The sequence below is a fragment of the Lacerta agilis genome, chromosome 4 (genome assembly GCF_009819535.1).
Source record: "Lacerta agilis isolate rLacAgi1 chromosome 4, rLacAgi1.pri, whole genome shotgun sequence".
Lineage (NCBI taxonomy): Eukaryota > Metazoa > Chordata > Lepidosauria > Squamata > Lacertidae > Lacerta > Lacerta agilis.
This window is the reverse complement of record NC_046315.1, coordinates 34,822,527-34,886,631: the sequence shown is the minus strand read 5'-3', so window position 1 is coordinate 34,886,631 and position 64,105 is coordinate 34,822,527. Positions and strand designations below refer to the sequence as shown.

The 64,105-nt window shown below is 43.2% G+C and overlaps 1 protein-coding gene across 1 annotated transcript; it reads left to right on the top strand.

Annotated features, from left to right (window-relative positions):
- Nucleotides 1-6,071: 6,071 nt before the first annotated feature.
- On the top strand, nucleotides 6,072-28,510 carry IFT57 (intraflagellar transport 57). Its single transcript, XM_033146683.1, is given in 16 exon segments — nucleotides 6,072-6,324; nucleotides 14,263-14,425; nucleotides 17,454-17,572; nucleotides 19,210-19,300; nucleotides 20,351-20,416; nucleotides 21,313-21,372; nucleotides 21,374-21,433; nucleotides 24,289-24,360; nucleotides 24,896-24,967; nucleotides 24,970-25,008; nucleotides 25,010-25,030; nucleotides 25,321-25,383; nucleotides 27,490-27,535; nucleotides 27,538-27,555; nucleotides 28,308-28,336; nucleotides 28,338-28,510. Coding segments are annotated over 16 exon segments (1,260 nt in total). The 5' UTR covers nucleotides 6,072-6,145; the 3' UTR covers nucleotides 28,500-28,510.
- Nucleotides 28,511-64,105: the final 35,595 nt, after the last annotated feature.

The window sequence follows — 64,105 nt, the reverse complement described above, 5'->3', positions numbered from 1 at the left end:
CTGTATAGGTAGTTATTATTGTTGTTCACTCATCTACACCAGACACAAAAGTTGTTGTTTTTAAGCTACTTTTTAAGGAAATCAGACAAAAAAAATCAACACTTCTGACACTTCCAATATGGCCACACATTTTAACCGCTTTTTGAAAATTCTGCCCAGATGCCATTTTTGACAGATGAATCCTGGCTACATCCAGGAAATTCCAGATGTATGGCAGCCCTATATTATAGTTCCCTGCGGCAAGAGAATAATTTGCCTCACTTATAGTGCCTTGTAAATACATAAAGGATAGCTGAAAACATATTTTTTTTTGCAAAAGTAGATCAGAGTTGGATTTGAACTTTGGCTGAGCACTGGTGACCTCAACTGCCTGGGTTATTTGTCTTATTATGATAAAGACTGATGATGTTTCTTCAGGGGAACCTGGAAATTGCATAATACCATCCCAATTACCAGAATCAAAGGGAAATCTGTAGACTAGGGCCTGGCCACAAGGTTACTGAACAGTACAATGCTATATATAAGTCTATTGATTTCAATTAGTCTATTCTATGACCTAATATTCAGTATCCCACATAATTAATGCCAATATGATATAATATATACAAGTAGGAATGGTCTCTATTATGAGTGAAGTTTGACTGCATTTTTTTTTTGTCTATGACAATTGGAAAGCAATGTGTTTTCCCCAATGGCTTCAAAATGTCATTCTGATTCCTGAAGAAGTTTCCTGCCTGTTTTCATTCAAGGGATGTTGTTCCATCTGATCATTTCCCTCAAATACAAAGTAAGAGCTGTTAGAGCTAGTACTATAGGACATACCTCCGGGGACATTTTAATTGAAAACTTCTGTACTGCATGTTCTGAAAAATTTCAGCCAGCTGTGCTTGAGCTATAAAAGTTCATTGCAAATAAATGGCAAAAAGAAAAAGAAAGTACATGGTAAATGCAGCAGAAATTGGAGGATGAAGGTTGCATTCAAAAAATTTCAACCACAGTTTATTTTTCTCAAAAATTGCACTATATATGCTGTTAGGGTTTGTTTTACATTTAGAAACACCTAGATTGCCAGCATTCAGCACAAGGAAAACAACAAACTTTGCAAGCATAAGTATGGGGGGAAACTCATGGAAAATATTTTGAAAAATAAATATATATTTAAACCAATTTTGTTAAAAATGTTGTAATAGAGGATTTTGAGTAATATTAGTTTTGGCATTAGATCCATGCAATTATCACATACCGGTACCTCTTCAATGGGTGTTGCCGAATCATTCACGGTGGTCAAAATAAAACGACTGTGAAGAGCTCCAAAAGGCTCTCTCCAAACTGAGTGGGTAAGCAGAGGGATGGCAAAGTGATGCACAGTGAGTAAACAAACAAACCCCAAATTTCACATCTATGTTCATGGGGTTTGAACTGGGGGTAACTGACCAAAGACTGGCCATTGGGGTCACAGTGGGTAATAGCTTGATGAAGATGTTGACCCAGTGTGAGGCAGCAGTGGAAAGGTGAATTCAATATTACTGTAGGATCGAAAATAAAACTGGCAATATCATTTTACAAATCTATGGTGAGACCACACTTGGAATGCTGCAGTCAATTCTGGTCGCCTCACTTCAAAAATATACCACAGAGCTGTAAACAGTGTGGGGAAGATCAACCAAAATGATCAAGGATCTGGAGCAGCAACGCCCCTATGAGGAAAGGTCATGGCGTTTCAGGTTTTTCAGATTGGAGAAAATGTAAGCAAGAATACAATAGAAGTGCATACGATTATTCTCCCTCTCTCATAATACTTGAGAACCCATGGTCATCCAATGAAACCGAATGCTGGAAGATTCAGCACAAACAAAACTAAGCACTACTTTGCATGGCGCATAGCTGCATTATGAAATTCACTCCCACGAGATGGTCACCAATATGGATGGCCTTAAGGGAGTTAGGCAAATTTGTGGCAGATAAGTATCAACAGCTACCAGCCTTATTCAGAGGCGGAGAACTACAGCAGGTCTTGCTTGGAGAATCCCTAAAGGCTTCTCGTTGGGCCCTGTGATGTTGGACTAGATGGGGCTTTGGCCTGACCCAACAGGGCTCTTTTATGAATGAGCATTCATTTGGAGGCACCTTGGCGGGCTCCAGCCTACACTCATTCCACGGACATGGCTGCTACAGAGGGCTATGAGGCAGTTCTGCATATATTTTGACTACATAGAATAGCCCTACCTATGACATTCTAGCATCCACAGTTGGATTCCTTGCAGATTGGATTCCTTCCAAAATCGGTGCCCTGTGCTTCCTGTATCACTACCCCCACAGTTACATTCCTTTTATCCGAATGCCTGAAATGCTGCGATATGTACAGCCCAAGGTGTGTGGCAGCGATTGCCAACACATATAATGCAGTTAAGGTGTATTCAGCCTGCTATCAGTTTTCCCGGCTTAACTATTGCTTCTGTTGTATCCAGAGTTGTGTTCCAATAACAGCTGTACAAGCTGCTGTCACTCAGCCGAGGGCTATGCAATTTTAATGTGCTTGCACGTACCGGTACATTTCCTCAGGGACTTCTGCATGAAAAAAGGGCTGTTCAATTTTTGTACTTGGGGTTTTGATCCAGCAGTTGATCTTGCTTGTAATGGTGGCAGCACACATTTCTTCCAGTGAATTGCTTTTGTCATTACCAGAATAGACCAAGGCAGGATATAGTCTCCAGACAATTGCCCTGTTACTTTTCTACAGCCTTTAAAAGGCAACGCAGAAAGATATAAATATTTAGAGAGAGAAATGGTGCATTTCTTTCCCAAATTGCAATTGCAACCAGCAAGTAGAACCATTCGTCTGGACGCGATGGTGCAGAGGAAGAACGGTTTGTTCACTTAAATGTTGGTGCTCTGATAATGTTTTCCGTTCTATCTTTTAAAAAATACATTATTAAGGGGGAAGAGAGGGGCAGTTGCATCATCCTTGCTTCAGTTGCATCACATACTCATTCTCAGGCCTCAACTAGACAAAATGGTGAGAAATCTGTGATTGCATCTCCTGCCATCAATTGTTTTGAGTTAAAAGCAGCCCCGGGAGGCCATAGCGCAAAGCGAGGTGGGTTTTTCAAACCTCTTTCACCCTATGTCATTTTCCAAATCGAAATTGCTCGCCCCCGCTGCTGCTACTTGACCTACATATGGAAACTTACAAGTGCTGGAGAGCAGTACCGGTATTTTGAAGTGGAAAATAGCATGAGAAAAAAGGCATGGTCAAGGTCTCACCCCGAGCCACTGCCCCAACCATTTATAAAAACAAATAAATCAGAAATCTCAGATTGTCTTGTCCAGTTTGGCCCTGGCTTCTTGTTTGCCCAGGACAGGGGATGAAACATCAGTAAACGTCGTGCCTCCCCTCTGCCCCGAAGTTCCCACTTCCCCAAATTTGGGAGAAGTTCCAGGGGCAGCAGTGTTAAGGCTTTCCTTCCTTTTGGAGAAGAGATCGCTGGAGACTTTAGACATGTTCAAAGTATTTATTTCTAAATACATATTTAGAACAGGGGTGGTTTGAAGGTCTAATATGCCCCAAGCAAACCTTTCTGGCATCAAAGACCCAACCATGTTTTAACAGTGGCAGCGAAAAGGTTGAAATTAAATGACAGTAAAGCACACAGACAGAGCACTGGGGTAGGCAGAGTCCAGGGCTGCAAAAGGGCTGCAATGCACCCCACCCCTGTGCATTTAATTGAGCATTTAATGAGTGTGGAGGGGATGATGCGCACTCCAGCTGATCTAAACTGATCTAAACAGCTAAGCTAAGGATGGGGGTAGTGTGTACACAAAGGTATATCTGCCTGTATGAGTGTGTGGATGCGAGAAGTACCTGCATCCCAAGGTGCCTTCAGTTTATTCTCACACTTTAGCTCGCTCTGCTTTAAAAGCTGCTTCTGTTGTTACCCTGAACTGAACCAGATACTTTCCTTTAGTTGGAGCGGGAGACGCCTTCTCCAAAGTGATGCCTTTTCTTGGATCCTGACATATCCTTGGGAATGTTCTCTAAGCCTAACTAAACAGTTTAATAGCGCTGACATTATCCCAAAGGGGCAAAGCAGCTACTTTTATTTAGTTTCACTTTCCTTTCTGGTGTTTGTAGCTGTTAGTTCTGCCCAGGTTGGCATTGGAAGACTTTTCTTGGCTCTGATAAAGATCTCAGCCCCGTTTGAAAGGCTGCTGCGGGATTCATTAGTGTTTTCTCTGGTAATTCCAGAGAAAACTCTGTACTGCACTGTATCATTAAGCCATCTTACGAAAATAGGTTTTGTTTTATATAGAAACATTGGAAGTTGCCTTATACTAACTCAGACCACTGTTCTATCTTGTTCTGACTGGCTTTCCAGGGTTTCAGACAGACATGTCTTCCAGCCCTGCCTGGAAATATTGGAGATTGAACTCAGGACCTGCACACAGAACAGATGATCTACCACTGAGCAATGGTCCTTATTAAGAATACGTTTCTCCAAAAAATGAATGGCTTGGGATGGCTGGTAGATGTTTCACTAATGGAAGCTAATTAACAGCATGACTGATAAGCATTCATAATATGATCTTAGAAAAGCATCCTTTGCTCATGGAAACTTGACAATAGAACACTATTCTTGAAGGCAGTCAGGTTTGCTATCTGCAAGTTTAGCTACCATATGCAGATGGCCAACAAATGTCACTGACTTGGCCAGGCAGAAATTTGGCAGAGGATATGGTCAATTTTCCAGCAAGGAAGAAACTGAACCAAGTCATTGGACACAATGCCAACCAGTACTGGCATGTTCTGACAGTCAACTGCAGAAAGAACACACATCCAAGCCCCAGATGGAAATTGATGTTTAGAATTGAGAATGGCATTCAATTCGTCTGATGCCTCAAGAGTTCCTAAAATTCTCTGGATGCTGACACTAATGATGAGAAAAATGTGCAACTAGCATTTTTAATTGCCATCTACATACATTGCTGGTAGTGTCAGAGTGATATTCACTCCAATGCCAATTGAATTGTATTAGCCTACTGTTTAGATTCACTAAAAAGCATGGGTTTAAGCCTTGATTTTGTGTATGTATCTCCATTTTTGTCTGCAAATCAGGGCTATTTTTAATAGTGCAATCTTATGCAAGTTTACTTTGTTCGATGGAACTTACAGGCTAGCTCACTGTGCAGTCCAAGACATGTAAAATTATATTCCTATGCTTTAAGTGTGCCCATAAAGGCATTATTAGAAAACCTTGAACTTTTTGTTTCAACTGTCGGTCTCCCTCCAAAACTACAGGGCATTTCAGTTGCAGCATTCCATAGGCCAGAGGAAATGCTGAGAAGCGTGAGGGAGAGCAGGGGCCTTTGAAAGTTGCACACTAACAGTGCCTGCCTGCACAGCTGACCTCTCGATTACAATGGAATACATCTATTTAAATTACTCATAACTTCTAAATCTGCATATGGGAATAAAATGCAGCTCGTGCAAATAATAATAATAATAATAATAATAATAATAATAATTTCATTTATACCCCGCACATCAAATCTGTGCACCCCTTTTTTATTTTTGCGGGTTTTGTGTGTGCTTGGTGCGTTTCCTCTTTTTACGGCGATGCGTATACAGTACACGTCTCCAGCCGTTATAAACCCGCAAAGGGCTTAACCAGTACCCTTCAGCCGTGACCGCAAAGAAACGGCTCCTTCCTTCGGCCCCTTTAACGCCGCGGCGCCACTGCCTGCCTCCGCCTCGGCGTTGCCCTTTTTGGCCACAGACATCGCACCCTCTCTCCTTCCGCAGGGAGTCGGCAAAGCGGCCTGAATGCACGTGACTCCGCCTCCGGGGACACGCCCCTTTCGCGATCCCTGGCAACGAGGGAACCTCAGCCGAGACGTAAAAGGGAGGTAAGGAGGCGAAGCGGAGGGAGACGTATGCGCGAGGCGACTGGGGGAGGGGGGGCGCCGTGCCGCTCTACGCACGCGCAATGAGGCGACGACTAAGCGATTGGTCCGAAGCACCAGGGGAGAAGCGATTGGCGGGCGAGTGTTCGGACGGGCGGGGTTTGTTTCCCCGGCTACGCCGCCGATGCCGCCGGCCTCGCCGCTTGCGTGTTGTTGTGCTGGGCAACTCCGGGCTAGCTGAGTGATGGTCATGGCGGCCGCTGAGGAAGGCGACGCCGCGGCGGCGGCGGGGGCCGTGGAGCGGGGGCCCGGCGCGGTTTACCACATGTTCGTCATGATGGAGGACCTTCTGGAGAAGCTGAAGCTGCTCAACTACGAGGAGGAGGCGGCGCTGCGGAGCCACAACATGAGGCCGCCCTCCAGGTAAAAGCGGGCCAGGCGGGCCTCGCTCCCGTCCAGCAGCCCGGGCGGCGGCGGCGGCGGCGCAGAGGGGTGTGTGTGTGTGTGAGGAAGCTCCCGGCCGAAGAGCGAAATGCTCGGCCTTGCCCGCGAGGCGTACACGTGTCCGCGGCAAGGGATGGTTCTCACGTGCGCGCGCGCCCTGCTGGGTCAGCCTTTCCACTGGTTGGTCTCCTCTTGGTGGCTGGCAGTTGCGTTTGTCTCTTGGGAACTCTGGGGGTCTGCGATTCCCCCCTGCAGGTGAGTCTGTTGGTGACCGTGGCGCACGCTGAAGTTTGTGCTGAACGAGTAATGTTGTTTGGAGAGCGGGGCCTTCGGGTGCTGCGGCTCTGTGCCCGCTCTCACTTCGGGGTGAACAACTCCGCCGGAGCAGAGGAAAACGTGCTGCATAGGCTTTGTGCAGCATGTCTGCATGCTTCGTGCGTTTTCCAGGGCACGCGTTTTCTTCTGCAGCCCCTGAAAAGCTAAGTGATTAAAAACTTGAATTTTGGATGAGTTAGGACTGACTGTGACGGCTGCACGTTTAAAATGTTGTTAAACTGGGTGGAACTTCCTTCTGATAGATGTGGTTATGCTGCAAGAGTTGGTGATTTTTGTTTTTAACGTTGGATGTATTATTGTTATTATTATTTATTGAATTTATATACCACCTTATACGTATGTGTTTTGGGACATTAGTGCCCTTCTAAATTTTACAAGGCAAAGAACTTTTTCTTTGGAGGAATCTGCTCATAAAAGCGTGCCATCTAGTGCAGCAGGGGGTTGTGATCCAACCAGTGTTAAGATGGGACTTTTCTAGATGAACTTGAGATTTTGCTTGGTGAGGAAAGGTCTTTCCTCTCAGACTGATAAATAAAAAATGTCATTTTTTATTAGAGTGAATAAGTAGTTTTTAGACATTGAGGTGTTCCATTTACAGTGCTCAATCCTGTAATGTCAGTGACCTAAATTTGCCTAGTGTTTAAGAGTGGTGTTGAGGTTGTACATTGGATGTGCATCAGGCACAGATTCTCTCTGTGAGAGTCAGCAGAATTGGTCGTATTTATGAGGGGAGAACTTGCTTGTTCATTGCAGTCTTATACCTTTGGTGTACCCTGCTTCCATTTGTTTTGTTCTGCTTTCCTCATCTGTAACCCTAAGACTGATCCTTAGAGAACGTTGGACCTGTTCTTTGTTCTGCTCTGTAATACAGTACACTATAAATTCTAGCGCTCCATAATACACCATAGTGCGCGACACCATTAATGGATCACTAATAATTGTCTTAAGTTATAAAAGGTGAACCTTATCAGACTGTGGCTTACAGATCACTGCTCCTTAAGGGTAATTGTTGCTCAGAATTGTTTGTGCTGTGACTGGTGAAAGTTTTGCAGGAATTTAAGTTCTAACTCCGACTAGAGACTGTTAAATCTTTGAAGTACCAAAGTCATGTTTTAAGGGTTTTATTTTCATCTTCAAATTGTACCACTCTTTTCATCTACAGATAAAGAAAATACAAAATAGTATTCATTCATTAATCAGCCTGATTTGTTCATATCGTTCTTCTTGTAACTCTAGCAGAGTGGCTGCAAACATGGAATAATTTAATTTAAGCATGGCCAATTAGGCTTTTTGCCAGCTTGACTGTTAGTGTCAATCCTTTTGCAGTTTGGATGAAAGCTGTGTTCAGAGAACTTGTGTATGTTGCTCAAATCCTGTGCAGAGTAGAATTTTTCCAGTTTCAGTGTTCATGATTTCTTTTTAAATGTTCCTAGGCTTTATACTTGCGGATATATGTAGTACACTTGACTTATACATACTTACCTAGGAGTGTCCCATTGAACCCAGAACTTCTGTGTAGACACTCAAGGGATTGCATTGCCGGAAACTAATTGTTATCTGAATGAGGTTTTAGGTTAAGAAGATGATGCTTTTTCTTGAACAGCTCTTCATAGCACCTCATTTAGTCCTTTTTTTGTTCATCAGTGTAATCCATATCAAAGTTACAACTTCTAAGGCTACTCAGCTATAATTAAAATGTTTTCTTTGTTATGCAAGGTAAAGCCTTTGTTCTCACCTTCCTGAACTATATTCTTACAACTACAATTTACATGTCAGCTTTTCAAAGCATAGTTGATGAAAATGCAAAATGAGATCCTGGCTTGTTCCAGACATCATTATCCTTCACCTAATAAACAAACCATAGTTGTTTGTTTTGAAATGAACTGTGTAGTCCTCCTTTTGCCCCTTCCCACCTCCCCTCCCATGTCCACGTCTGTCAGAGCTGCCTTTGATTCTTAAGACTACAGTTTCCTGTGGTGTCTGAACTAGGAAACTGCAGTTTATGCACTTCCTTCAGTCCAGGTTATAACACCCAGATCAAATCATCTATTCTCTTCTGTGAAATAAAAAAAATATATTCTGACTCACAGAAGAAAATATGATTTCGCATCAGCATTGATGTTGCACCACACAAATTAGTATACACGCAAGGGGGCAGTCCAGGCCTCCAGACTTGAGGAGGGGGTTGAATTGTGGAGAGGTGTTCCTCTTGCCTGCAGAGTCATGCCAGTGTCACTCAGCTGGCTCAGAGCTCCTCTTTTCTGCCTGTCTAATGGGTGGGTGACTGGAAAGTTCCCCCATGGGGTGTTGGGGTGGCATGGGGCTGAGCCAGTCCAGGATTCCTTGGATCTCAAGGCAGCCTCACTGCTGTCTTGTAATGGCATCAGCCCCCATCTGGGATTAATTGCTGCACCAACTCCAGGCTGGCACAGATATGTGCCCGGCCTCCCCTACCTTTCTGCCCCAGCCAGCTTGCACAGCAGGGATGGGTGGCCCTGCTGGTCCATTAAGCCCCACCAGGCAGCAACCAGGGTTTGGATTGTGCCAAAAATCAGCTGATTTTCAAAATAATATTATTCACTAGCATATTTGTGTAGCTGATTTGCAGACTTGGTTTGTTGTGGGCAAAAATGGCAGATCTACCAATTAACAGTTCCAAGATATGTCGTACATATTACTTCAGTTTAAATAGAAAACTTGCATTAATTTGGAAATGCTTTTAATGAAATGGTAAAGTTATTAAACATTTTCCTTTTCTCAATTGAATACTCTTTGAAATAAATTATAATCCATTTTTATTACATATTTAAGGCACTCAGATTATGAGAATTGAATCAATATTGTTGCATATGAATAAATCAGATTCAAGTAATACAGCCCCCTAATACTACTGATTGTGATACAGTATCCTGTTCTCAAGATACTGGCAGGATTTGGGAATTTGGAGCTTAAAGTACAGTCATACCATGGGTTGCGTTCGCTTTGGGTTGCGTTTTTTTCAGGTGGCAAATGTGGCAAACCTGGAAGTGCATGCACAATATCGCCACTTGGGTTGCGGACTTTTCGGGCTGCGAACGGTACCCCAGAACGGATCATGTCTGTAACTCAAGGTACCACTGTATTGCCTAAAGAGACAAGTCACTGTTTATGTTTCTTGGGAAGAATGTCACTGCAGAAGTACATATTGTTATTATAGTTGATAGAACTCTTTACACTTGCCCCCAAAAGAAAAAACACTGGCATGTTGAAAGGTGTCACTATGTTATACAGTGGTACCTCAGTTCCCAAACACCTCCGTTGTCGTATGTTTCAGTTCTCAAACGCCGAAAACCTGGAAGCAAATGCTTCTGTTTTTGAACGTTTTTCGGAACCCAAACATGTGGCATGGCTTCCCCTGAGTGCAAGAAGCTCTTGCAACTGATGGAAAGCCACGCCTCGGTTTTCAAACATTTTGGAAGCCAAACAGGCTTCCGGAACAGGTGACATTTGAGAACCGAGATAACACTGTATTATGATATTGGCTACATTTTATTTATAAAGCAGTAGCTGCACTATGATATTCAAAACCATGCAGGCCAGATGGAAGGTCGCTTGGTGGTTTAATTGTTTGCTGTGCAAGTTCCAGGTGGAATAGCTAAGGAGTTTGATGATTGGACCCCTTGGGGGACCCGAGGGCTTTGGATCTGTGGACCCGTAGCCTCTGGTATGCTGTCCCCAAACATTCCATTAGCAGGGCTCTCTGTTATATTATGTACCCTGTGTGTGATGTCTCTTGTTTCCTCATTTTTGTTAAACAGTTTTAATATTTTGTTCTTGTTTCATTCTGCTTGTTTAAGTTTCTAGGATACTCCATGTTGAAGCCTAGGCTTGGTAACAGTAGATTTTAAAGCAAATATAAAATTAAATGAATACCTTAAATAGTCACTAGTACTAAAATAATCAACTGTCCATCACCTTGCAATCCATAAGTGAGCTAAAATAACAGGTTTTCAAAATACTTCCAAAGCTGCTGTTTGAACTTAGCAGATAGAACTTCATTTTAAGAGAGGAGGGTTTTTTTTTTTCCAAAGTTTTTATTGCTTTTATTAATTACATCAACGAATTCACATAAAATTAAACATAATTCCATGACTATTACAAACAATTATGTATTCAAATATTTTCTTTATGTATCCCTATACTCTGCCGAGTATTGTGACTTCCCTCCCTTCCATCCCTGGTTTTCAGTCTTCTCCTCATTCTCTCAGCTTTAATTATTGTTCATTCCCCATATGTACATTCTTAATTTGTTCTTATCTACATCTGTTATCGAATATTTTCACATTGCAAGTATTTTGTTTAAATCCTGTTGGTGTTATCGTTTTATTACCAGACTTTTTTAAATACTCAATAAATTTACTCCAATCTGTTGTGACCTTTTGGTCTCTCTGGTTTCTATCCTTCCTGTTAGTCTAGCTAATTCCAAATATTCTAATAATTTGTTTCGCCACTCTTCAATTGTAGGTAAGTCCGGCGTTTTCCATTTTTGGGCCAGCAAAATTCTTGCCGCCGTAGTAGCATAAAGGAATATCTTTTGGTCATTCTTATGATGTCACTTCCCATTAATCCTAATAAAAAGGCTTCGGGTATTTTGTGAAAGGTATATTGCAACATCTTTTTTAGCTCATTATATATTGCTTCCCAGTATTGCTTTACTTTCTCACACCCCACCACATATGGAAAAAGTCCCCATCTTTCATCTTATACACTTCCAACTTTCTTATTTCCTGTTCTATACATTTTGGCTAATTTGGTTGGGGTTATGTACCAGCGGTATAACATTTTCATCAAATTCTCTTTAATACTGTACATGCCGTAAATTTAATGGTATGATTCCATAATTTCTGCCATCTATCATACTGAATGTTATACCCCAAATCCACCGCCCATTTTATCATGGCCTCTTTCACAAGTTCATCCTTTGTGTACCACTCTAATAAGTAGTCATACATTTTGGTCAGCAATTTCCTTTCCCTTCCACAATCTCCATTTGAAATTTAGATTTGCTTTTTCAAAGCCCGCCTTTTCTTTTGTCCTCCTTAAATATTTCATTCACTTGATGATATTGTAGCCATCCAGTCATTTTATCCATTACGGCCTCATAAGGTTTAACTTCCATCCTTTATCTGAATCTACCAATAGGTCTTCATATGTATCCAGATCCCTGCCATATTTACTTTTTTTACTGTCAGGATCTCTGTTGGGGATAACCATTTTGGCGTCTTCCTTTCTAATAAGTTTTTATATCTTTCCCAGACTTCGTACAAGGATTTTTTAAATACATGTGTTAAGAAATCTTTATGAACTTTAACTTTTTCCCTCCACAGATACGCATGCCACCCAACCTGTTGTTAAACCCTTCCAGGTCCAATATGTCTGTATTTCCAGCAAGATCCATTGTCTCACCCATATTAGGCATGAGGCTTCGTAATATATTTTCAGGTCTGGTAATCCAAAGCCTCCTCTTTCTCTCCTGTCTACTAATATTTTTGTTTTATCCTAGACCGTTTTCCTTGCCATATAAATGTGGATAGTGTTTTTTGCCATTCTTTGAAGATTTTTGTGCCTTTAATTACTGGTATCATTTGAAAGAAAAACAATAGTCTAGGTAACACACTCATTTTGATAGCTGAGATTCTTCCCCAAAATGACAAGTTCAATCTTCCCCACACCTCTATATCTTTTTAATTTCTTTCCAGATTGGTAAATAATTATCATTAAATAAATTTATGTTTTTTCGCTGTTAGATTAATACCAAGATATTTTATCTGTTTAACCACTGACAGCCCAAATTTTTTTTCTAGCTCCTCACTTTCAGTTCTATTCATATTTTTAACCAGCATTTTTGTTTTTCTTTTGTTCAATTTAAATCCTGCCAATTCTCCAAATTCCTCTATTTTTTCCACATTTCTATAATGCTCTCTTGAGGTTCCTCCAATGTAATTACCAGGTCATCAGCAAACGCTTTGATTTTAAATTCTTTCTTTCCCACCTTGATACCTTTAATTGTGTCGGTATCTCTTATTTTGTTTGCTAATACTTCTAGAACCATAATAAACAGAAGTGGTGAGAGTGGGCACCCCTGCCTGGTGCCCTTTGTGATATTAAATGTCTTTGATAGTGCATTGTTAATAATTAGTTTTGCTTTTTGCTCACTATATATTGCACTAATTCCTCTCAGAAGTTCCCTCTGATTTCCATCTTCTCCAGGTCTTCTCCATGAATATCCACGACACGTTATCAAATCAAGGAGGGTTTTTTTGACCAAATTTAATCTCTCTTTTTGCTTTATAAATTGTGGACACTGTAGTTTAGGAAATGATACCTGTATGGGGTGTTAGGGGAAGGGTAGAAAGTGCTGGTTTGGGGATAGTTTGTCCACCTTTGGTCCCCACCCTGCACTCAGCTCTCACTTGTGGCTCCTAGAAGCTGTCAACATGTGACAGTGGCCACACCCTGAGAATGCTTTCGACTGGCCAACTTAACCAGGTGAGGGAACCCGAAGGGTGTCAAAGTCAAACCCTCAGTGAGTTAGGAACTTTCTCTGTATGCAAACACAGGCCTCTGGTGAATCAAGCAGACAAGATCAATAGTAGGTCCAGTGGTCAAGAAGGCAGTTTCTGCGTGTGCTGCAGAGGAAAATGTTGGGCAGATGGGGCTCATCAGCCTGGGACTGTAGCCCATCTAAGAGAAGGAAAATTCTCATCCTAAACCTCTGCTGGCCTTGTGGGATATCTTTGGGAGAAGAAAAGGCTGAGGAGTAGACCCTACACAGATCTGAGTGGAGTCACTAAGACGGTTGAATGGCACCTTGTATGCCTCCTTCTGGCAACTCCTGACATCAAGCTGGTGCCAGATGTATAACTCTGCTTTCTTTTGGACCACATCGGCAAGGCTGAGAGAGGGGATTCTTGTCATTGGGGCAGCCCAGGACCTCCATACACAGTACTGTCCAGGAAGGTCACTTTGGTGCTTCTAACACAGTGGTTTGCCTTCACCACCAGGGGCACATTCTCTGTCTTTCAGACAGACTGATGCCAACAAATGTGCCCTCATGCCCCAATTTGAACATTTCTTATTTGTAACAATATTTCTGAAGTAAATTTCTGTTTTATTGACGATATGAAGTACTGTGTATTTGTCTGAACTGCTGTGTACTTCCATAGAAGGTCAAGCTGCAAAAAGTTTTATAAACTACCTGATAATCAAATCCCTTTTGAACTCTCAAGTGTTCAGCTCTAATACTCTTGAGAATTGCATTTACAGCTTTTGACTCAAATTAATTATCTGCAGGGTGTACATACACAATGAAAGTCATGGCTCGTTATGGCATAACATTTTGAAAGTACTGCAAAGAAAATAGCACATCTTTCGGGGAAATTGCTTGTCAGTGAAATACCAGCCCTAATGTCATCCTTGAGAAAAGCAATTTGGGGGCATAGAGGGTTATAGTAATACAGATAAGTTCTGTTAGCTAGAAGGACAAGATTTTTCAATATAGGGAGGCTAATCTTTGTTTTGTTTTGTTTCTCTTTAAAACAGGCACTACTTTGCATTGCCCATTAACCCAGGTGAACAATTCTACATGTTCTGCACCCTTGCTGCCTGGCTAATTAATAAAGCAGGGCATCCCTTTGAGCAGCCACAGGAATATGATGACCCAAATGCAACAATATCTAGCATACTATCAGAACTGCGGTCATTTGTAAGTGGATCATATTTTGTGTGTCTCTGAATTTTTTGGTCAGTCATAATCACTTTGTAGGTGACTTATATGCTAGTTCTTTCTAACTGATCCTTAAGTAGAACTGTATTGATTTTTAAATAGCTACAATGATTTTGCAGACCATGATCCAGGACCAGGGATATGTTTTGTCACTCTTAGCGTGTGTGGTTGGGCTGATTTTAAGTCATTGTCAAACACCCAAGTTCATCAATACAACCCAAGTGTCATACTGTATGTGCTCTGTGGTTGACACTCCATTCCCCATCTTTTCACTTACTTGGAAGTAATCATGCTGAGTTTCTATTGGGTCGGCTGCATTTTGGATTACTGAAGATTTTGGAAATAAAAAGAGGAGAGAAAAATGGAACTGTTTTTAAGGATCGCTGTGGTCTAAACCACAGAGCCTAGGGCAGTGGTGGCGAACCTATGGCACGCGTGCCCAAGTGGGCACGCAGAGCCCTCTCTATGGGCACGCGCGCCATCGCCCCATCACTCGCCCATCCCCCTTCGCTCTGACCAATCACAAACGCGACTGAACCCTAGGGGCGGGCTATTGAAAACGAGTGGTACAATCAGAACGCGCCTTCCCTCAGGGAGCGTTTTCCCCTCCTCCAATAGAGTCTCGGCTTTCCTCCCACCCTTGCTACTGCCACAGTCAATTAGAGCGCCCCGTCGGGGGGGAGGCTCGCTATCCTGTCACGGAGGGCAGAGGTTTAACGGGCGCGCTTCTTCCTCCGGCGCGCGCAGCCTCCTCTTTCCCCTCCCTTCCCACCCGCTTCCCTTTTTTTCTCTTCCACATTGCTCATGGAGCCGCGCCCCCTTCTCCTCCGCCTCAACAGTCGGTAGCCAAGCCGGGGAAGGAGCGGCCTGGCGGAAGGGACACGCCTTATCCACCCTCCGTCCCTCCCTCAGGCGAAGCCGCCTCCGCCGCCGTTCCCCCCCTTCTCCGCCGCCCCCATGTCGGCCCCGCTGAAGAAGGGCCACAGCGGGCTGATCAGGCTCGTGAAGGACGCCTTCCAGCCACACCACCAACACCTCTGCCCCCACCAGCCCGGCACCGTGGACAAGAAGATGGTCGAGAAGTGCTGAAAGGCAACTATTTATTTTGAAAATATTATACATAAAGTGCAGATATAAGTTCAACCACTCTGGGTACTCCTCCCCCCCAAAAAAGCTCAACAACTCTCCCCCATGATCCCCCGGATTGGCACTTTGTGATAAATCATTGGGTTTTGGGTTGTAGTTGGGCACTCTGTCTCTAAAAGGTTCGCCACCACTGGCCTAGGGCTTATCGACGGATCAGAATGTCGGCGGTTAAAATCCCCGCGACAGGATGAATTCCCGTTGCTCCGTCCAGCTCCTGCCAACCTAGCAGTTCAAAAGCACATCAAGTGCAAGTAGATAAATGGGTACCGCTCCGGTGGGAAGGTAAACGCCGCTTCCGTGTGCTGCGCTGGTTCATGAGAAGTGGCTTTGTCATGCTGGCCACATCACACTGGGACAAACGCCGGCTCCCTCGGCCAGTAAAGCGAGATGAGTGCCGCAACCCCAGAGTCGTCTGCGACTGGACCTAACAGTCACGGGTCCCTTTACCTTTACCTTTGAGGATCAAATGGAAATGAAAACACGGCAGAGATGCTTGTATATTGCAGTTGAATTTATATTTTTAAAAGGAAGGTGACTAAGAATTGAGCTTCTCTTCTCTTACTTGGTTTCTTGAAAGCTTTTGCACTTATGTGTGTGCATGTTCTGATACAGAGTTTGACTAAATGAGAAAATTTCTTAGAAAATAGACCCAAACCATACTATTACTGTTAGGGCAACTAGATGGAAGACAGGACTGGTTCCTGTTCCTTGATAGTTGTGTGGAAGAGGGAACTTCAGCAGGTGCAATTTGTCATATCATAGAGTTGCAGGGTGGAAAAGTGACAGGGCCTTGTCATCCGCCTCCTCCTGAACAAGAGTGATTCTGTCTCCGCTGGAGCAGGTGGGTGGATGCAACAGCAGTTGCTTTGTATAGGAGTGATTAACCACCAGTTCATTTCAGTGTTGCTTCTAATAAGTGGGTGGGGGAGTTGGTTCTGAATATATTTTGTTTGTTGTTTCTCATGCTGTTTTCAGTTCTTAGAAACAAAGGAGCAGGCACTTTTTCATGTGTTAAGTGATCCTCTGGCTACATGTAAACAATATATCAAGATGTGGTTGGAATTAACCATAGCTTGAAACTGGGATCATGCATTGCAATTTCAAATGTACAGCAAACAACATATTTTAGAACTGTGTTTTAGTTTTCTTTCATGGTGCAGCAAGCTTCTGGAGGCACAGTGATGGCCGTAACTATGACTGTTCAATTCGGACAATCACACCAAATCATAGTTAGCACTACCCATAGTGGGAAACCCACTGCAAACTATGATTTCTAATTTTGGTTTGCCAACCAATTCAGAACCATAATTTCTCATCTTGACATCCTACCAGTCATAGTTAATCTGATTTAATTACTGTTTGGTGTGGTGTATGAATTGACTAGTACTGGGAGAAAAATGTTCACCAAGTTTCTGAATAAATTGCTATTTTAGTAATTCCAGGAATCAAAGATGACACGAGTAAGCACCAACCCAAGTAGTGTGGTTATGGATTATTGCCAGGAAAGGTCTCTTAAAAGCCAATGAGAAACTATTATATGTTTGGCTGTTATGCTCACATTTAGACAGTACATCCAAATAGAAAACTCAAATGTAAGCCAGTGTGGATCATGATTGCAGCAATCAGGTCTGGTTCACACATGCATGTATAACACTTGATTTCTCATCACCTGATATTTCCAGCTGAATGTATGAACTGGCTCCCATATGTGATGACTCGCTCACACAAATTTTGGCTTCTTGGTGCTGTGTACACACACACACACACACACACACAAACACCCCTTTGTGAATAAAGAAATTGTAGTTAGTAGTTATAAATGATTTTACATTTCGTGTAATGATATCTATCTTTGTTTTAGGGCAGATCTGTGGATTTTCCTCCTTCAAAGTTAAAGGCAGGTTATGGAGAGCAAGCATGCTATGTTCTTGATTGTTTAGCTGAAGAAGCCTTAAAATACACATCCTTTGCATGGAAAAGGTATCCTATCTTAATAAGATAATCTCTTACATTTCTTCTTTTCTGGGAATTTAGGCATTAATTATATAAAATGAGAGAGCCAGAGCAATGCAAGCAGGTCATATCCAACTATCATCTTCTAATGCTGTCTTTTGAGATACATACCTAAGTTTCCACACCACTTTAGTTTTTGTTCTTGTATGTTTCCACAGTCAGTCTACACTTTTACTCAGTTGTTGTGTGAGACCCAATGTCCTTCTCATGATGGAGGCTCTATTACATACATGTTTTGTTTTCTTACCATGTGAATCATAGTATTTTTGATGCTGGTAAAATGTAGTGCTCTCCCTAGCAAGGGCACCTATTTCCATGACTGTCTTATCTCTCGAATTTTTAGCCGACCCTTCCTCCAAGGAACTTTAAGTGGAGCATATTGGGTTGTCTTATTTTATTGTCTCAATAATCCTGTGGGATAGGTTAGGGCTGAGATAGACTTGCTTGCTTCAATACCTTCATGTGGAAAGATTGAGCAGAGACTTGAATCTGGACTGTCCATGCCCAAGACCCACACACACTGTAGCCACAACTCTGCAAACAATCAACTAGTGCTCATAGCATCACAGGTGCTGGTGTAGGGCAGTGCTTAAGAACATGAGTTGTAGGTTCTGATTCAAATCTGCTCAGTGCTAAGCTAACTGGGCACGTCACACTGTTTCTTAATGTCTTCTCCCTTCCTTCTCAGGAGAATGATAACATTTGTCCGCCTCATTCAGTTACAGATACACACACACCAGATCTTATTTATTATGTTTCTTTGCCTCTTTCATACCAGGGTACTAAAAATGATGTACAAAGCATTTAAACTACAGTATAAAAAACCATTTACAAAAAGATTGCAGTACAAGTGCCATTAAAATACAAAATAGCTACAATATTATAATAATTAAAGGCAAGCTGCAGCAGCAATACAAACCAGGCAGTGTATACCAGGCCACGCAGAAACGGTGAAAGTGGTGTACACATTTAAAAGAGAAAGAAATCAGAAAGTATCCTTTAAAGATGCATGCAGAAGAAATCAAATATACGAAGCATGAACAAATTGGTTTAAATTTTCAAGATTTTATTGGCAACTGTAAGTACTGCAAATTTAAATAAACCCCAAAACCAAGAAGCAGATATTCCCATGATCCACTGTGTAGATTGTTGATGGTTTCGCTAACAAATATCCCACAAATGTTGTTTTTAATGGATGTACTGGAATTTGATGAAAATTAACATGACATGGGCTGGATTCCCCCCCCCCACAACAGGTGTCTCAGTCACCTCTCAAAATAGCAATGACTCATAGCAAAAGAGCACTGTTGAGCATTGCATAGAAATATTTATATGCAGATTTCAAACTAGCTGCTTTGTTTTCCTTTTCCCTGTGAGCTTTCAGAAGCACAAAAAGTTAATCACTGTCATTCTAAAATGGAAACCCACCACTAAGGTGATGGCCGAAGCAAGGTAAGGTCAGTAGTCTCCTGTTCCAAAGCCACCTTGGAGTTAATCCAAAGTGTGGGTTCAAGATCATGGATAGTTGCATTTTTACTTTGTCTGTCTGTCTATTTGTCTATATCTGCTGTAATATTCTCAGAGGCTTACATTCATTGTTTTAGGGCAACATATCCAACAGAGGAGCTAGAAGAAGAAGCAATAACAGAAGATGATGCTGAACTGACCCTTAATAAAGTGGAAGAAGTAATTGCGGTAGGTATAGGTAATTTTTTGTTGACATTAATTTTATTGTTAAATGTGAATACATTTTTCTTAGGAAGTGGAGATGAGGTAAAGGAATAATTTTGTATTCCACATGAAAGGCTTATTTCTGTAGTACTGTCTTCAGTTAAGAAGTATAAATAGTCTGAGAAAGTAGCTGTCTAGTCTGGATATTTTGTTGATATAACATATGCTCAGTAGATTTGTCACTTAGAAAGCCAATTAGGCTTGCCTACATATGGCAACAGAGTGTGGTGGTAGTGTTCATTCTGGAAGATCCCCCTTTTTCATGTTGCCCCAGAGGGGGAGGGTGGGAAACCTTTAGAAACTAGCAGAGTAACCTAGAATTGTTGCCTAAACAATTGTGAAAATTCTAGTTTAAATTGCTGTAAATCAAAGGGTTCAATACACTAGATGTTTTGTACTGTATATTAGCAGTCCAAACCATTCTCTGGTACATGCTTGCATGAACCAAAAGCTAGTATATAGAATGAAAAGGACTGATATAGCTTGCAACAGTTCATGTTAATGTGGCAGCAATTTTCCAGCTATCATAATCATAGCATTTCTGCTGCTGCATCCATGATTGCTCAGTTTTCCTTGCCATGTTGCCTTGCTCATGTAAATACATGTACGGTGGGTGTCCAGAATTGCTCATACATGGAGCAAAATTTATTATGTGAGCCACCACCAGTGATATTTTAATGCAAGGGAGGCAATGCAGTTGTGGTAGTGATTGCCAAAGGAGTGGTGCTCCTAAAAAGCTCCATGGGTAGTAGAATCACAGAATTGTTGAGTGGAAGGGACCATGAGTGTCATCTAGTGCACCGCAATGCAAGAATCTTTTTGCCAATGTGGGGCTTGACCCCGCAACCCTGTGATTAAGTTTCATGCTGTACTGATTGAGCTATCCCAGGGTCAGTACATAATAACATTTTTCATTTTTCTTTTGGCAACGGCTGTGATGAAGTTCAGAAGCTGTTTTTTAAAACACAGTCCTGCATTTCTTGCTGAACAATATTTTTTATGTTTTTAAGGAAGAAGAGGACAGATAATGAAGAAAACTACATTGATCTGAATGTTTTGAAGGCACAAACTTACAAAGCGGTAAGTGTTCATGCTCTTGAGTTCACATTGTGCCGTTGTGCAAGTGAGAGACACTTCTGCTCATTCATGGTGCCCATTGCTGCTGCATTGTTCTGTACAGCTTTTCACACGCCTTTTAAGGATGTCCACACTCTTCAAGCCATTTGCGTGTGTGTGTGTGTGTGTGTGTGTGTGTTTGTGTGTGAAGCACAAGAGTTAGCAGATGTGGAAAGCCTCAGTATGCAATTGGAGTTTCACTTAATGCATCGTTGGAAGTACACATGACAGCTTAGTCCATCTACCATATACCATAAATTCTACAATATACCGTCAATTCCATGTATCATAAATTCTACAACTTTGCAGTAGTAGTTATGAATCGCATCTTGACTGTGTCAACAATATCAGTCAACGTTTAATTTGACTATATAGAATGCACAATGAATTATGCATCGCGTAGAGTCTTTAAAGACATCATTGTAGTATACTCTTATGTTTACTTTCTTACAAATCAAGTATATACATGCTAACTTATCAAACTAGCATTATAATTTGTGCTTAAGTAATACAAAAGCTAATTTCAGGAGTTTCCTCATGTTCGTTATTTGATGCCTTTTACAATCGGTGGCAAAGGAGACATCTGAAAGCAGCCCTGTACAGGGAGGTTTTTAATGTTGATGTTTTATTGTGTTTTAAATATTTTGTTGGAGCCACCCAGAGTGGTCAGTGCAACCCAACCAGATGGGCGGATAATAATAATAATAATAAAGTGAATTAGTAGTCATTTAAATGTTGGTATGCATCATCTTCAATGCTTGTGCTGGCACTGCAGGTCTTGAAATTTGTGTTCTCTCTGGTATTACTGCATTTTGCAGTTTCATCGTTTGCTGATGTTTATAATGTAAACTCCTTGATAGGATATGATTGAATCAAAGCAAGAAGAGATTTTAGAATCCACAGTAGATGCAGCTGAGTGGAAACCTTGAAGTGGAACGGGTACTACCGCAGTTGAAAGTCACAATCAGAACTGATAATAAGGTGCGTAACGATGGTGTTTTGTAGTGGTTAGAGTGTCAGACTAGGACCTGGAAGACCAGTGCTAAATCCCCTTTCTGCCATGAAGCGTACTGAATGACCTTGCCTCTCAACCTAACTTATTTCATGTTGTGGGGGGGGGGGGTTAAATAAGGGTGGAGAGAACTCGGAGGAAAAGGTGGGATATAAATGCAATAGATAAATAAATATCTATAGTGCTGCTTCTAATGCAGTAACCCAAATTCCTGCAATGACCTTCCCTCATGTGTGTTTTTAAAGGCCCAGTCTGTAATCAACACATTATAAACGACTATAAACAGTCATTTCCAAATCTGATTTAGAGATCCTAGTTGCCTTTTCTTGCAAAATTTCACAGTTAAATGTGAAGTGCTATTTTAAGCTACTTGACATCTGAGCACTTAAAATAGATTAGTGTCTACAGCAAAGTACTTGAAACCCAGCATAAACATGTTTGTACAGTTTTAGATGTAATGATCCTATTGAAAGGGGTGCAGATGTATAAACAAATAGTTTTTAGAAGGGCATTAAAATGGATTCCCTCAACTACCTAAATATTAGATTGGGGTCGCTAACGTAGTGCCCTCCAGGTGTTGTGGACCGCAAACCACATTAATCTCAGCCAGCATAGCCACTAAACAGAGATGAAGGGAGTTGTCCACATCTGGTGAGCACAACATTGACTACCCATGCTTTGGATGTTCAGATTTATGTTGGTTAAGCCTCTCCTGAGGAGAGCAGTTTTTAATAATGCTGTCTCCAAATTAACTGTTGGACAGTTGGCATCAAACCATCTTTGACTTCTGCATTTGTGGTGAGCTCTGCTGCCCCCGTTTGCTATATCAGCTTTTTCCTGGTGAAGCCCTCCAGTCTCCATCTAGTTCTCTGCTTATAGCATCTGTTTTGCTTGAAGCAAAATGTAAACCATCAGGAATTCCTGTTGATTTTATTACTGCAAATCTAAGGGAAGGGCCTCTTTTTCATCTGTATTCTTTTTGGATTCAGCTGTCTTTAGTAGTATTGATTGCTCTGCTGTTTGTGTATATACACACACGTGTGTGACTGTATTCTTCTGTTCACACTTGTAAGACTTCATTGCAGTCTGTCAGGGTTCTACTCTCCTTCCTCACACAAACACTCTGGCTATATTCATCCATACCGAGTATAATTACCGTCATTTATCCACCTACATGTAACTTTTCACTTCTATCTAGCTACGTTAAATGTATTGCTAACATTTACTCATGATTCCTTGCTGGTTTTTCCAAACTGAACATTCTGAAGATGGAGCTCTACTTCTTATCCAAATTGTTTTCCTCCATCTTTCCCCCCACATCCTGTCTGGAAGGCATCAAACCTTGTGATTGTCTTCAGATACTCCTCTCATATCCCGTATGATGCCAGGGCGACTGCTGCTGTTTCTCAATATATAAAATACAAGCTTACTTTTGGCATGTACCTCTCTAGTTTTCATGGTTGCTGCAGTTATCTCAACTAATGTTGATAGAAAAAATAGAGATAAAATAACCAATGAAAAGTGCTGAAACCAGTTTACATCTTCTCAGTCTATACAAAACTATGACAGCAGCAGAGTTTTAAAGGGGTTATTCTCTAATTTCAGCTCACTCTTTCAACAAATACAGTTTTTGTCTTGCTCTTCTTTCTTCCACATTCTCTCCCAAGTACATCCGCTAAAATCTTGTAGCTTCCCTGTTGCTATAAAGATTCCTCTTATCAAGCCTGCAATGACTCCTTTTTACCTTGAGTTATTTCCCTCAGTCTCCGCTTCCTCCTGAGAGACCTTGTTTTCATAACAGGACATGAGACGGTCAAGCTGTGTCTGACCTGTCCCACTAGGAGTGCAGGTTGGTGTACAGGGGTGTGCAAGCATGATTGAATGCTGCTAAATACAAAAAAATCTCTAGGTTTAGCCTAGCCTTCTACCTAAGTATAGAGAAATTTTCTTTACAGTTGAGGAGCATTCAGCTTTGACACAGACTTATACGCTTCATTTGCTGTTTGAGAGAAGTGTAAGCTTCTTGTTTTTGTGTTTCACACAAGTTCATCTACTGTGGCGCAATGACTAGAGTGTTGGCTTGGATATAAGAAATCTAGGTTCATATTTCCACTGAGTTATGGAGGGCACTAGCAGTCGGTCTCTATCTTTATGTGATGACTTGTTGTAAGACTAAAGTGATGTAATACACAATGAGGCTCACTTTATCTTTAGCTAGTACATTTGGATATCTCCAACACAGCATAGTTCTATCTGGTTATTTTGATCTGACGATTGTCCATATGCATCCATCTCCTATGTCTGGAGAGCTTCTTTATGCTGCCTGCTGGTGTGTTACTCTTGGCCAGTCCTTTTCCCTTCAGAGATCTCTTGGTGCTGGTAAATGCTATTGTATGTTGTTTTAAAGTGATTAAAATTCTGGCCAGTGCTAAATTTGAACTATTCTGTAGTGAAGGCTGTAATGAAGGTTTGATTGCATAGTAAATGCAAACTCAACCTCTTTTCTTGTATCAGAAGGAGTGGAGTTGGAATCAACAGCTCAGAGCACTCTGCTAGAATATTTCTGGAACAAGAATCGCCACAAACACAATTTGCAGACAGTGTTCGCTTCTATCCAACAGCTGAACAGTGATGTTCAGAAGTTTATTTTGGAAAAAGAAGATGCCCATGTATTTAGATAATATTAAGACACCAATCCAAAGGTTGAATCATGCTAACCTTTTGTAAGTATGCCACAAACTTGCTAAGCCATGATTCAACCGGTCTGAAGTAAATCACAAGCTTGCATATCACTTGTAGTAAAGCCTTTTTATTTAACTTGCAGGACTGGCGAATCCATGTAGATCAAATGCACCAGCACCAAGATGGAATTGAATATGCTTTAAAAGATACCAGGGTGAGTCTCTGATTAGTATAAGTAATTCACATACAATGGATGTGGTTATGAGTTTGTGACCATTCAGGGGATTCTCATTGGAGAACTCCCCTTTGTGTGTATGTGCGGTCTCAAGTGCTTCTGAGTCACTAGTTAGTAAAATGAACTGCTTCTAGGCATTTGGTTTCCTTCTGTGCTCGGACTTTCTCTGTTAGCTGCCACATCTCTTATACAGTGGAAGTTTGGGGTACATGCAAGCTTGAATTGTAAAAGAAGTGCTGTTGCTTAAGAACTTTGGATCTAGTTTTGGAGGAGCAGTTGAAATCTTTTCCCCCGCCAACTCTGTGTTACTTCAATAATGCACGGGCATGGTCCAAAGAACAATGCAAGCTGGTTTTGAAAGTGAGAGGACTCCAAAAGTTTGCTTGCATATGGGAACCTGATGGTCAATGGAAAAGAGAGTCTGAAGTCCTACTGGGCATGCCCAAGCTCTTGAGTAGATCTTTAGATCCTTGCCAGCCTTCAGTGAGAACTGACCCGTTTCAAACTCTGACAGGGTTACCTCGACAAACTTCACAATGAAATAAGCAGAACTCTGGAAAAAGTGAGCAGTCGAGGAAAAGTATATCAACCAACCAGCTGGAGCATTTGGTTCAAGAGTATCGTTCTGGCACAGGCACTTCTGAGTGAGGTAACAAGCGGACTGTCTCTTTGTTTTCCTGTAGTCCTTGGATTGCTGTTAAGAGGCTGTAGTGTTGCCTGCTTCCACCATTAACTCTAGGTTTCTCATGTTAAAGCTCAAGCTGTGACTTTTACCTCATGTGCTATTAATGATGTAAACTAAAGAATTCTCTAGGTTGCTCTCATGGCCTTTTAATTATAGATCAGTCTTTCATTTAAGTTGCTTGTGTGGAATAGGACGTATCCCGGGGGTTCTTCATTTTCCTCTCAAGGTAAAAAAGTTGTTTCTTTTATTCACAGGCCAAAGAGAAATACCAACAAGGAAGTGGAGGAGTAACAGAGCGGGCTAGAATTCTTTCTGAGGTAGAACTTTTCCTCGGTGGATTTTACAGTCCAGATGTTTTGTGTGTTTTCTCCTCCAGAATCTGAAATCTAAAAATAATGACAAGACAAGCATTTCAGTCTTCATCTAGGGTGTTAGTATGTTGTGATTGCAATAGCTCTAAGGCTTACTCCCAGTAAGGGACACAGACATGGTATTTTAGAAGTTTTATGTTTGAAATCGTAAACAAACAGAGCAAAGACTTATGTTCATCAGGCAGTTCTCTCATTTGAGGTAATACCACTTAACTCCTTAGTTAAGTGGTTTACTTTGCCGACTTCTGTAAGTTTTTCAGGCTGATGAGTTACCATTCCTTTTCAGATTACTTTTTCATAAGCACTAAGCTTAATCTTTATTTTTATGAGATGACTAATATTAAATGACAGGAGTGCATAACTTTGTATGACAAGATGGGCCACAGATGATGTTTTTCATCTGCACCAAATCACAGTAATGGAATTTGTTCCCTTAATCCATTTTGCATTCTGATGATACTGGATGGAAAAGTGAATAAGCCTGCATATCATCTTGGCTGCATGCCAGGCCTGGCACAATAAAGAAATCATAGGTATGAAGCCTTCATTTAACCAGGGCTCCTGTAAGAGCAGGTAATTAAAGTAAGAGAATCCAATTCAAGACCTCCAGTTAAACTGCAAAATAATGGTTTGGTTGCACTACTGTCAGGATTTTGTGAACATTTATATTTTCTTTTCTGCCCTTGCCTTTAGCCATCATGGAATGAGTAAATGAAAATATTGGCTGTATATGAAACAAATCCAACTGGGATGGTATTGAGTAAACACACATCACTGGCAACAGTATCTTTCAAAGTGATCAGTTGGGCTGAGAATAATTTGTTAGTTCATTTAGCTTAGTGCACACATTGAGACTGGGTGCTTGAGGTTTATTCACAAAATGTGAGGATGGAAAATGACCCTTTTCACAGGAGAGCAGAAGTTCAGGGAAAAAAAATCTATAGCGTTTTGTGCCTCAAGATAAGCAAAATGGCCTTGGAAAGCCAATAGCCTTCTCTCTTTGGCTGTGTTTTCTAATACATGGGCAGGCCCAAACAAGCCCAGGAGAAACATTGTGCTCTCCCACTCCCTCTCCACTTCTCGCATGGCTGGCAGGGCAGCTTCCACCAAGTTTAGTTAACTTCTAACAGAATCCTGGATAGATCCACTTCAGTTATGCAAACCTTGATATAGAATTAATATGGCAAAATGATACTAATCTTGAGGCTACATCGAGTTTAGCCATTCTTCATTTCAGACATGCACTTAATAGCAACTAGTAGCCTAGAGAGATTAATCAATCATAATCATTGAATTGTGGAGTTGGCAGGACCCTGAGGATCATCTAGTCTACCCCCTTCATGCTATGAATATGCAGCTTCCTCATACAGGGATTGAACCTGAAACCTTGGCATTATCAGCACCACACATCTAGCCAACTGAGTTATCCATGCACAATGATGCTATAGGAACCGTCTCTTTGATCACTTTACTTTTTGGCTTGTATTTAAATTATGCTGAGTCTCATAGTATTAAAATCTGCATGGGAACCTACCTTTTACAAAAGCCATGAGACTAAAGAATTAGGGTAGTGGCATCGTGGGAAACCTTTAAAAAAATAGCAATTTTTATGAAAAGTTTTCAACATAAAATACAATAAAAGCCAAAATAATCTAGATAAGGAAAAAAACAGGAAAAAAGGAAGAAAAGTAGAGAAATGGAAACATAAGAAGAATAAAAGGCCCTCTGTCACAATTACATCTTAACTCAAGCATAGGCAAACTCTGGCCCTCCAGATATTTTGGAACTACAATTCCCATCATCCCTAGCTAACAGGACCAGTGTCAGGGATGATGGGAATTGTAGTATCAAAACATCTGGAGGGTCGGAGTTTGCCTATGCCTGTCTTAACCCTTATTCCACACACAGAACAATGAACCCTCCATTTCTCACCTTTTTATGTCTCTGTGAGCGCTTAAATTCAGGTTGTTCCTTGTAAAACCAGTGGAGATATCTTTGGTTTCAAAGTGTTCTAGATTTTGCAAATGATTCATCGCCAACATTTCTCTTAAGATAACCGAAGAATTAGAGAAGATAAAGCAGGAAATGGAAGAAAAGGGAGCAGTATGACTGATGGAGGTAAGCTCGCCTTTCAGGCCCTTCCTCAGACAAAACTCCCACCTTCTGAGCAGCTTAGTAAGCAAAAACTCTTAATGCAGAGCAACAAAATCAGAATGACATGTTTGCAAAAGATTTCCGGCCCTGTTGGGCCATGAAACCCTGTGCTGGGGCCTTTGTGAAGACAGGGAGTGATTAATGGAACATTTCTATCATTCATATGGGGAGAGGTATGCTCACAGCTGGTAAAAAGATAAAGCATATAGGACTTGTCAGTTGTGGCTTAATTCCATTTTAAAATCCGCCTAAGCCTAAACCCTTACCTGGGCCTTCATCACATTCTGGGGGGGGGGGGGGACTTCTTGTGTATAGCTGTAGCCTCAGGATTTGTAAGGCTGCTGCATCTGGTACTTTGAGAAACTGATTTGAATCTGTACTAGCGTGTACAGAAAAATAAATCTGTAGAAGATATATTCCTTCCCCAGTGCAAAATGTAATACTGTCACTATAACATGTTAAAAAATGTATGTACCCTTTAATGCATGTTTTGAGATCCAAAATGTCAAAATGTGATAACCTTATTTTAATATAGCTTCCATGTGAAATTATGAATCCATAAAGTCATGCCTCCAGAGTATTGTCATTCTTTTTGTTCATTTAAGTTCTCTCTCCCGATTAGCAAAGAGAGAAAATTAGGAAGAAAAAAACAGTACCTTTCTTTGTGTGGAAAGCTAACAGGAAACGTACTGTTTTGCATTTTCTTTTTTTAACAGCTCCCTTAGTAAAAATTAAACAAGCTTTAAACCAAACTGAAGCAAGAAACTATTCAGATGGACATACGAATTGGCGTGGTGGAACACACGTTACTCCAGTCAAAGCTGAAAGAAAAATCAAATATGACTAGAGACATGCATGCTACAGTAATTCCAGATTCTCCATTGTTGGCACCTATTAAATTTAGTTGATTTTCTTTTTATTCTAGCAAATCTGATTTGTACATTAATTTTTTACATTATGTATCTCATGTTGCATAGAATGTTACAGATCTGTTAATTCTGTCTGTATAAATGCAGTCATATTGCATTTTGGGTGTAAGATATATACACAACACTTTTTGTAAAAAAACAACCACGAAATAAAAAGTATAAATAAATAAATAAATAAATAAATAAATAAATAAATAAATAAATAAATAAATAAATATTCACAAGCTTCTAGTATGTAGGCCAAAGGACTTGGATTGAACATGGTGAATTGTATTGGAAAGCAAAAATCTGGGGTGAAAATGCAATGTTACAAAACTTTAAGAAATCAGCAAGACTGATGATGCCTTTTCTCTTTCATAGGCTTCAGATCAGGGCTGTCAAACTATAAGGCCCAGGGACTGTATTCAGCCTTTGAGACCTGCTATAGTCTACTTTACACAGAGTACTGAACTATCTTCAGGGTTATGCCACTGTCCCAATCAAGGCATTTTCAGATCTCATTGATTTAAAGGTGACTTATAAACTCAGAGCAATCCTATGCAGTCTGCTCAGAATGAAATCACACTCTATTCCCCCTTGATTGAATAGCCTATTCCCTGGAACTTGTCTACAGAATAGATCCTAAATCTCTCCCATTCAGAGTGAAGGGGGTTGTAGCTTTCAGCTGACATGTCTTTTGTGCACAAGGCCCATTAGTCGAATGGTTTTAAATACAGCTGTTAACTGATTAACACATTTTAATTTATTGTCATGCTTAGTCAGTTGGTAGATAGATCATTCAATTCACTTACTAATAATTGTAGGTTTTAAATAAAATAGACGTATTAATTTTTATGCATATTATCAAGAAAATATAAAAGAAGCTGTGTATGTCGGCTTCTAAATATTAGGACAATAACTATACAGAAAGAGAGAGAGAGAGAAAAAAACCCCACATAGTTCTAACATTTAGCAGTCATTCTGCAGTTAAGATTTCAAACAAAAAACTGATAAAGAATGGGTGAGTGGACAAAAATAATGCAGACTCAAAGGTGTAGTGCCCTCTCCATTGAGGTTCTCAGATCTCTCTGCAAAGAGAATTTGGGGAACTGCCCAGTTAATTGTAGGCATCCTTTTTCGAACAGTGACCAGCAAAGTTGAAACATCCTTGCACACTAATAAAGAATGTTGCTCATTTCTTTCTTTATAAAATTTATATGTTACATTTTTGGACATAGCCACCCCAGATCAGTTCATGATAATAAAAAAAACAGTAAATACAGTGGTCTAAAATAAATCAAAATTATTATAAGGGTCAGTTGAAACAGTCGCAAAGACTATAAAACAACAACTATATTTTGTAACGTAGTTCTGCTCAAAAAGCATTTAGCAAAAGACAGTTTGAAAAAGATGTTTTAAAAGCTGCTTATTATTATTAAACAATTATTAATCTGCAGCATAGAAGCCATGTACACCTTGAGGGGGAGGGTTTCCACAGTTGGGGAGCCGCTGCAGAAGTGACCCTGTCTCTTGTGCTCGTCAACTAAATTGACTTCACAGACAGGCACATAAGTAGAGACTGAAGCAATGCCTGGGCTGATTTGTATGGGATTTGTCAGCAGAACCATGAAATGTGCATCTGTAGCTGTGGAGGATAATGAATGTAACACTGTAGCATCCCTCCCGCTGTGTCCAAGATAACCTTGGGCACTGTTGAGAAACTCCTTACTGGCTCTTCAGCAACACACATTAAACCTGCAATCTTACAGAAGCTCACTTGGGAGTCAGTGGGATTTGATTTTCAGCAAACATGCAGAGCGTTGCGTTGCAACATTTCGATCTTGGGTATGCCCTTACGTGAGAGAGACATGTCATTAAACTCACTTGAGCTTGCTGCTGTTTTTCCTCCTATCTGAGTCCCACGCTGCTTGTTTGAAAGCAGTGAGGAGGGGTCTATTGATTGCTCCCTTTTGGTTCCCCCATCAGCTGCCCGGTTTCACCTGCTCTAGAGTAGCTGGCTGAAAAAGTCAGGCCATGACAGATGCCCGGCACCCACCCACTGCTCCAGTAATGAGCCAATGCCCAGTATTGTTGTGAGGGTGTGGTACAGCCCTTTTGCCCTGGCAACTGGAGGCCTTGGGGCCTTGCATGAAGTGGGCAGGCCAACCTGTTTGCGTGGTCGTCTGTGCTTTATTTGAGGTTGCCATGGGCTGTAAACCTGGAGAAAAGATTCTTAGTTGCTGGTGAGATCAGAGTAGTCTGGCTGATAAGGCCTATTTTTAAAAAAAGTTTTTTTCAAAGTGAATTAACGTCGTTCCTTTGTCTAAACATGTTACCATGGCCAGAAAACAATCTGGAGAGCTACAGCCAGGGAGGGGATTTTGCTCAGAATCAACCCACACATTCTTTGGCAAACTCGCCTAACGCTTACAGTGGAATCCTATACGTGTCTGCTTACAAGTTTTAGTGTGGTGGCTTCAGCCTTTGGAATATTCTCCCAATGAACATTAGGAAGGTGCCTACATTATAGGCCAGTGTGTCTAGATGTTGCAGGACTTCAACCCCTTTGTTCTTGACCTTGGCAACAATGGGTGGATATGGATGGGAGTTTTAATCTAATACCTGGAGACCTGAGGTTGAAGAACACTGGTATAAGCATTTAGATGCCTGCTTAAAATTCATCCATTAAAACTCAAGCTTTCACTGAGAGGTGAGTCATTTCTGTCAATGTATTTATCTGATACACTGTTACAGGTAGGTAGCCGTGTTGGTCTGCCATAGTCAAAACAAAATAAAAAATTCCTTCCAGTAGCACCTTAGAGACCAACTAAGTTTGTTCTTGGTATGAGCTTTCGTGTGCATGCACATTCTTCAGATACACTGAAACAGAAGTCACCAGACCCTTACATATAGTGAGAGAGTGGGGAGGGCTGTTACTCAGAAGGGTGGTGGGAATGGGTGATTGGCTGATAGGTGTGGAAAACCTGTTAACGACAGTAGCTCTAAGGTGCTACTGGAAGGACTTTTTTATTTTTATTTTTGTTCTGATATACTGATTTGTGATGTATTTTGCACTTGATTTATCAATGTATATTGCTGATTTTAGGCTGCTCACTGTCGTCGCCCCCCCCCCCCGAATGTAGGCAGACATTGTTGCAGTTGGGCTTCCAGCTAAGTGTGCTCAGCATTGCTGTCTTAAAGGCCTTTTAATGCACTAAAGGCTTCTTTTCAACCCTTATGTACTGTACAGTAAAAAAAATCTCATTGATTACTGCATGCAATTCTGACAATTGCTGGGAACTTGTCTTAACTTGCAACAGCTTCCTTAATCTATTTGGGCAGGCACTGCGTGTGCTTTCTAGAAAACCCATTTCACTAATTAGGTTGACATCCTGCATCGAGAAAAGTGTTAGGATCGGAGTAAGGAGGTTGTGTAGTTGCTGCAAGTGTTCAGAACAAATTAACACTTCCAAAGTAACTGAAATTCATCTGACTTGCCTAACAGTGAGGTGTGTCCACTGAAACAAAGTGCTTCATTGTTAGCCATTTATAATTTTGCTTCCTGGAACCTTTACCATAGTGGGTTTTCCCCAACACATTCTTCTGTCTGGGTTCCCCCCCCCCCATGAGGTTTCCAGGAAAACTGACATCATTCAGCTGCTGTTGCTTTTCCTATTCTCTTACAGTTGCTCAGTTGAAAGTCCCATGTCCTGTTCCTTTAAGCAATCATTGGTTGGAGATTCAAGCAAGAATGCATTCTTGTAGATGTAGCACTAAAAAAAGAGGTAGTTTCTGGACTACAAGCAATCTTTGCTCCAGTGCTTAAGTCACAAGCTCAGCTGACTTCAGTCGAGTTTAAATGGTTGCCAAGTGTAGGTCAGCAATGACTTGGGGCTGAATTCACATCACCTCGTTCTCTGGTGATCATTAAGCGAGTTCTCAGCATGCAAGCTTTCCCACCCAATAATACTTTCACATGATGATAAAAGCAGCATACTGTATGTGAAGGCCATTTCCTACAATGAAACAGTTTGTATAAACTGCAGGGCATGGGCTCTCTTCTTTACGCCCTCACTCATTCTGTGGCAATAGACAGTGAAGTGGTGAATCCTGTGCATCAGATGTTCCTAACGTGGCCAAGTAGCTCATCTGGTCAAAACAATTGGTGCAAGGCTGGCCTTAACATCAGGCAGGCTGCCTGTGTCAAACAACAGATTTTGGAAACCATTAAAGGGCAGCAGATTGACAATGGTTTAGCCTACATCTTCATCCACATAAGAGGGTCTATTGTGATTTTATGATTTGGTATCTAAGTGTCTTGGGCTGTTTCCGAAATTGGGATGCAGTGGGGCCACAGCCATATCAATCCATTGGGGGGGGGGTTGCTTGGCAAGTCATTTACTGCTTTTGTGCCTTCGTTCAGTCTCTCCCCTCCATTGCTTGTATTAAAACTTTTGTGGATTAAACACAATACATGCTAAGCAATTGAATTAATTTCAGGAATTAGTTTTCAAACTTCTTCTTCTTTTTTTGGCTGCCTACTTAAATCCTCCCACTTTCATTACACAAACTTGCTCATTACGTTCACTCTTGAGCTCCATTGTTGTATTTAGACTAATGTTGCTGCCACATATCTGCATTAAATGTGGCCTGTATTTACTGTCAAAAAGAAGTTTCTTAATGAGTTGGGAGAATCGTTTGATTGATTTTAAAAGTTTCTTGTAAGGAAGCATCTGTCCTACTCTGCCTTACTTGAATGTGCAGAGGTGCACCACTCCAAGCTTAAAATACTCTACACAATAGAATGAAGTTTGAGCTAAGGTACCTTAATAGCTGGTGTATAGATCATGGTGTGTTTTTCTAAACTAAAGCTAACTATACCTTGTTTCAGTGGTCCCTGCCCAGAGTGGCTAGGGCCAGGGCTGTCTTAGGCACATTGGCCGCCGTGGCGCAGCGATCCCTCCGGCGCCCCCGTGCCCCGAGGAGTAGTGGTGGTGGTGGGCTGGTGGGAGGGTGGCATCCGGGGCGTCTGGGTGAGATAGCGCGGGGTGCAGGGCGGGGAGGTCTGGCGTGCTGCCTTCGTGCCTCTCCGCCTCTGGGGCCGCCTCCCTCCCGCGCTGGCCGCCCCTCAGGAGGGGGGGGTGGCGGGGGATAAGGGGCATGGCGCTGGAGCGGCGTGGGACTGCGCCCCCAGCGCATGGGACAGGAGGCGAGGGCGGCCGGCTTGCAGCCCACCCGGGGAGCGGCATGGGTAGCAGCGGGGCAGCGGCGTGCGAGTGCTCGGCTACCCGTGGGGGCAGGGGAGGGTCCATCTGGCAGCATGCAGGGAGGGGGGAGGGCCGCCAGCAGGGCCGCGTGGCTCCCCCACTCGCACTCGCGTGGTGCCCCTGGGGGGGCTGGCACCCTGCACAGTAGGAGCAATGGCTAAGACAGGGCTGGCTAGGGAAACCCAATCAGATGAGCAGGAAACTACTACTACTACTATTCCCAACTTGGTTGAGCAACGAGAATTAAATGGCAAGTCTTAGGGGGAATAGTAGCTGCTGATGGGAACTCTGGTGATTTCCACCCCATTACATACTAAGTTCCTAGCAGTCATCAGATGCTCTAAGACCTGCTGTGCACCTGTTTCCAACCATTCTCCCCAATCACTATACTAGATGATGATAAATCTTCTCATTCTTCTTATATATTATTAGTGATAGCTTAGGTACTCTGAATACCAAATCTCACCCTAAACAGAAAAAAAGAATTTGATCAGAAAACCTGTAAGCATGTGCTGCTAATTGATTAGGTGCCTTCTTAACCAGATCAGTTCAATTCATTGTGTATTTGCAAGGCTATGCTTACAAGTCAATAAAAATTATGTAAAAGCAGCTGCAGATTCTTTAGCAGACTAGATCACCAGAATTACTGCATAGTATAAAAGTGGACTGCGCACAGCAGGCCCCAAATCTATGATCCAGATTTTCCATGTTCACTCCTTTGGGGAGAGGAAAGGAAGGGAAGGGAAGGGAAGACAGATAAAATGCTCTTTCTGGTCTCTCTCATCCATCCCAGTTGGGCTAATAGCAGCTGGTGGTGGCGGATTTACAACAGGGAAAGGATTCAACACTTTCTCCCAGAGCGCCTCTTCCACAGTTTTTTCCAAAGCCTGTGGATTCTAATTAGTCAAACAAACAAAAAAAACCTGATAAATCTGCTGCGTCTAATTTGGCCCCCAGTTAATCCATTATGTCAGTCCGTCGAGTGTGCATTTGTAGAATTTTGGACAGGCTTGTGTGGGAAAAATATATATAGCGCGAATCACACTTGGGGTTCTAAATTGAAGATTAAAACGTATGTGCGTGCACTTGAGCCTTAATGTAAGTGCAAAGTGAAGTACATCATAAACTAATCTGAAATATACATGATAATGGTGTCTTTCATAATCAAACATGACACTTGGGCTTTTCCCCATTCCTATGCTGGAGATGTGAATTCAGTTGCAGAGGTAGAGGATTCCAGGTCTGCTTGACTCTAACATCCAATGATGTGATCTAGATAAGAGTAACTGGGCATTAATGAATCTTTGGTGTTCTTATACTCCCATTTTTTCATGAACGTATCTGTCCTTAAATGACTTGGATCTTTTCTTGCTGGAGCCTTTCGGTGACAAATGGCTACAGCTTTCTGTTTCTCATCCAGCGCATTGCATTTCTTGAGCCCTAGGGTTATTGTGTAACTTTGTTCTAACATCACTGGCATTTGTGTGGCTTACCGGTGCCCAAGTATGACTTGACGAAGGGCTGCAGCTCAGTGGTAGAGCAGAAGGCCGTAGACTCAATGAATTGCATCTCCAGGAGAGCTGCTGCCAGCCTATGCAAGTATTGGGAAGCTTTTAATGATGAATGTCTTGCCGTGTTTTAATTACACTATTATTATTATTGTTGTTGTTGTTGTTGTTGGAAGCTGCCAAGAGTAATTGGGGCAATGGGTGGAATACAAGTAATAACTTACTACTACTACTACTACTAAAATTTTGCTGAGCAAGAATCAGTGTTCTTCAATCTTGGATCCCCAGATGTTGTTGGACTGCAACTGCCATCATCCCCAGTGAGCTTACCCAATTGCCAGGGATGATGTGAGTTGTACTTTAGGTACATCTGGGCACCCAAGGTTGAAAAACACCAAGTGAGATAGACCCCAGAGAACTGACTTGGTAGAAGTCCTACGACTTGCATAGACATAGTTCCTCCTGCTTTTCCCTGGTCTTCGTACTGTCCCACAGTCGGCAGCCCCTGTTTTTGGAGTCTGTGCACAGCACAGAGGCAACACTCTTAGCCAAAGAAACACAGCTCTCCACCTGCGCTGTAGAAGGTTATGAGCACTGGCTGTGAAGAAATGCAATATTCCCATCTGTGTGGCTACAAGGACAAGCACCTGAGCAGCGTTGGCCACAAACAAGCAGCTCCACCAATTGTATGTGTCAGTGATGACACAAAAATGTACAATGTTCCCTGCTGATTTTAAAGAGCCCCCCCCCCCAATTTGTTATGATAGCAGAACTCAGGGTCACCCAGTGTGGCTGAATGGTTGAAGTTTCAGACTAGATCAAAGGAAATACGCCTCCATTAAATAAACAAGCAAACTGGAATAAGGTGACAGACACCGACCTGCATAGCTTTGAAACGGAATCTGACAAGAAGAAGAGTTTGGACTTGATATCCCGCCTTTCACTCCCCTTAAGGAGTCTCAAAGCGGCTCACATTCTCCTTTCCTTCCTCCCCCACAACAAACACTCTGTGAGGTGAGTGAGTCTGAGAGACTTCAGAGAAGTGTGACTAGCCCAAGGTCACCCAGCAGCTGCATGTGGAGGAGCGGGGAATCGAACCCCGTTCACCAGATTACGAGTCCATCGTTCTTAACCACTACACCAGACTGGCTCTCTCTGAGACAAGAATAAGGCTGTTAGTTCCTGATGGGTATATGGTGTCTCCAAGCTCTTCCTGGGTCCGTAACCATATAATTTTATTTTACTTCTGTATTGTATCTAAGTTCAGAGGTAATATGCCCCTGGGTACCTGATGCTGGGAGGCAACCAGAAGAAAGGCCTGTTGTGATGCATTTCCTACTTGTGGTTTCTCCAAGATGTGTGACTGGCCTCCAGACAGCAGGGCAGAACTCGATAGGCCTTTTTCCTTCTTTCGCTATCACTACATTTCCAGATAGGGCATGTATGTATTGGGCATCTTGTTTTGCCACTTGATTTTCATAAAATGAGAAGATGCAAATGAGGTGCAGCATTTTTTGTTTGCTTCATGAGGTACGGCATGAAAGAGCATGAAAACAGGGCTTCTTGAAATATTGTTATTTCATTTCTATCTGCACTGTTCTCAGATAACTTGTTTTGGATATAAGAAGGTCTGTGCTTCTGAGACATGGCTTATCAGCAAGTGGATACTGGCTACAGTGGGAGATTATCTCAAGGTTCGGAAAGCATCCAAACATTTTGCTGTAGATTGGAGATCCTTGACTTTTCTTCACAAAATCAGTGTTAACTCTTTGAACCTCTTTCTTGGCAGACGTAACACAGAACATCCAAAGGGGAGACATTTGCCTCTCCTATTTGGGTCTAAATAGACTGAGCACATATAGAATCATAGAATTATAGTGTTGGAAGGAACCGCAAGGGCCCACCTCCTGCAATGCAAGAAGCACAGCTACAGATCTTTGGCAGATGGCCATCCAACCTCTGCTTCAAAGCCTCTGGTGAAGGAGAGTCTACCACCTTCTGAGAGAGTCCATTTCACTGTCTTAACAGCTCCTACTGTCAGAAAGTTCATCCTGCTGTTTAGTCGGAATCTCCTTTCGATAACTTGAATCCATTGGTTCAGGTCCTACCCTCTGGAGCAGCAGGAAACAAGTTTGCTCCACGTTCCATTTGACGGCCCTTCAGATATTTGAGGGTGGCTATTACATCACCTCGCAGTCTCTTCTTCTCTAGGCTAAACATATCCAGCTCCCTCAAATGTTATGACCCTGTGCATGACAGAAAACAGCTCTTACAGTGGTAAAAAATAACTGCCTATTTGCCCTGTATAGATTTGGAGAATGGAGACTGGTGGCTAATGGCTACTTTGGATGCCATAAGCAAAAAATAATAAATTAGGAATTGGCAAGTAAGACAGAATCCTCAATTATTGCCCAATCATGTGCTCATGCTTAGAAGTCTTCCTATAACTGGGAACCCTGTGAAAGAAAACTTCTAAGGGTGTTGAGGTGAACTTACTTACAAGGCCTCTTCATGCTTTCATGCCCAGCACAGGTAAGTCTGAAGTTGAGCTTGTATGTGTGAGGATGTTTGGGGTGTGGGCAGGGCCGTCTTAGAGGGATCGGCCGCCGTGGCGCGATGATCCCTCGGCGCCACCAGCGTGCCGCCTCTCCGCCCGCCTCCCTCCCGTGCTGGCCGCCCCTGGGGGGGGTGGGCGAGCAGGGGATGAGGGCATGGCGCTGGAGCGGCGCGGGGCTTTGCACGCCCTTCCAGCGCTCCAGCTGGGGCTCCGGGAGGCGAGGGAGGCTGGCTTTCAGCCCGCCCGCCCGTGGGGGCGGGTGCGGGTTGGGGAGGGGGCGCCCGGTATGCCGGCGGGCTCGCGAGGGGGGTCTGGGGGGCCCAGCGCCCTGACGCGGTGCGCCACCAGCCCCTATGGACAAGACGGCCCTGGGTGTGGGCATGCATCTGTCATCCTGCCCACCCTCGGGCTGAACCCCTGAAATTGGCTAGATGGATGTATATTCAGACCTGCTTTAAACAAAGCCATTTCCTACCTTCCTAAAACTAAACATACTAAAAACCAAAGTCAGCTGTATTTCAGAACAGAATGGCAATAGCAGAACGGAGAGCTACAGGTTTTTTTTATTTGTGAGTATCTCATTTTGAGCCTGTACAAAAATGCAAATATCATCAAGTCTTTTATATTTTAAAAAAAAAAAAACCGAACACCAGGTTACTATACAAATAAGCTTTTGGAAGATTAAAATATCAGAATTTTAAAGTCACAGGTTTTTTCTATCCTGCTATACAGCTGCATAGCCCTTCTAGCATACAGCTGTTGCTTCACTTCAGGGAAATCTTGAGCACTTGAATGGTGGTACTTGACAGCTGCACCTCCAGCTCTGTGACATTGGCACAGTTTTCTCCCAGGTGCACAGCTCAAATTGATTTGCATGTGAGGTAATTATTGGCACGCATATCTTTTAACAACTTGCACCATACCACCGCTGCTTAGCTTAAGTGCATAACATTTGTTAGGCATATGATGAAATTATTAATTGTTTTGGGTTTGACTCCAGCTAAAACCTTTTTTAATTAGGCAAGACTACCCATATTTTGGCTGTGCACACACCATACATTTAAAGTACACAGCTTCCCCTGGGAAGTATTTTGCTAAGGGTGCTTGAAATTGTAGCTCTGTGAGAGGTAAACTACACTTCCCATAATTCTTTGAGGGGCTGTCATGTATGGTATGCACAGGGCTGTAATATGATTATGCATGGTTTTAAATCTATACTTTGATAACGCTATGTCTACTGTTTTTAACATTTGCTTTTGTTGATACTTTTAAAAAATATTTTATATTATGCAAACACCTCAAAAGTTTTCCTTTTGTTGATTATGCGGTATAAATCTTGCTACCTAAACAAATTGCATGGGCAAGCAGTGGAGAAATGGTAAGATAGCAATGAAATGTTGCCTACCTACATTTTTCAAAGCAGAAAGCGGTGAAAGATCCAAGCCTGTGATACGTTGCAAGAGTCAAATAGTGAGCATCAAAGGCCAACCAGGAAGGCTGCTCAGACTTCTGATCTTCTACTCCAGGGGTGGGGGTGGGGGTTTTTATTCTATCAAGGGCTACATAAACCTTGGGCTGTTCCCTCGGAGGTTCCTGTGCAGACAGTGGGTGGAGCCGTTTCCCTTCTCTTTCAGCCATCTCCTGTATTTTACCTTATGCTAAGTCTGAGCAGTGCTAAATCACAGTCTTTTTAACGATAATATACTCTGAATGTTGGAAAAGTCAGACTACTTAAAATAATATTTAGCAGATGTCTAGTGCTTTACACATATATTGTCTCAGTCAGTTATGATTGTCCCCCATTTTGCAGAAGTGTGACATAGCAAAGGCCCTTCCAAATATCTTTTCCAGTGTGCACTCATGACGATTTGTGCTCATGATGGTATCAGGGAGGTTATACGTGATCCCACTTTCGCTACTTGCCTGCGCCTGAAAATATTTCAGGGCAGAACCTACTGCTTTGTTCTCAGTTGGTACACTGGTGCTGAAACCCTGTAACCTTTATACCACCAATGTTCCCGTTTTATTTGCAATTCCTCTTTTGTTGTGCCCAAAAATGCAAGAGTGCCCCTCCAGATGACAGTAAAGAGATAACACTGGGGGAAGCATTAGTGCACAACCAACAAACAGAAACGATGTGTGGATGGTGCAGTATATATCCATCACTGGGGCACTCTAACTGCACCAAGGACATGTTGCAGAATACCTCCCTCCCCAGAAAAAATACAAGCCCGGTATGGAGGGGGGCCCTCATGTGGCCTTGAAAAATGCTAATATAAATTGATGGCAAAGGTTTGACTTGGTGCTTTAGAGCTCAATCAATGCCAGGCAAGCTTTTTTTCCATAGGTCTTGAGCCCTTTTCTGTTTATCTCCCTGGAGACTTTTAACATCTGAGAAGCAGCTTGTTACCAATGGCTGCCTCTGTGAGCTCGCACTTGATGAAATCGGTGGGAATCTTTTGTGTAAGGCGACCCAGGGCCAGTTCCATAATGAGGGAGAGGCCAACGGGAGTCTAGTTGACAACAACAAGAAAATGCCCCTTTATGATGTTGATGCAGGGAAATGTTCTTCATCATAAAGGCTGCTATAGCAGATCTGGGGGTGCTAGATAAGCTTCTTCTGGCGTCTGGTAGGAATTCTCTTAACTGGGACTAAGGTGCAAGGCCCGTCTATGTGAGATTCATATGGAAGTGTCATTTAATGTAATTTCATCAATAGAGGCAGCTCTACAATTGCTTGCTACTGTGTCAATTTTGTAATTGCCAAGGCCCATAAAACAGCTGAGCCCTATTGTGCCTTTGATCTATAGATGTAATTACTGCTGCTGCATCTAGAGCTGTGTATGACTTTGTATTTGCTATCCGGGCTTTGCAAATAGCTTTGCACATCCGCAGAGCAGTAAGATGGCACAACGGTGCACCAGAGTCTTTCCCCCCTCCCCATTATTGAGCCAACAAATAGACACAGTGCTCTGTAAAAGCACAAGCTTAACAGTGGGTTCTGCCATAGCAGCAGAAAAGCCTGCTCTAAAAAAGCAATTATCCATGTCATTTATTCCACTGATGGATCAATGTGGGAAACAGAAGCAGCATTAAAGCTAAATCAGTCACTTCAGATTAAGTTCATGCCCAGTGCTTGTGTCTGAGGGGAAGGGATTCAATCCATATGATTAATAAAATTAAGAACTATTTTTGTCACTGCGATAATGAATATTCTCGGCGGCCACATGTTGGTGGGATTAAGGTGATCATCCAGCTCAGATTACCTAGACAAATGGGAGAAGAAAATAATGCACTGAGCATTTGGTGTTATTAGGGAAGCGGGGTGGTGAAAGCCCGTCTTAGGCCGAGCCCTTGGGCAGGCTTGCTTGGCGATGAACTTAAGAATGCTTCAGGCTGAATAAACACACACAGGATGAGGCTGCAGTCTTGTGCCCATTTACTTGGGAATCTGAATTCAGTGGACTTTCCTGAGTAAACGTACATAGGATCAGGCCCTTGTCCCCAATGTTGTTGCACTTCAACTTGCATGATCTGCCTGCCCTGCATGACCACTGGTTAAGGATGATGAATATTGTGGTTGGGCAACACCTGGAGGACCACTGGTACCCTGTTCTGCTACAGAGTTGCAGGTAAGTTTGGTTTCCCCTGACCTGAAAGCTTTGGAATCTAGAATCCAGCAGCTCAGTTAGGCTCCAATCCCAAGCAGGGTGGGTGGGAGAGTACATTGGTGGTTTAACATAGTCAGCCTGGAAGCCCATATTTCCTGTTAGCTTGGATTCTTTTTCTCAACACATAGTGTAGCTTGCACTGCCTCTCAATAGCTGTGTACCTTCCTTACTCCTGAGCAGCCACTGCCAACTCATATGCGTCTTGGATGAAACAGGAGGTCTTTAGATCAAGTGGACCTGGGTTCCAGGCAGCAGGGCAGCGTGTCTTGTAGTTCTCCATATGTTTGTTACACGTTAGGGGTGGTATGTTCCTTTTTAAAAATGAAACCAACTTATTTGCCAGCAGAAATGTTTGCTTTCTCCTCCATACAAGCTGATTTCAGTACGGTAAATTGGACTGATGCCACATGGATGGCAGTGTTGCTATTTTGGGGAAAACAGCTCATTTGCAGTCCTTGCAAAGCTGTTACAGGCTTCCCATCTCTACTGTTTTTAGTGACGGCAACCAGAAGTACCTGTGCTTGGGGCCCAGTGGAACTGATGCCAACTTAGCTTTTCAGCGGGAAGTTCCCCAAGAAAGAGAAGGACTGCGTTTTATATGCTGACCACATCTGTTTGCTGAAACTGGTGGTTTCTGAAACAGTACTAGGTTCAACAGGGGGCAAAGTGGGGTGAAGATCTCTAATCTGCTCCTGCTACCTTGAAATATGTTTGAGATGAATATAGCTATCTCAATTAGCTACGTCTCATAAGTTGGAGATTCATTCCCTGTGTCTACAGTCATGGGATCATTGTCTATCACATGCCGGTATGTGTTTTCACTACACAGTGGGAAGTGACGGAGACAGGATGTTGTGTTACTGTGTTCCGTGAAGTAGGACTATTGTCCTTTGTTCTTTCTCTTTGCTGTCTAATGCTAGAGAGAGGGGGAGCCATGTTGCAGTGTTCTGTGTGTGTTTGTATGTAAATAAAAGTAGATTAGCCAAAATGCTGAGTTGCTGAGTTCTGTTATGCAACTGCGCCAAACTGTGGATCCGTAAGTGTGCTAATGCTTTTTGGCATTAGTTGGTATGATGTTCGGGCTGAAGAAAGCTTTTGAAGCTCCTGAACGATCACCCAAGAGGGAGGGAACATGCCAGTCAGGCATGTGTCTCTGCCAGGGTACTACTCATGTGTAGGAAATCCTAACATCATACATATCCAGTGCTCGGAACTTTGAGTGCTGCTACTTATTAGCAAAATAACACCACACAAGGGGAAGCAAGGCTTTGAGGAACCTTCAGGTAGCAGCAGTGCCAAAATATATTTAGTGGAAGAAAATAAATACCTTTGGGTGGGGAAATCCAGTGATGACTGAGCATGTGTGGTGGCTGTAGTGGGAAATGATGGGTGGTGGTGAAGGAGGCATAAGTAACTAACAAGAGCACTCCATGCTGCAATACTTGGCTGCAAGTCCCACTTGTTTCCTCTTATTTCCAAGAGCCCTTATTATAGTGCTGGGCCTTCCTGCCTTGCTTTTTCACAACTCCATCAGATTAAGAATAGAGAGGTTATTCTTTCCTGTTTCCTGAAGACTGGAGTGGCTGCAGAGGAGTTTGTGTCACAGGCCTGTCACAGTCATGATAAGGTCCTATGATGGCCATGCTGACAACTTCTGCATGTGACCCCTAGGGAGATGTCATGTATGGCAAGAACAGGTCAACATGATTCTATCTCTGCTCATGGGAAAATTTAGGACTGGATTAGCACTATCCACATGCCAGAATTCTATGGGATGACACAAATGTGCATGAGCCAATAGAAATTCAGCAGGTCACCTTGAAAATTTCAGGCAGAGTCCTAAACTAGAAACTATGTCAGTGTGGGACATCTCCACCTCTGTTGACCTCTACACTTACCCATGGGCTGAAAAGCATGATCTGACAATGATGTTCTTTTTAATTCCATTTACTTTCTTCCTGTGTTAGCTATTAGGATTATGAAAGTGCCATGCTAGGATTCAAAGTGCTTTCCCCACTGATGTTCTTCCAGCCCAAGGAGAAGATGGTAGCAGTGAGAAGAGAAGTGGAGTTGGGCAGGTGTATCTGATGTGTGATTGGTGTGATGCCTCATAGGCGTTAGTGGTGCCAGCAGCAAAAGTCCATCAGCCTCTGCTGGTTCAGACCGATGTCGTCTGGGTATGTGTTCTGTAGGGAAGGTATATTGCTAATAACTAAGACATAAACTTTCTATCTTAATTTGAACTTCCATTACAAAAGATGCATTGAACCTTTTTTTTTTTTTTACTGTTCTCCCCTTTTCCTTTTCTAAACCGTTAGATGTTTAGAGACACCTGAAGGCAGCCCTGTTTAGGCAAGTTTTTAATGACTGATGTTTTAATATATTTTTAATCTTTTGTTGGAAGCCTCCCAGAGTCAGAGACGCAGCAAGGTCAGGTGGTACCCGGTACAGAAATTTTTTGTCACCCCCCCCCCCCATTGAAATTGATATCTGTCAATGAGAGTCACCACCACCACCACCCCCACAAGAAAGCCTCTAGGCACGAAGCAGCTCCCTATGTTACCAAAAGCAATGCCTCATCCACAGACTAGACCGTAGGGTCATCTAGTCCAACTCCCTGCAATGCAAGAATCTCAACTAAAGCATCCATGACAGATGGACATCCAGCCTCTGCTCAAAAACCTCAAAGGAAGGAGAGTCCGCCATCTCCTGAGGGAGACTGTTCCACTGTCTACTGTTCACTGTCCACTGTTCTTGCTGTCAGAAAGTTCTTCCTGATGTTTAGTGGAATCTCTTTTCTTATAACTTGAAACCATGGGTTCAAGTCCTACCCTCCGGAGCAGGAGAAAACAAGCTTGCTCTATCTTCCATGTGATGGCCCTTAAAGTATTTGAAGATGGCTATCATCTCTCCTCTCCTCTTCTCTAGGCTAAACATACCCAGCTCCCTCAACTGTTCCTTATAAGGCTTGGTTTCTAGACCCTTGATTATCTTGGTTGCCTTCTTCTGCACACGTTCCAATTTGTCAATTTCCTTTTTAAACTGGGGTACCCAGAACTGGACACAGGACTCCAAGTGTGGTCTGACCAAGGCAGAAGAGAGTAGGACCATGACTTCCCTATACTTCTTATTCCGTGCATCTCCCTGAGACACCCAGGTAATTGGCGGTATATAAATTAAATTAATAATAATAATAATACTTCTGCTTATGCAGCCTAGAATAGCGTTGGCCTTTTTTGCTGCTACATCATACTGTTGACTCATGTTGAACTTGTGGCCCACCAAGATGCCTAGATCCTTTTCACATGTGCTACTGGCTTTTAAATGATTTTGTGTATCTAGGGGGCGCACTGCCCCCGCCCCCACCCACCCCCGGCTATGCCCATGCTCAGAGCGATGGGCAGGAGCCCTGGACCGCCGACTTCTCTCCCTTTCTCAACAATCTATAATATCACATCAGATCCAATAGGGGCCAAATCCACTGCCCATAAAGGGTCTCTGGAGTCTCAGTGAAAAGCTTTCTGAAAAGTGTCGTTCTCCAGCTGGCAATGGAAAAAAGCTCCATTTCATCTTAGTTTGAAAGGCATACATGAATGAAACAGCAGGAAGCATAATGTGTGAATGTAGCATGGAAACGTGTACAATGCTCTTCTTGTCACATGCACACATGCCATCACAGAACTAGAGAATTAACTCAAAAGGGCAACTCAGAGATGAAGGGAGTGCAGCGTGTTCCAGAAGACAAGTGGCTGGTGCTTAAGAAAATAAGCAGAAGGATACAACAGGAGAGGATGAGCCTAGAGATGCAACAGGAACTGCTAAAACTGCATTGGGTGGGGGGGTGTATTTTCCTCTCCTATTAGCAAAACTTACTGGGTTGTATCCAAAATTTGCAAATCGCACTCCTCCCAGAGTTAAAAAAAAATCCCAAAGAACAGAGCAATGTGATTTCCACCACCACCCCTTGAGTACTGGAGGGCAAAGACAAAAGAGGAAGAAATCTCTCAGACCCACCCCCACCCCCTTTGCCAAGTAAAACTCACCGGATGGTTTACAGCTCATTGAATCCCCCAACAAAAGCAGCAAAGACTTTGGGATGCGCGCGGCAGGCTTTTAAATGAGGACTGGGGGGGAACCAAAAGCAACATGTTCGGGAAAGCCCTGCAAAGATGCTCTGGACGTGATGGTGGGGGAGCAAAAGCCGTAGCTACACCCCTGCAGGAGCTTTTAAGGACGGGACATAGACGGGCAGGGAAAGCAGGACCTGGCCCGTCTTGCACTGAGCAGGAGAGGCAGGCAGGAGGATGGTGCTTGCCGATGCTGTGCCGCTGGTGCCGGTGTTGGCTTGGGAGTCACGGGGGTGGGGGCAGGAAATACCAAATTGCTGGCTGAGCGAGCCTTGCATGGCCAGCCAGTGAGTGAGGCTTTTTGCAACGGGCGGCGTGGGGATTGGCCGGCCGGGGGAGTCGGCGCCGAGAGTGTTACCCCACCTCCAGAATGGAAGGGGATGGTACTGGGGGCGGGCCACTCTCAACGCCCCCGGCTTACTCCGCCACTGCCCAGAGTGGCTGGGGAAACCCAGACACATAGGTAGGGTATAAATAAATTATTATTATTATTATTATTATTATTATTATTATTATTATTATTATTATTATTATTATTATTCCCTTCCTGCAATCCACACCTGCATCATTTTTGTATTATTGTGTACAAAATGGTATCTTTCCTTTATTATAAAAATCAATAAAAAAATTTCCAAGATAAAAAAATTATAAAGCGTTAGTGGTGTTGGTCTGAGATGTGCATTTTGTGTGGCGAGCGGTGGGCAGGGTTACATAGATTTAAACAAGGAAGAGCATCCTTGCTTTCTATTTCATAAATTTATTTATTTCATAAGATTTATATACCACCTGATTGTAAAAATAAAATCCTCTAAGTGGTTTACGAAAAAGATAAAACAATAAAGTTATCAATAAGAAATTGTAACAGCAATAATTTAAGACTTTTCAAAAGTTAAAATAACAATAGACTAAATACAGTTTAAAAGTCACATTAGCTTTCTACTTATCGAACTGCCAGTGCATAACGGATGAAGATTTCATATGGCCATAGCCTCTTAGGGGGAGACCTTGGCTCAGAGAGCACATGCTACCTTGTGTAGCTATTACTCCCCTCATTGTAAACAGTGGTTTCCATAACTGGATATCAAGTGAATCAAGAGGAAGACCAAATTGTGCCAGCAGGGCCTTCTTCTTTTTCTGGAACAGGATTTTGTCAGGGGCGAGATATATTGGATTAGAGCATCTATTCTGTGCAAGTCACCCAGCAACTGTATTGATTCCATCTGTCCACCCCACACACACCAGTGGAGTTGCAGATTGTGTGTGTGTGTGTGTGTGTGTGTGTGTGTCTGCCAAAGGCCCACATAGAAGGAGGTTGCTCATCAGCATGTGTTAACATGATGCCCTCTGTTACCGAATGCTATGACTCCGCTTCTGATTCAGAGCTGATGCCAAGCTGGCTGCCCAGAAATGCCCCTGCCAGCCAGCCCTGGCCACGCACAACATACGGCACACTCCAGCCCTCTGCTACGCTGTGAGAAGTCCTGTTTGTGTTCTGGCAGCTGTAAAGCATTACACTGTCGGTGCCCCCGTGTTGAAAGTCACGTATCTCAAAGGCACATCTTGTGGGATATTACTTTGCCACTATGTACCATTTGATGCAACAAAAGGGAGGGGGGGCACAAGCCCAGAGAAAGTGATGCCACTCGATTAGCCTTCTTCCTGGTGCACCGATTAGCCGGTTACGAAAGCTGCCATTTGCAAAATGCAAGGAGCAACAGCTGCGCACTGCATCACCGAACCTTTGCGCCAACAAAACTGCAACTGAGGGAAATCCAGATCTCTATTGTACGGCTGGGTCCTATTGCCAATATTTGACAAATGTTATTTTAAAAAAATTACAAAAAAGCAAGCAAGATGCTGTTTGTTTAAATTCTGATTTCTTACGCAGTATGTCAGTGCTGTGCTGTCTTCTCTGTGCAGCTGTGTGTTAGTGCAGAAACACACACGGGGGGGGGGGGAGGGAGGGAGGGAGGGAGGGAGAAACAGATGACACACTTCAGTCCTCTGTTACACTGTGAGACGATCTGCTTGTGCTCTGGCAGCTGGGGAGCATTTTTGCTGTCAGTGCCCTGTGCCCAAAGTCACAGATCCCCAAGGCATTCCTTTCGTCACAAGTATTTCGCTCACAGTAATTGCATCCCCAACAGCCGCTCAGGTTATTTCCTGAGAAGTGATTGCAGCAGAATGTCAGGAAGTCCAAGTTTCAAAAGTTCCTCTGACTGATCAGACGTGTGGCTCCGTCTTTTTATTATTTAAGTTTTGCTTAGTCAGTCAATAATATGGGGCCAGTGGAAATAAGTCCTGAAACCAACTTCAGAACAGCTACCATAATATTTTTTTTAAAATTCCTTGCTGTGTAGATAACATTTGATTTTTTTTTAAAAAAATAAAAATCTCATGTTATATTTTATTGATGTCAACGTTCTATTGCGAGGTTGCAATTTGAACCTATGTAAATTGCCTCGAATAATGCATATGCACCAGAAGGGCAGAGTAAAGTTTTATAATCTGCATAGAGTTTTATAAATAAATGAATGAATGAAACAAGCAAGAAGGACAGCTCAGCCCTCTGCGTGTTCAGCCCGAAGTAAGTCCTGCTGTATTCGGTGCAGCTCGGTCCCAAAGAAGCATGATTGCTATTTCTTTAATAGCCTGATCCTGACCACATTTATTCAGACATACATCACATTGAGTTCCGTGGGATTTGTCTCCAAGTAAATATGCTTAGGATTGCAGCCCGAAGCTAATGGAAGACATCAGAGGAACCACTTAACTGTATTGTCGCACACACACTAGGGGGGAATCAATCCTCAACATGTCCAAGTCTTGCACATTTTCACAGCCAGATTTTTTTTCTCTCTCTCCTTCGCTCCTTCCCTCCCTCCCAGAATCCTTTCATCTTTAAAATTCCTCCAGCAGCCCAGCTGCACAGGTGGCCAGCCATCAGTAGTAACGATTTTTGCACTCCACCTCCACCTGCTGTTGCTCTTTAGACTCCGTTTTCAGCCTAAGGCACAATGGGGTGGCCTTAATCTGGCTAGGGATGGCATAATTTAGTACTAAAAGAAACTGAAGTGGGTGCAGGGGGGCTGGGGATTGTTCTCATTTGGCTGAAAGTCTGTTCAGCTGGCCGTGTTGGTATATTGCAATTGTAACCCTTTTTTGGGTTGGCTGCTGTTGATTTTTAACTACTGGGTGACAGATAGAAATGTGACAGGTGCAGCACAAAGGAGCACTGTCAACGAAGCAGAAAATAATCTGGCCTGGTTTGCTCTTGAGCATTCCAGAGCATCTTTTGGGGAAGAAATTAGCAGCTGAAGAAAGGCACAGCATGGAGCCTGTTAACATCAGAACATCGCCAAGCTACTTAAAAAGAAAGAAAGAAAGAAAGAAAGAAAGAAAGAAAGAAAGAAAGAAAGAAAGAAAGAAAGAAAGAAAGGACATAGCAAGATAGACAGAAAAGGATGGGCAGAAGGACAGACAATATGACTGAAATAAGATTAGAATTAAACATACACAGAAAATGCAAATTGGGGGCATTTCTGACTGGCAGCAGCTCTCCTTGGTCTCAGGCAAAGTTATTTTACTTCATCTGCTTCCTGAGCCTTTATTATACAAGCCCTTGGTCTGATCAAGCAGGTCTCCTGTTATGTGCTTACTAAGGATTGGTTAATTTGTTAATTTTGGATTCCCTCATTTTCTCCTTCTTCCACTTGTAAAATCAGTTCTCTGTGTATTCGTTTGCAATGGAAACATTCCTCATAAAAATTCATCAATTCATTCGGGTGTAAATTGCTCCTAACAGAAATACGTTTGTACATGTATTTTCCCAATAGACACATATCTAATGCATTTTTGTAAGTTATTTCCTCTGACGTATGCATTTATGTGCATAACTTTACCTCTGAATATGCATTTTGGTACATGCTACTTAGCTGGCAAACCACATTGCAAAATTCAGAGATGCGTGAATGTCAAAGGATGTCTGTGTTTCGGTTCACTGGTGGGAAGAACCTTTCTAGCCCAAGGGCCATATGCCAGTGGTGGGCAGGGCCAGGGGCAAAAATGGGCGGAGCAGCCTTTGTATGGTAAGATGGTTTGTACACACACACACACATACTCTAGGCTCCATCTAGGCAAGTAGTACAGAGTTCAAGGAGAGTTTACAGCAAAGGAAAACACTCTGAATACAAAGAAGGGCCAGCAAGAGATGTGGGTCTTAGTATGGTTATGAGGGCCAGTTATTTGGGAACCGGTCTTGACGTTCTCCACACTTGGGCTAGATGGGTCAACTGACTGATTCAGTATAAGCCAACTTCATACATATATAAATATGTCTTAAAACCCTCCTTATCAATTACAGTTCCTCAGTCAATACACTTTATACTTCTGCTATGCACACTTGCCACATACCATGCCAGACATGACAGAAATGTATCGATTTATCTCTACCTGTGGGCATTTATATACCCATAGAGGTAAGCCGGTTAATGAACCCACAGGGGAACGTGAGGCTTATTCAACGTAAACAAAAGGTTTCTGAAAATCTTGGCTTCTATGGGAGGTCAAAAGAGTTAATCTATATTACCTCTTCAGAAGAAGAAGCATCTGTTGCAAACTGGAAAAGTCGGAGATTGTTGTGCAACAGGAAGTTACTCTTTTGTTTGCAGTGTCATGATTTAGGCTAGGAACTGTGCATGCTTGCTTGGGAGTAAGTCCCATTGCACACATGGGAGTTACTTTTGAGTAAATATGTGCGAGGTATTTTCATAATGTCTTGGCTGGTGGTTGGTTGTTTTTTTTAAAAAAAAATCAGTTGTCATTTTACCGGTATTTTCTTTCTTCAGGGAGTCCTTGCAAAATAACTAAATGAAAATGAAAAGATGAATGCAGAGTAATTTAAGTGTTCATCATTCAAAGCAAAAGAAAGCAGCACTTACCCTTTCTTTAGCAGTTCCTGTTTTGAGTTAAATAAAGTAGGGGTCCTTGCCTATTTATCATTCCACATATTTAGTTGGCACCAGCTTATTTTCCAAATCCAATCTCATATTTATGAAGCTATGCTGCTGCCACAGCAAACAATATTGCCATATTATTACTTTTGTTGCATGTATATTATGCGATGACAGTATGTATTTTGTATGTCTCTGCTTCAAGAATGGTACTTTGTGTGCGAATTGTATTTCAAAAACTGTGATGGTCAATGTGAATCACTCCAAAGAAAGTGAGAATTTATTACACTTATATCCCACTTTTTCATGAAAAGTGCCCCCAGGCAGCTAACAACAAACCTGGCGCATGATAAATATTAAGCAACATCAGAATAAATCACAATAAAATAATGTAAAATACAGTAATGCAAAGTTCAGATAAGAGCAGCTGGAATAAATAAATAAAAGAATGACAGCCAAGGCTATCAAGGAAGGTGCTTTGCAAAGGAATTTCAAAGTCTGGGCATAGCCACTGAGAAAATACTGTATCAAGTTCCCACCAACACACACATCAGATGTTATTGGGAGAAAGAGAAGGGACTCTCCAAAAGAGCTCATCACTCGGTCAAGCTTGTATGGGAGGAGGTGATCCTTCCGATATCCTGGTCCGAGTCATTTAGGACTTCATAGCAGATGTGGTTTTGGGGTAGTGTGAGCAGTTTGGCCATACTGGGTGTTGTAACCTGGAATAGATATATAATCTCACCTTTGCTTTATTCTGTATGCTTATGCGTTAAGACTGTACCTTGTAAGGAATGCTTCTTACAAAGAGTTTGTAGGTTACAGCTGAGCCAAGCAGAAATATCTAGCTAGGCAGACTGACCGCAGAAGATAAGTTATGTCAAGGGTCCTATGTCCCCAAGTGAGTCAGGATGTTGGGAGAAAGAGGATGTCTGCAGAATGTTCTGGGTGTTTGAGATACATATATAGAGTTTAACCAAATGACATAATGAGATCTATATGCTTACCAAGCTGAAAGAATGACCCAACAAAAGGAGAGTTCACAGGGGCAGAAGGTTGTTACAAGATGCTTAATGCAAGGCATGAATATGTAACGTTTGAAGGATCTATAATAACCTTTGGATACCTGTGATTGATGTCCAGTCTTTTGGAGATGACTCCCTGGACCTATTGCTCAGCAATAAAACGCTTACTCTTGATTTCTCCTAAATCCAGTGTTTGGCATTTATTTTAAGAACTAAGGTTCCCGGAACGATATAATATGGGCAGGCACCACACTGCAGGGAGTGTTACAACAATGCTGTAGAATGGAGCGCAAGACACAGGGGTGCCCAATTTTAGCATCGCACTGGGCATTGCTGAAATTTGAGAGCCTGAAGTCCGCCACTGTTTATACGGCATAACCAGCACTTGGATTTGTGTTCTTGCTGTAACCTGGGAATCACGTACTTGCCATCTGGCTGCAGTCAACAGCCTGTCACTCTTTCCAAAGCAATTCTCCAACTGTAGAGTTCCCACCACAGTTTGTAGGAAGGTCCCATTTGTGCTGCACAGAGTGCTGTGGTTCCTCCCTTCTCTGGAGCCACTGCAGCTGTTGAATATGAGGGTCTGCAATTACTGTATATTCCAGCGTACAAGACAACTTTTTAATCCCGGAAAATCTTCTCTAAAGTCGGGGGTCGTCTTGTACGGCCGGTATAGTTTTTCAGGCAACGTCGGCAACGTCACGCGATGCGGCGCGGGGTTCTGCCCCACCGCTGGCTGCGTGCGTGCGCCACCTCAGCCACCATGGAGGCTCTCCCTGCCGCTCCAGCTGCTGCCGCCGCCACCTCAGCCACCACGGAGCCTGGGCTGGGCATGGGCGGCGAGCGCGACGGGCTCCTGTACGGCGTGAGGGGAGGCTCTCCCCACCGCTCCAGCTGCCGCCACCACCTCAGCCGCCATGGAGCCCGGGCTGGGTGAGTATACCCCAAACTCTGTTTTTTAACATGAAAAGTTGGGGGTTGTCTTATACGCCCAGTCGCCTTGTACGCCGGAATATACGGTATTATTAAAAAAAACCTGTGGAACCATCTATTCTAAGAAGATAAGGAGGAGGAAGAAAAGCCATCTGAAGACTGAGCACCTTGGACACCATTCTAAGCTGCCCATTTTGGATGCACTGGTCCTCAGACGTACAGTATTAAGGCAGTGTCAACAGAGTGAAATTAAACTGAAATTAACTATGCATATTAAAAATTTAAAAATGACCCAAGTCTTCCAGGTCACTATAAGCATGGCACAGATGTGACCCAAGCAAGTTTACAGAAAACAAAAACAGATGCTACCACAGATTGTGTTGTTTATGGCACCAAACACCAGGTAATGCACACTGAAATCTTATCATTGTGAGAGTGTTGTTCATTGTTGTGAACACACTATTTGGTACACACTTTATTGAGGCTTTGTCTGGGTGTTCCTGCTGTGACAGGAATAATTTTACTCTTACCCCAGGATGAATTTACCTCCACAACCCTCCAGTCGTGAAAAATACTTTGTGGCTGGGTCACTAAAAGAGTAGCTGCTGCTTTCTTGTAAATTGCTTGTAAGCGTTTTTATCCCCTGAATTTCAGATGGAGTTATGAAATGTAAGCTTTTTTTTCCAAGCCTTTATTGAAATAGAATTACAGAGATTTTTGAAAGAAGAGTCAGACAATACTGGGTCATCCAATCTATCTTTGTGCTGCATACAGAGAGGGTGGCAGTCTTAAGTGAGCCTTAGACATTTCCAAATGCTCTGTATTGTTATGAATTTGCGGGTGGGGGTAGACTGTATGCACAAGCCCCCCCCCCCCGGCAATTCCTAGATCCACCATTGCTGGAATAGCTGGCCTGTTAAATATAGGTTGTTAAGGTAACCAAGGGAGTGGATCTGTGCTAGAGGGCAAAGGGGCCCCCCTCCCACCAGTCAGTTAGAAAGACAAAAGGCCAGATTGGGGGCTGGAGTTATGTGAGATAAAAGCTGGATGCAGAATCAGAAAGCTGGAGTGACAGAGAGAGAGAGAGAGAGAGAGCCATGTTTGATTTCTGCTGGAATCAAAAGCTGTGGCCCAGGAAGAAGCAAGACCCACCTGAGGTGTTGATGCTGGAATCCCTCCATCGCAGGCTCAGGTTGTATAAATGTGTTTATATCATTAAGACACCACAGTCTGCCCTGTGCATCATCCCAAATCACCTGGAACCCCTGGAATCTTGCACTGCTCAGAGACTGGGGTGGCATGCAACAACAATATACAGAATATCCTAATTCAAAACACATTTAATTAATATTTTAGGTAACATGAGGTTGAGTAAGTGCACCTTAAGAACTAGTTGTGATGGCAGTGGCAGTGATTATTATCAGCAGCATCTTCTCCATTTGCAAGGATCCAGATTAGGACCTGGGGTTGTTGTTTCTTTAACCACCTATGTTTATAATATATCACAGCCATAGTCTTCCTGAATATAGTGATGTAGGTTTCTGGAGGCGGTGGGCAGATTCCCCAAAGTTCGTAAATTTAATAAATGCTTGGAGCCAGATGTTGGACTTAGCAAAGTGCTAAAATATAGGTGAGACTGGTTTCCTGGGACCAGGAAGCAATTAGCCTAACCACAGGAAGTCACTATCACTTCCAAGAGGAATCCTGAGGTCTGGGGGGGGGGTTGCCAAGGTGACCGGAAGGAGCGTGACTGTCACAGGAAAATTCGGCCTTTTGCACTAGGCTTGGAATGGCTGAGGCTGAAGGGGTGGGACTGTGTTTGGCAGGGGTTTTCAGGGAAGGAGAAGGTGAGCAAAGGGAGGACACCGGGGGGGGGGGGCTGAAGGGCTGTAGCTATTATAGCTGGCTGGGAAGCAGGGATGGTGCTTAGAATGTCTCTATCTGCAATGCTGGGTTGCTATGAAGAACAAGATCCTCCTGAGCTGAGAATGCTGTAAACTCACTTTGCCTACTCCTAAGTGTAATTATGTGTTGTTGTTGTTGTTGTTGTTGTTTGTTTAGTCGTTTAGTCATGTCCGACTCTTTGTGACCCCATGGACCAGAGCATGCCAGGCACTCCTGTCTTCCACTGCCTCCCGCAGTTAGTAGACTCATGTTAGTAACTTCATTAACACTGTCCAACCATCTCATCTTCTGTCGTCTCCTCCTTGTGCCCTCAATCTTCCCCAACATCAGGGTCTTTTCCAGGGAGTCATCTCTTCTCATCAGGTGGCCAGAGTATTGGAGCCTCAGCTTCAGGATCTGTCCTTCCAGTGAGCACTCAGTGCTGATTTCCTTAAGAATTGATAGGTTTGATCTTCTTGCAGTCCATGAGACTCTCAAGAGTCTCCTCCAACACCATAATTCAAAAGCATCAATTCTTCGGAGATCAGCCTTCTTTATGGTCCAGCTCTCACTTCCATACATCACTACTGGGAAAACCATAGCTTTAACTATACGGACCTTTGTCGGCAAGGTGATGTCTCTGCTTTTTAAGATGCTGTCTAGGTTTGTCATTGCTTTTCTCCCAAGAAGCAGGCGTCTTTTAATTTTGTGACTGCTGTCACCATCTGCAGTGATCGTGGAACCCAAGAAAGTAAAATCTCTCACTGCCTCCATATTTCAGAGGCACTGCAGTCTCTGCTGTGTCTTGTCCCTGGGTGAGGGCCTGGAACCCCCTGGAATCTCATGCACCACTCGGCTGAAGTTGGGGTGGCATGCAACTTTTGTAACAGTATAGTCAGGAAAGAGAGTCTAGACTGGCATCACTCAATAAGAATTCCCCATCTCAAGATGAAGAGCATTTTCATACAAGAGACTTAAACGCCTTTCAAGCCTTCGAAAGTGTGTTCATTTGTGTGAACATCTGATTGTTGTTGATGCAGAACAGAAAGCAGGAAAAGTTACATTTGTAATTCAAATGAGCATGCTGGCTAATATAGCTTGAACGCCAGCATGACAAGAACAACTTGAAAGGCCAGGTGTGAGAACGCCCTAACGCTAAACCACAGTCAATCACCAGGAAAGCGACAAAACTTTCAAGGGAAATAATAGATCTGCTTCTGAAAAGAAACATACTATCAAAGCTTAAGGAAAACACAGAGATATCTGGAAGAATTTAAGCGGCTTATTAAAAAAAAACTACAGAGAGCTAATCATACCCACGTGAAAGGTCCTGAGTGGGACTTACAACTGAGCAGATATTGTGCAATTAGTGCAGTATTCGGCAATCAAATGATTTTCCAAGTCTGCCACATTCATTGTTTGTCATTCTGCTTGCACCATAGAGGGGTCAACTGGAGGATTGACCAGGGGTGTGCAATAGCTGGACTCTTTGGGTAACAATGACTCCAGATCAAGGAACAATATGTTGTTCTGTAAGCAAAGAAAGAGAAAATTGCCACATAGATTCCCAAAGCAATATGAACTAAGTATCCTTCCTCTTTTATCTAATGTTAGGCAGATGCTTTTTAACTCCTGTCCTCTGAACAAAGTATAGAACCAAAGAGCCCAATTATTAGCATCATTTTAAAATTTAAATGTATTTAATGCAAGTATCAAAACATGCAGAAAATCAAGCATACACTCCACACTCAAGGCACATTTTGGTAAGACAAAATACATTTACAGTATGCTGAATATTTCCTGCTTTGGGGGATTTAAACCATTCAAGCTGGTCCTAAGCCAGTGACAAATAGTTCTTGATAGATACACTGGCCTCCATATTTGATCTGCAAGTTTGAATGAATTTGAAGATTCACGGAATGCTGCCATTACTAGTGCATTCCCAATGACAAGCATAAACCAGTCCAGTTTACGTATGCCATACCACATCCCTTATGCCAGGGGTCAGCAAACGTTTTCAGCAGGGGGGGGCGGTCCACTGTCCCTCAGACCTTGTGGGGGGCCGGACCATATTTTGAAAAAATAAATAAATAATGAACAAATTCCTGTGCCCCACAAAAAAACCTAGAGATGCATTTTAAATAAAAGCACACATTCTACACATGTAAAAAAACACCAGACAGGCCCCACAAATAACCCATAGATGAATTTTAAATAAAAGGGCATATTCTACTCATGTAAAAACACGCTGATTCCCAGACCGCCTGCAGGCCAGATTTAGTAGGCGATTGGGCTGGATCCGGCCCCCAAGCCTTAGTTTGCCTATGCATGACTTATGCCACTGTGACTCAGGCAAGGCTGGACTTCCCAGCAACCACCTCAGAGAACCCCCTAGACTGGAGAAACATTCCTCCTGACAAGCACTTATTTGGTGGAAGAAGATCAGTGTAGCCACACACAAAGCAAAGCCAGGCATGCCCCCAAACTCCCTTTCTGGACATTTGCAAACCAGACTTCAACCTTCACTTCCAAACCTCAACCCTAGGAAGGACTTGTACACCATATTAGGTGCTATTTTCTACTGTTGCCCACTAAAACCTTTTTTTGTGTGTGCACCTGCATTTCCAAAAAATGGTGTCTGCTGCTTTACTGCCTGTAAATAGATTTGGAATCAAGTATCCTCTAATACAGAGATTCCTCTGTTCTTATCAGTTTAATTATTATTTTTGTTTATGGCTCGTATCATTTTGTACAGTCCAAAATCTATCTCCTGGAACTTTCCAGCAATGATGACCATCAGTGGTACAGTCAGGAAATTTTACACAATCAACATTGATATTATGGAATAGGAAGCTCTTTAGATGGTAATGGAATCTATTCACAATGTCATAAATGAGCCCTGCTGCATGGGGGCGGGGGGGGGGGGCGGGCAGGACAGCTTCCTACTCATTATGCTGGCAGTGGGTAGACTTCTTCCCCACAACTCAGTCCTGACGTCACCTCTGTGGACCACTGTTCAAATGATCTTAGAATTCCAAAGCTCAAATGATCAGATTTCAAATGCAGTTATCCTAAATGTTAAGATTTTTACTGAATTTTATCCTTTTGAAGATTTATTTCCTTGGCTAGTTCAAATTCAAGTGCTTGTGATACAGATTCCAGTGATAGGTTCCAGGTATATCCACAACAATAATTTTTTTTCTGGATGGTTTTACAAGGCCCAGCATAATCCAGTAGGCTCATCAAATGCAAGGCGGGATACAAGCAGGTTTCTTGATATCTGAAAATTCATTCTCTTAATAGACTTGGAACAGCTATGCAGTCAGCTCTGGGCAGTTGCTATGGAAAAATATGGAGAGATTGCAGCTGTTTCCTATGAGAATAGACTCTAATGGCTCTTTTGAATTCAATATATTAAAAAAAAAACCGCTTCTGATAACTAAAGAGACCAAAGACCGGTTTTCTTAGTCATTAACTAACACACACACACACACACACACACACACACACACACCTTGGGTGTTTTGGCATCTCGTTCCATTTTAATACCATTGAAGCATGAGATAATTTATAATTTTGAAAGGTTACTCACTTTATCTTGGTTCTGGGCAAAATTCCAGTTGGGGTGAGCTACATAATTATTTTCCAAATGCAAAACAATTATGTCACGCAAGTTCAATGGACTTACGCTCTTATTGATTCTAGGCCTGTAACACTCGAAACGTTCAGAAACATAGGAAGTTGCCTTGAACTGAGTCAGACTATTGGTCTATCTAGTTTAGTACCATTGACTCTGACTGCCCAGGGTTTACAGGCAGGAGTCTTTTCAAGACCTATGTGGAGATTCTGAGGCTTGAACCTGGGACCTTTTGCATGCAGAGTTTGTGCTCTGCCACTGAGTTCTGTCACTAAACTATGACCAGCAATCGACATCAGCTGGGGAAAGGATTAGTATGGCATCTTGGTACTATGGATAGCGCTTCCAGATGATTCACCCCATACTACTCATGTAATCAGGGCCATCTTAAGGAGATCGGCCGCCGTGGCACAGTGATCCCTCCGGCGCCCCCGGTGTACCGCCTCTCCGCTGCCTCCCTCTCGCGCTTGCCGCCCCTCGGGAGGGGGGTGGGCGAGCAGGGGATGAGGGGCATGGCGCTGGAGCAGCACGGGGCTCTGCATGCCCTTCCAGTGCTCCCGGGACGGGAGGCAAGGGCAGCCGGCTCACAGCCTGTCCGGGACCGGCATGGGCGGCAGCGGCTGCACCGCCGGCGTGCAAGCACCCGGCCGACAGGCCGCCCTTGAGGGCAGGGGCGGGTTGGGGAGCAGGGCGGCCGGTATGCCGGTGGGCTCGATCCTTCCGGCGGCCCCATGCGTCCAGGGCGTCCGGGGGAGAGTGCTGGCGGGGGCAGGGGGTAGGCCACCAGCGGGGCAGCGCTACTCCCCCCGCTTGCTGCGCTCGAAGACGGGGCTGTGCCGCCGGCGCGCGAGCGCCCGCCAGTGGGGTCGGGTTGGGGAGGGGGCGCCCGGTATGCCGGCGGGCTCGCGGGGGTGCCCCTGGGAGCTCGGCGCCCTGGTGCGCCACGCCACCAGTCCAAATGGACGAGACGGCCCTGCATGTAATATATAAAAACAGGAGGGGCAAACCATGTGAGAAATTCCCAAACAAAGCCTACGAGCCTTGTGGTTAGTACATGCTTCCCACGTGATCCCTCTCTTCCCTGTGAACTCTTCATTTCAGAAGTGGAAATAAATGCTAGAGACTGGGTTGGAAGGGATTGTTGTTGGATGCAAATTGCTTTGAAGAAAATGGCAGTGGGAAAGGAAATCCAGGGGTTACTAGAATGGGAGAGGTGGGATTCTGTGCTCTCACCAAGAACACAACTCATTTCTCTGTCCCTAGGTAAGACAATATCACTAGAGTCTGTGGACACCAGAAAAGATTATGCTACAGTTATGTAAGATTATTGATGGCATTCAGTGTGCAAAAGGGTTGCCAGTAGTGTTCCTCATGCATGACTTCCACCAAATCTGCTCCAGAGGGTTGGAGGAAACTCCAGAAGATATTTAAGAGCTGGGAACAAGAGGTGGGGGGAAGTGTCCTTATGAAAGGAGAAATCCTTCCAATTACAGAAAATTAGCCTAAGCTTGAATACAACCTGAAAATCTGTGCTTGGGTTGTGTGTGTGGGAAGGGGCAGAAATGGGAGAATATATAAGAATGCAAAAGTTTGGGGTGAGCATTCTCTAGATTCTCTGGAATCTCCTTAGCTGCCTTTGGAAAGGAAGCACAAATATTGGGTGGGGGGTGCCACAGTTTAGCCTTGTACAAGGCGCCGTAACACCCAAGTCCACCACTGCTGTTACATGTAACTTGCTGAAAGGTTTGTAAATCTCATGGGTCTTATGTTGTTATTCAGCAAGCACAGCCGTGACTGGATGAAGGGGCCAATATGATATTAGTAGCCTCAGTTACTCTTCTGTGGGGGCTGATTCAGCACAATTTTATGGCATTTCAATGTATTGCCAATAAAACTAAAATTTCTGGTAAGCTATTTGTTCCTAGCTGCTTTGCCACCATAAGTTTTCCCTCTTAAGATTATTCTATTTGGGTACTTAGTGTTTTCACAGCATCTCTATGTTGCCAAGAGCTTTAAAAATGCCGTTATTTAAAGACTGTTTTAAAAGGTCTGCATACTATAAAGAGGCCGTTCTGTGTTAATAAGTGGGGGAAATGCACTTCACATGCTGTACTGGAATTCCTGCCAGCAACAGGCTAGCTCTCACTTTCTGCATCCGTATACCAAGGCACAGTTTTCATTTGTTTAAACGAACTAGCATTGCTCACACGACTGTCAAGGAGTTTGGCCAGTCAGTAAGAAGAGTTCTCTTTGTATCCCATTCATAGGGTCCAGGCACTGTTGTTTTAGTTTAGAAAGGTGTGTTGTTTAATTCACAGGGGGGGAACCCTATTGTGGATATTAGTATTGCACAGTTTGAAGCGGCTGGAGGCATAAAAACTGAGCCCTTTTGGAAATAAAACATTGTCAAGGCCCATGAGTTTATTTCAAAACTTTACTTGCAGAACTTTCTTCAAAACAGAACGGAAACATCAAACAATATATCCAAAACAGTTCCATAAGACATATGGCAGTTCAAGGCATAGGCTCAGCATCTTAATAATTCCAACAGACCTAGAAGCAGAGGTCTGTCTCTTCTGACAGCCTGCATTCCAGCCTGCATCCTACCTTAGGCTGTTTACCTGGAGATCTTCATTTACATCCTTACTCTCACAGAGCCTTGGAACAAAGACCTTCAGCCACCACCCTTCCAAGATGGTGAATTTGCAATTCAATACCTCTCATGTGAGCTAAGGTTGAAACACCACATCAGAGCTAGCAGAGAACAATAACAGTTAATTATCAACCCATCAAGGCAGCTCAGAGTGCCCTTTTTACTTTCATTTAGCTTCAATTGAATCTTCCAGCTAAACCCTTTCTGCAATACACACAGGCATTCACATTTCAGTGTGAATTAAACCAATTATACATAACAAACCCCACAACAGGGTTACTGTCACAGCCCTTGCCAATTCCAGGTTTGGGGCAAGATGCTCTCAGTGGGTCCTTCTCTCTGCACGGGCTTCTTTCCTCCATGGCCTGTGCTGCCCCTGCAGAAGTTGCTCAGTGATAGATAAGAAAGGGAGGGCTTTGGGAAGTAGTAGTTCCCCTCATGGAACTCCCTGTTTTTGCAAGGGGTGTGGGTAGGGGGCTGTGGGGGGGAAGGAAGTAGGCCCATCAGCCATGATTTTTAAGGAAAATAGCCTTGGCTTGCAGTCTGTGTAGGTGTGTACTCCCACAGAAATGTTCTGGGAAATCTGCAAGGAGTAAAGTCAGTTTTAAAAGTGAGGGGAAACATTAACATCTTTTTTTCATCTGTTCTGGCCTCTTCCATCTTACTTATTTCTTGGCCTGTATGTTCATTGCTCCTCTCTTCTTCCATATCTGGAAACCTTCAGGCACCAACAAAACTCCACTGATATCTGAAAAACATTGCACTGACTGATCACACCTATAATAAGACCAGACAGATCTTTGTCTACCCATGAGATTTACGAACCTTTCAGCAACTTACATGTAGCAATTTTTGACTCTGGAGATGGAGCGAATGCTGCTAGATTCCATCTGTTCCAATTAATTTGGATTAATAACAACAAAAGCAACAACAAATAATAATTGCCTAAATTAGAATTTTGCTGGAAGACAAAGTGGGTGATTTTCTGCTCCTAATTCATAAATGGCACGAAGGTACCCAAGTGGCTTCTGAAGTGAGAGAAAGATGTTGAGCTGATGGATTTGAGCATTTTTATTCTTTTTGGATTAGTGAGAAACCATTGGCACATCCAGTAATTACAGGATGCTGTTCAACTTTATATTTAACTGAAAAGGTGTAATAATCACCGTGAGTTCTCAAAGGCATATTTCTTAACCATCTCTGTATATTCTAAGCCTTTGCCTTTCATTGCTTTCAGATCGTTGCATTTTAAGAAATTATGTGAGCAGGGCCGTCTCATCATAGGGGCTGGGTGGCGCAGTGCACCAGGGCGCCCCGCGAGCCCGCCGGCATACCGGGCGCCCCCTCCCCAACCCGTGCCCGCCCGCGCTGGCGGGCAAGCTGCAAGCTGGCTGCCCTCCGGAGCCCCAGCTGGAGTGCTGGGAAGGGCGTGCAAAGCCCCGTGCCGCTCCAGCGCCACGCCCCTCATCCCCCGCTCGCCCACCTCTCTCCCACGCTGGCCGCGGGGCTTTGCACGCCCTTCCCAGCGCTCCAGCTGGGGCTCCGGAGGGCGGGCGGCTTGCAGCGCCACGCCCCTCATCCCCCGCTCGCCCACCCCCCCTCCCGAGGGGTGGCCAGCGCGGGAGGGAGGTGGGCGGAGAGGCAGCCCACCGGGGGCGCAGAGGGATCGTCGCGCCAGGGCGGCCGATCCCCTTAAGACGGCCCTGTATGTGAGCCTGTTCAGGAAACAGATTAAGGCAGGACCTGGATTGAGCATGCAAGTTCTGCCCCACAATTCATATTACTGTCTGTGAGTTGGGCAGTGCCTGTTAAAGTGAGTCTCCTTTATTATTATGATTATTATACTGCCCTATACCTGGGGGTCTCAGAGCTGTTCACAGAATAAAATCAAGATATAAAACCACAAAATACATAATAAAAATAAAAACAACAACCCAATACCCCCCACACAGAGGCTACTTGCGCATTTTAGAATCCTGAAAAATCAGGGTTCTAAAATGTGCTGGGAGGTTCCCTGGGCACAGGAGACTCCTTGCTTTGCAAAGTTGCCCTCCAGCTCAGGGAAGTTGATGGGAATACCAATGCATTGCAGGATGGTGCTAGCATACTTGTCCTCACAGCTGCCTGCTCCTTGTATGTTCATTTAACATACTGATGGGATGCCAGAGGAGGGCTAACCTGTGTAGCACTTCCAGGATTATTATCTAATCAGGGGTTAATTGCTTTCTCACCATTCCATACTGTGTTTTCAACTGGATGGGCACACACATATCGCAGACAATGGTGCCATTGATTATCTGTTCCTCTTGGGCATGTGAAAACAAATGAAACACAAACAGACTTCTGTTTTCTAGTGCTGACCAGGTTAACCCTGAATGCCACTCACTGGTGCCTTTCACCCCATACTGAAATACAGCTGCTGCCTAAAGATCAGGGTTTGTCTTTCATTTATATCTGGCTGGCCAGAAGTACGAGATAGGCAGGATATCTGCTGACTGACAGGGACTCGATTCTTGCAATATGTATTATTCTGTTTGCTTGTATTTTTGATGGCATTAAAAATAACTTTTTTCCAGATGGAACAATTAGCTGCTGAAACAATGGTTCTAAAAGAAAGAAAGAAAATCAGTGCAGAGGCTGAGTGCAATGCTGTTCTACTTGAAAACTTCACTTCCCGATACCCCTGTGTAGGGGAATGAATGGGAAATGAAAGGCACCCTGCACATGCTCAGAGGCACCATCACCCTTGTTGTTACTGTGTGTATCCTGTGCCTGAGTCCTCTGTGGTGCACATACTTAGGGTCCCCTTGTGAAGATAGTGTAGTGCGATATTGGACTTAGATCGAAGAGCTCTGGTTTTGTATTCCTGCACAGCCATGAAAATCCATGGGTGGCATTTAGTGAGCCATAATCTTTCAGTCTAAGCTACTTCACATACCCCATAGGGAAAGTTTGTGTGTGGGAGAGAGAAAGAGATGGAGGAAGAGTCAGAGGTTTTGTGAATGCAAGAAAGACCCTGTTGGATCAGACCAAAGGCCTTTCTATTCCAGTGTTCTGTTCTCATGGTGGTCACCACCAGCATTCCTCCAAGAAGCCCACAAGCAGGACCAGAGGACGACGGGCCTTTCTAGCTGTTGTTCCCTAGCAACCGGTATTCAGAAGCTTTGTGAGTGAGACGTGGCACACAAAGTTCCCTGGGCATCCTCTATACCTCAGACAGGCGCAAGAACGGAAAGAAGGCACCAAGACAAACACCTCCAAGTGCACAACACAAGTTGTACGGTCGGCAGAGACAGTGGCGATGGTCTTGTTGGTGGCCAGGTGAGCAATATGGAAAAGTAGGTGGCGCAGCAGGTTTAAGAAGCCTCTGTAATGTCTTCAGAGCAAGCATG